The 72089-nt window shown below is 33.4% G+C and overlaps 2 protein-coding genes and 1 pseudogene across 4 annotated transcripts in view; 1 reads left to right on the forward strand and 2 right to left on the reverse strand.

Moving 5' to 3' along the window:
* Window positions 1–15842: 15842 nt before the first annotated feature.
* Window positions 15843–59872, reverse strand: LOC143071071 (organic cation transporter protein-like). 2 transcript variants are annotated; one of them, XM_076245147.1, is made up of 10 exons: window positions 59697–59872; window positions 32316–32475; window positions 31468–31571; window positions 30766–30920; window positions 27902–28070; window positions 26425–26646; window positions 18413–18639; window positions 17926–18107; window positions 16914–17068; window positions 15843–16216 (listed from the first exon to the last, which is right to left on the reverse strand). In XM_076245147.1, exons 1-10 carry the CDS (start codon window positions 59843–59845, stop codon window positions 16150–16152), a joined length of 1590 nt encoding a protein of 529 aa, XP_076101262.1. In that variant the 5' UTR covers window positions 59846–59872; the 3' UTR covers window positions 15843–16149. The 2 variants fall into 2 exon arrangements, with proteins under 2 accessions (XP_076101262.1, XP_076101261.1); XM_076245146.1 differs by having other exon boundaries at window positions 15843–16219; window positions 59697–59868.
* On the forward strand, window positions 35426–42955 carry LOC143073809 (uncharacterized; annotated as a pseudogene).
* Window positions 59873–71951: 12079 nt separating the features above from the next.
* Window positions 71952–72089, reverse strand: part of LOC143071072 (uncharacterized) — a 6913-nt gene continuing 6775 nt past the window's right edge. For both annotated transcript variants that reach the window (XM_076245149.1, XM_076245148.1), the window contains exon 5: window positions 71952–72089. This exon is cut by the window's right edge and continues 1008 nt beyond it. The gene's annotated coding sequence lies outside the window, so the exon portion shown is untranslated.

The following is a 72089-nucleotide window of genomic DNA, read 5'->3' on the forward strand; positions in this document are numbered from 1 at the left end:
GGATTTAAATGTGCCTGAACATTATATATGTACATTTATTTGTGTAAATATGTTTCTATATTTGCTTATTTTGTAATGCAGTCTTGAGCTGGCATTTGAATAAATATTGTATTATGTAAATAAATGGTATGTCCTGCATCAATATAAGCAAGTGATAATTTCTTTCTAAGAATTGCAGGACATGCTACAGTTTGGATCGTTGGATCCTCGATTATTAAGCATGCCTTTGGGGAAGCCAGAGGAAGACCGGGAGGGGTAAACTTGGGGCTGCAGAGGATGGGTGTAAATATTTGGTGGCAGGGAAAATGTGGAGGTAAAGTGCTGGACATAAAACAACAAATAAGAACCATGTTAAAATATGAAGATCCGCCAACTATATTAGTTTTACATATTGGAGGCAATGATATAGGGAAAGAAAGTACAAAAACTCTTTGTGAACTAATAAGGAAACAGTTCAGTTGGATGCGTCAATTGATGTTGGACACAGTTTTTGTCTGGTCTCAAATTATTCCGAGATCAAGTTGGCGTTACTCTGACAATGTTAATGCAATGGAAAAATGTAGAATGAGGGTTAATACCTCTATAGCATCATTTTTAACCAAAACAGATGGTTGTTACATAAAAAGTTATCAAAGGTACCAGGATTATAATTTAGTACGCCAGACGCGCGTTTACATCCGTTACCCTGATATAAAGGCTAATGAATTATTCTTAATGAAAGATGGAGTGCATTCGACGTCTTTGGGAAATAACATTTTTTTGAATACCCTCCAGGGAGGATTAGAAATGATCATCAGGAATCTTGGCATTAATTTAACCTTCCCCGACTGTAATTAGGTACAACTGTTATGTTAACATTTTATATCTGACGTTTCAAGTAAGTTACTATAGGAAGTAACTAGAAAGTTAATATATTAAATTGTATTTGGCACAGCTTCGCGCAGCTACACCCCTCTTTTCAGTGGCGGTTGTCCAATCAGATCAAGTTGTTACTCTGATCTTATCGGACAATTTGGCACATTTCGCTGCGCTGGATTTAACATTCATATATTCAGTGAACAGTAATGATAGCCTCTGATTACCAGGGCTCATCAGTCAACTTCTCGTACCAGACATATTACTTAAATATATTTATATTAGTGGTCTGCCATAATTTGCGGTAGCCACATTATAATTTACATATATATTAAATACAGACATTGATAAATATATTTCAGAGCAAGATTGCCAATTTAAATACATATTATATATCATATATGTTATATTTTATTCAAGATAAAGCTGTGGCCAAATACTGCCAAAACCTTATTATCTATTTGTTATGTTTTGGGCCTCGAGGATAAAAGGATTTAAAATCTACAATTTTAAAGCCCGTTATCCATTGGGTACAAACTCGAATATTTTAATTTGGGCAGGTGGTGGTTCACTGTTGGATATTTAACATTTGTGTTGATTAGTTTGGTCGCAACCTCGCTTTGGTCTTTTCGAAATATGACGGCAAGGTTGCAGAAGACGAAAATTGGATGAGAACATAATCTTCTTAAAAAACCCACCACCCTCCCAATGTAAATTAATTTTGTGTTACATGTGTATTTGTTCTGATTGGAAGTAAGAAACCAGATACTGCTTTTAAGTTTATATTTCAGCTTATTTCTGCTAATGGTACTCAGATGGGAGAGTAGGAGATAACTAGTGAACATAATGTAGATGTAAAAGTTGGACATTGGCTGAGCACATTTCGCTGCGCTGGATTTAACATTCATATATTCAGTGAACAGTAATGATAGCCTCTGATTACCAGGGCTCATCAGTCAACTTCTCGTACCAGACATATTACTTAAATATATTTATATTAGTGGTCTGCCATAATTTGCGGTAGCCACATTATAATTTACATATATATTAAATACAGACATTGATAAATATATTTCAGAGCAAGATTGCCAATTTAAATACATGTTATATATCATATATGTTATATTTTATTCAAGATAAAGCTGTGGCCAAATACTGCCAAAACCTTATTATCTATTTGTTATGTTTTGGGCCTCGGGGATAACTATTTGAGTACACTTATTTTGCATTTAAACAGAGTCTGACGAATGGTCTAGATTATATATATTCGACACAAAGATGTTCATTGTAAAGGTGTTGTGTTTTTACTATACTATATATAAAAATATTGATTTTCGCGAACCATTTAGGTCACGGAAATTCCAAAATATGGCATCAGTAAGGAGAGTTGTGCAAATAATGTGAAAACACTGAATCCCCATCCAAATCATCTAAGCTAAAAGTATTCATCTTTTTCTATTTTATATGTACTAACAATATTCCATTTTTCTATAATTTCGATTAAAATGTGACAAAATTTGAGTTAAAATAGGTCGAATGCCCCAAATAAACCTTCCCTGATTGGTTCAAGTACTGTGGCGTCGATGTAAAGTATAGCCAGCCTCGGTGTAAAGCACACGCTTCACAGGAATAAGGAGAGTTTTACAAATAATGAGAATAAACAGACCATCAATCCAGTTTATGTATTGCTGAAAATAATCAAGTGTTCATCATTTTCTGTTTTGATTCTGCTAACAACATTCCATTTTTTCTATAATTCCGATTTAAATATTTGAAACCCGCAATAAAAATAGATGGCCTCAATGGTAAAAGCAACGCTAAAAATGTCCGTTAATCCGTTAATACGTTAACATCTTGAACTTCGACCTTGGGTTCAAAGGGGTTAATGAACCGATTCATAGAGATCTCCTTGCGCTCAAATGTAATCCTTAGTGAAGTATACAGGCAACTTCGTTTACAGAAATATATACACACTTTATCAGTAATATATTGTCATGCTTCTGCATATTCACTTCTTTTATTCTGAACTTTAGTCAAATGTAATTCTGTACAAATTTTATTACGTAAAGCAATAGGAGTAAGAATATTTTTAGCGCCAATTTAACCATGCAGCTTCATCGCCATCATCAAAATTATTTATCGTTATCATTGTGAAATTTCACTTACATAGGGTTTATTAATGAAGAGTAATTTTGGTAAGTTTGGCTTATTAATTATAATAGTCTCGGGATGTGCTTCTCTAGACATTTTTGACGGTCAGTTTAATCCCATTTCTCTCAATATTATCCCCGATGACAGAAATGTCAACCCGACCTATTCGTGTCAAAAGTTAAAAATCTAATCTATTTGATGAACAAATTCTTCTTAAACTGTACATGCATTATTTCTGTTTTATTTAATAACCAATTACATTTACGTTGTGTGATACATGTGATAATGGATTCTGTATGAGTGAACTATAGTGTATTGCAAGATCGAACCAAATTGTGACGTCATGGCGCCTTCACGTGACATAATTATTTGTAAACAAACCGGCTCCTCATGTAACACGTGTCTGAATTATACACTCAAAGTTCAATCAATCTTTCAATCACTATTTTATGTTATTTTTGTGTCTGTTTTTAGGTTTGCATATCAGCTGATTAGTCGTCGAAGTAAATTAGACTTAGTGTCATTTTTCCTGTTCTGAGTTGTGATTTTTTATATAGAATTAGAAGGCAAGTCTACATAAGCCCCATACCCCTTTATGAAAAGTTCTGGATCCGCCACTGAAATTTGCAGGTTTTTTCTTTGTAAAGATACAATGTACCTTAAAATATCACCAACTCTGACTGAGTACACAATTCTTCTTCTTCTTTCCTCTATAACTTCCTCCAATAGTTGGAGTCCACCAACCTTACTAAAATTAAGGTTGATTAACCCTTATAAAAATTATTCAGTGAAAACATAATTATTTAAAAATAACATTAAAAAATATATACAGTTAAATCCCTGCAAAAATAATAATAATAACTTCTATGTACATTAAAAATGTGTCACAATTTAAAGGTTGTTAATAGAGTTTTAAGAAAGTTTTGAATATTATTTACAGGGCATACATTAAAAAACCTTTACATTCACTAAAACAATGTTACTATTAAGAGTTAAAAAGAAAATATAAAAATAACTAGTTTTGAGATTTCTGCCTGCTACAGCTACTACATCTGTCCATGTGTACTACTAGGCGATATAAAATCAATAAAATAAGCATATTAAGCTTATAAGTATATGTCCTAAGCGATCTAATTATGCATAGCCATTATAACTATCTGTTATATATATATATATTTAGATTAAAACTGACGTGGAAAGGTAACACACGGCCAGCGAAAGCTCTTTTTTTTGAAAGCCCAGGTGGTCGTGTGGTATAGCGGGACGGCTGCAGTGCAGGCGATTTGGTGTCACGATATCACAGTAGCATGGGTTCGAATCCCGGCGAGGGAAGAACCAAAAATTTGCGAAAGCAAATTTACAGATCTAACATTGTTGGGTTGATGTTTAGACGAGTTGTATATACATTATGTACACAGCCATGTATCACCATCATTGATGGCGATCCGATGGATACATCTGTTGTAGGGTTGTCACTGACTCAGACGTACTTATAAATATAATTATTTTCTGTGACTGTATCTTACATTAATTTGTAGGATCCTTTACTATAGATAATTTAGCTGATCTGTAACAATAACATCTTCATGCCTTATATATCATGTACTGCAGTACGCCGCTAGATTAAAACTGACGTGGAAAGGTAACACACGGCCAGCGAAATCTCTTTTTTTGAAAGCCCAGGTGGTCGTGTGGTCTAGCGGGACGGCTGCAGTGCAGGCGATTTGGTGTCACGATATCACAGTAGCATGGGTTCGAATCCCGGCAAGGGAAGAACCAAAAATTTGCGAAAGCAAATTTACAGATCTAACATTGTTGGGTTGATGTTTAGACGAGTTGTATATATATTTATATATATGTGTGTGAAGCTACTGGGTATTAAAGCTAAACATGCATATTTATTCCCTTTATAGGTATAGCGCGGCACAACCACACTGACCGGTTATTCTACTATTTCATGGATTTTCTCAGCATTTAATTTTACATACAGGATTGATAGGTTTAGTGCGGAACACCCACACTGACCTAGTTGGTTCTGTCCAAAAGCCTTAACGATGACTTTACATTAAAGATAAACGTTGTTTCATATATTACGGAGTTAAAAACAACAATTGAAGGTATAGCGCGGAACATGCAGCCATATTAACCTAATGAAGATTTAAAATTCTGTGTATAAGATTGATATAATTAAGGTTTAGCGCGGAACAACCGCACTGACCTAGTTGTACTGTCGAAAAATCATTAATGATTATTCCTTAGATTGGAGAATAAGCCATATTTCATTTCGTGAAATTGAAGATAGCTGTTTAAGGTATAGCGCGGTACAACCACACTGACCTAGACATTAAGAAAGGACACTCTCTTTAGATGGAGTCTATAACATAAGTTCCTGCTTAGTTCTTCTATTGAATTAAGGAAAAGGTCATCATGAGGGAGAATATTGTTTAGAGCCAGCTGTTGCTGACAATCCAAGATTAGTTGGGCAATACAAGTTCTCTCGTGAAAATTGGAATTCCAGTTTCCTAGCCCAATTTTATTGATGGTAATTCTTTTGATAACACTAAGAGATTCTCTGCGTATGCCTTCCAGAACGGGACAGCGAGTGAGAAAATGGATGATATCTTTTCTTCCAGTTGACAAATTGGGCAAGTTGCATCAAGACTCATATTTGAGAAACGAGCTTTCTGCGATAGAAATATATGTGTCCCTGTGCATAGCCTTGCTTTTATTGTTGATTTCCTGAGTTCGCCAATATTTGGTGGTAGACTATTCCAGATAGTATGAGGTTTTCCAATGTCTAAATTAGGGATATAGAGAAATTTTAGCGTTGTTTTGCTATTGGCGTCCCTTTGAAGATTGACTTTCCAGTAGTTGTTTATTGCTTCTCTTGCCTTGCATTTCCATGATAACTTTGATGGTAATTGATCTTTCGGATCAGTCCATGGAGGAAGATTATACATGTATAAAATATCTGCTACTCTGTTAAGGAAAGTTAATTCATGTGTTTGCAGAACATATTGCCTCTCTAGAGCCTTTTTTTAGATTCTCCTTGTTAGATGAAAAGATGGAGTGGAACAGGCTAAGAACTCTTTTGTGAATTTCTGCCTCTATGGGGAGAGCACCCACGAGTAAGTATACTGCTGAAATTGCTGTCCGTGAAGGAATAGCCTGTATTTGTCGCAAAAAATTCACGTGGAAGTCTCTTAGCAACTTAATGAGTGGCAGAACTTCCAGGCTGTAGAGTAGCCTTGGTAGAACGTATACTCTATATATCATATAAGAAGTTTTAGGGTTTAATCCATTTGTACCATGTACTCCAACGTTCATAAGAGAGTAGGCTGTCCTTCTGGCTAAGCTTATTCTGTCCTGGATGTTTGTTTTATTTTGGGCCTTAATTGCTCTGATGGTACCCAGATGTGTACCTTAGTTAGCTGATGGCAAGTTTTTATCATCGAGTTTGAATTGAACTTCACTCTTCGTTGTTTTTGAGTTACTATATTTATTAATTGTAACGCTTTTGGTTGGATGGATCTTGTATCTATGATTGTCTGAGTATATTTTAGATGTATCTAGCATAGATTGCATTTCTTCTTCAGTTGATGACAGTAGTATAATATCATCTGCACAGGTTGGACATCCCGTAAAGTTTGTGCCGATGTACTGGCCCATGCCATTCTCTTAAAGTTCTGTAAGTAGGTCGTTAATGTATAGTTTTTACAAATGGGTGGACAAACTTCCTCCTTGGCGGACTCCTTGCCGTACAGGGAAGCTGTTACTTAATCCGTTTTTCCATTTAACTGCAGAGGTAAGGTTGTTGTACATATCAAAAATGATTTCCCAAATATCTGGATCAATATTTTGGTCAAATAACTTGTCGAGAAGAATATCATGATGAACAACATCAAATGCCTTTTGTGAATCCAGAAGTTCGAAAATCAATTGAGATTTTTGGTTTTTGGATATAAGTTCCGATTCAGAGACTAGCAGTGCTGCCATTGCTGGTGAAAGACCACTTGTGAAGCCAAATTGTAACTCTGATTGTTTATCTAATTTCAGAAGCACTCTATTAAGGATAACATGTTCAAAATAATTTCCTATAATTGATGATACGGTCATGCCTCTGTAGTTATCAAGTATTTTGTCATCTTTATTTTTCTTACATACTGCATTAAGAATACCGGTTTTAAATTGGATTGGTACCTTTTTCTCAGCCAATATTTGATTAAATAGAGAAACAAGATACGGAACAACAACCTCTTCAGCAGATTTGAAGTGTTCAGCAGAAAAGCCCATATTCATCGCATGCCTTTCCATTGTTCAGATTTGATATTGCCTCAGAAATTTCGGTGGGGTTGAATTTGTCTGAACTAAAATCAGATAAGCTACAGATTTCTTTTATAATTTCACAGCGGAATTGGCAGTTATTTAGAAATTTTTCATCAAAATCAGGATCGTCCTTAGGTGTTGCTAAATTTTGAAAATATTTTGCCATTGCCTCTCTTTGTTCTTCAGAATCAGTGAGTTCATGATCATCATATAGTATGGTTGTAGCAAGTTCTTTAGTGCTGTTTGTATTTCTGCGTATTAATCTGTAGAAATATTTAGAGTTGGGTTCACTTTCCAGTTTTTTATAAAATTCTTTACATTCAGTTGCTCTTTCTTGTCGTAATCTTTTTCTTACGTTTCTTTTTGCTTCCTTCAGTTCCAAAAAAAAGTGTCTTCACCTCTCTTTCTTCCATGTAGGTCCCATATCCTGTGTTTCTGCTTACTAATCGTTAGTAACTTTTTTGCATTTTGTGAAACTTTTAGTCTTGGGCCGCGGATTTTCAAAGTTTTTGTCGGAATTGTTTTCCTTGCAGCTTGTTTAATTGCATCTATTAGATTATTTGTTTGGTCTTCTGTTGTTACTTTTCGATTTTTATTTTGGTTTAAAGATTTCTTCACTGCTTCAATGTAAATTGCTGGTATACATTTTTCCCATTCTGTTTTATGCAGTACTTTGTTGCTGAAATTTTATGATTTTTTTAGTTTTTGTTTGTCGGCTTGAAGTGTTAAAAGAGCATTGACTGGTACATGGGCTGATAAATTTATTGCATCTTGTGAGAAAGTTTGAATAGAGTGGATAAGGTTGCTATTTGATGACAGGAAGTAGTCTATTTTAGATGTAGATTTTCCATTATGATGAAAGAAAGAGTGTAGGTGATCATCAGTATCTAGTTGGTGTAGATTATAGTCTTTGACAAACTCTTTTAATATTCTATCATTTTGATTTTGCCTGGAATTGAGTAAGGTTCCGTTTAGGTTCCCACAGATTATGAAATCCATATAGCAATACTTTTGTATAAGAAATTTGATAATATCTAAATGTTCCCTATATTTTATTACTGAGTTGTATTTGAAGTTGGTAGGTATGAGTTGATAATACAAACTTGTCGATCATTGGTTTGAACAGAGATAGCAATGACTCGTTCGTTGCCTTCTGACAATTTTCTTATTAAATCGTTCCACTTTTTGGGCCATAAGATAGCAATACTCGCTTGTCCCCTTGGTGCTTGGAAATTTACAATAGGATCGAATGTATCATGACATCTTATGTAATTATTAAAATTTGGAAATAATTCATCCAGTTTTCCTTTCTCGTAGTCCCAAAGCCAATGTTCTTGAGCACATAGGATTGTATCCTGTGCTTTTAGTAGGTTTAAAGTATAGTTTTTATTAGTTTGGACCCCTTCAACATTGAAAGTGGTAACTTTTAATCTCTCGTGGTTTGGTTGTAAGGGAGAAACATGTATTTGTTGTCTGGTGGTTGTTTCCTTAGGCCGGGAAGTTCTAAAAAATTCCGTGGTGTGCTATCGACACTACATGAAGTTCCAGTATCTTTTGTTGTCTGCTTTATTTCTATTTCACAGGATGGTGATTGGTGGATATTGGTTGAAGTAGTCACAGAATTGTCAGTGGATGCAATTATATTTCTCTTTTCCATTTGCAACTTTGGACTTTTCGCCTCATCTGTATTGGTTGCCAGTTCCGTGTCCATACTTTGTGCTAGTAATATTGAGTTGGTGTTGTACTCGGCTCTTTCTTTTTGGTCAGATTTGCATTGAGTTTTCGCTTTGTTCAATTCTTTTTGAACAGGTTTTTCTTGATAGTGTGAATCATCTGATAGATTTTTCGGTATTTGATCGATTTGCCTGTGGTAGTTTGGATGAGGAGTTTTCGTTGATGAAGCTGCATAGCGACTATGATCATTTTTTGAGGATTTGAGTTATTAAATATGTTAGCCTGAGGGGGGTGATGCATGGCATTGTAGTGAGGAGGAAACAGCTGTCTTGTATGTTGAATATTTGGTGGTGGACGTGTAAATTGGTAAGCTGGAGGTTGAGGAAACAGATGGATATTTGGATGTTGTTGAAACGAGTATGGACCTGGATTGTTAAAGTTGGTATGTTGGGTCCATGTTGGTTGAGGATTGAGATATTGATTTTGTTGTTGAAACAAGTGTGGACCTGGATTGTCAACGTTGGTATGTTGGTTCCATGTTGGTTGGGGGTTGGCAAATTGGTGTTGTTGGTTTAGATGCCTAATTTGATGGTTCATTGTGGCCATACTCTGTTGTAGCTGTAGGGCCATTTGCGTAGTTAGCGCAGAGCAGATAGATAAATTTTGGGTTGATTGGACTTCAATTGCTCTGATTCGAGATTCTAAGGCTTGTATTTCCATTTGGTGCATCCTTTCATATATGTTAAAGGGGTCTATTCCATAGGAATTCTGGTTAGTTTGTTGATTTTGGTTGTTGGGATCCATACTGTTCTGGATATGCCTTTCTCCATGATAACTGCTATTTTGTGTTTTGTTGGTCAAAGAATCTTTCTTTTGAAGGAGTTTAATTGTTTTCTCTTGGTCCTTTAGCTTTTGTTCTAATTCTGTTACAAAACCATGTAGCTCCATATCCCGGTTATTTGTACCGGTTTTTGGTTTTGTTGAAGTTGACATGTTAGAGGTTTTTGCTATCTTATTTATAGTTACACAATTGTTGCTGTTCAGAGTATTATTTGTTTCCTTCATAGATGTTACATTATACTGGATATTGGTGGTTTCTTCTGGTCAATCGGAATATTGATTGTTTCTTTTGCAACAGAGTGGTCAACAGGAGTGTTGATGTACATGCAATTCTCAGGTGCATTTTGGTCATTCTTACTCTTTGGTTGACGTTTGGTCATTAACACTTTCAGCTTGGTTTGAGTGGTTCAACAAGATTGGATTACTTTTTCTCATAGTGGATGGATTTGGTTTGATAACTTCAGTAGTTGATGTTTTAATTAATGAGCCTGAAGGTTGGTTTTCATGGGCTTTTGCTAGTGGAGGTAATATGCCAAGATTTAGATGCGATGTACGGTCATCATTATAAAGTTCGTTCTCATTACAACCATTGCATATGTAAGGTACATTTGGGTCAATCTTGTTTACCTTGCCTTTTGTTAAACCAACACAGCTATAGTGGAACCAGTGATCACAACTTTCACATTCTATGGTGTCTTTATCTGTTTTACCATTGCATACTGGACATAAATATTCGTGTTCCGGATATAGATCAGATTTCGATGTTATTGGGTGACACGGGGAGTCAATAAATAAAGCTCCCTTTGTGTATGCTTGGTCATCGTCATCTTGAGTTTGTTTTCTGACAACTTTGCTGTGACTTATCGCCTGAGTAATTTTGTTGTTCATTTCACATATGGTGACTTCATTTTGTGATAGATAGTTTTCAATTTGCGGGAGGATAGTTTCCATAAATAAGTCTGCCTTGGGTCCATTAACGAGTGCAGATGATTGTGAATGGTATAAATTTATGGTATATTTCTGGTATGCCTTAGCATGATCATGCTTTTGGGCAGATACTTTAAGCCTTATCTCTATTTCATGGCCTTTTTCATCTTTTACTCTCTCTTTTAAGACTGAAAAATGTTCTAAAAAGTCATCCCCTTCTAGTATTTCAAAAAGCTTTTGTTTAAAGATAAGATATGATGATGTGTTAAGTTGAATACAAAGATTTTTCTTTTGTTTCATTTCATATCTGATCATAGAATCTGAGCAACCTGATAATTTCTTGCTGATAGCCTTATTAACATTGAGTTGGTAGTCTTTCTGAAAAGTAGGTATTTTATTATCAACATGATTTGGTGTTGGATCTGATCTCCTTAGATTTGTATTAGATCTTTGACTGCGACGCAGTGATAGAGTCTGACTATCGCCCACCTCATTAATAGTGCTACTGTCTGCCATTTTATGCTAGTGCTAGTTTTTATAGAGGGTTTAGCGCGGAACAACCACACTTAGGTAAATTGTACGTGTTTGCTCTTTAGATAGATTTCAGCCCAAGATTTTGTTATTTGCCTTCTATGATAAGTTATAGCACAGATCAACCACCTTTACCACAGGTGAGGTTTGACAAGTTAATTTTGTTAGCTATTCAGGTATTTAATAGAAGAGATGCTTTTTCCACCAATATTTTGCTACTCCACTATTTAAATGATGCGGTATAGCGAGGTACAACCACACTAACCCACGACCAAAAAAAAAAAAACAAAAAAAATGAGATATGCTTTGCAAACCTAGGTTTTGCTAGAACACAACTTTCATAAAGTATAGCGCGGCACAACCACAATTACCAGGAGAAGTTTGTTTGTTTGGTCTTACTTAATGAAGAATTAAATACTGGAATATGCTTTGACAGCTACGATTTCCTTACCCTCTGCTTAAATGACTAGGTATAGCGCGGCACAACCACACTTACCAAGGATCAGGTTAATAAAATGGAAATAAACTTTATTAACCAATGTGTGCAGGTATGCTACTAAGGTTATGATTACTGGGTATAGCGCGGTACAACCAAACTTACCAGTCGATACCAAATGTAAACTTGTTAGCTCAGCATTTATTTACTTTAATACATAAGTATATATATATATATACAGACTACAGTTTTTGTTATAACATGGATTTTTCTTGTGGATCATTGATGGCTGGTTATCTGGTTTGATGATAGGTATAGCGCGGTACAACCACACTGACCTAGTAGATAAATGTTGTATTTGTTTGTAGATTTACTAGTAGATATTTTAGATGCTAGGTATAGCGCGGAACAACCACACTTACCGATAGTTTATGATTTTAGTTTAGATCCAACAGTCTCTGATAATTCTCAGAGTGAATTTCTTTAACCAGACTTTTGCCAAAAGAGGAGTTGGGTGGATGCCGTCCTTATATAGTTTTGTGTTTAAGTATTTCCTGGTTTTGTGTAACTCTTTATCTTTATCCGTATGTGTACTGTATCTTGAAGTCCTGTATAAATCGTATGAGAAGTCTGGCGAAAAGTTGTTGAGAGTAGTATTTAAAATTTTGATACTTGAATTTAGAGCTGAGACTTGTGTGTCAAGAATTTTGTCCTGTTCCAGAAATTCAATTGGGTTCATATGCCCATTAGAATAATTCCACTTTCTTATAGAATATATTGGTATTTCAAGGAATGTTACTTTACACTGAGGATATGCGGATAAAATTTGGATTATTAATTGAAAATTTGTTGTGATTTGCTCTACAATCTACGATCTCAGAAGTGTCTTCGGAAGTTAAGTTTATGAGGAATGTAGAGCGGTCCAAAGTAGTTATGTCACAAGTACCTATCCAAATATATAGCCAAATTTTATTGTATTTGAGAACTAAAGATTTGATGTTCTTTTCGAGCCACTTTACTGAATCACGAGATTTTGAGCCTTTAAAACAATTCTATACAATATTTTCTTGGAGTGGATGGAAAATGTTATCTCTCAGGAATGTGCCTTTGCTGTCTGAATAGATAATTGGTGTATGGGTTTTTACACCTTCAGGTTCAATGATAGTGCTGTCTGAATAGATAATTGGTGTATAGGTTTTTACACCTTCAGGTTCAATAATAGTGCTGTCTGAATAGATAATTGGTGTAGAGATTTTTACACCTTCAGGTTCAATGATAGTGCTGTCTGAATAGATAATTGGTGTATATGTTTTTACACCTTCAGGTTCAATGATAGGTTTGTTACTGAACTTTTCTAGTTTTATCTCGGACATATATATGTATGTATGTATTTACGTTATTTCTAATATTTTCGTTATGTCCTATGACGTCATGTAGCTCACAAATCGTATCGCCATTTTACACTAAAATTTATGCACATGCGCAAATACAATAAAGTCACTTGAATTTTATTTTCTGGGTTCATTTCATATCAGCCAGGTTTGTACTAAAAACAAATTATCTCCCTTAGTGCAACTCAGTTGCAGTCTAGTAAAAACCCCCTAACCCTAACCCTAACCCTAAACCCTAACCCTAACCCTAACCCTAAACCCTAACCCTAACCCTAACCCTAACCCTAACCCTAACCCCTAACCCTAACCCTAACCCTAACCCTAAACCCTAACCCTAACCCTAACCCTAAGTGAAAAAGGTCATCTCACAAATCTCGTCAAAGTATACTACCCTAAACCCTAACCCTAACCCTAACCTAACCCTAACCTAAACCTAAACCCTAACCCTAACCCTAACCCTAACCCTAACCTAACCCTAACCCTAACCCTAACCCAATTCTATCTTATTCATTCAAATGTGACGTCATTTTTCATTTTTTAATGATCTGTTTTACAAATTCAAATGACGTCATTTTTTTCTCATTTTTTACAATTTCAAATATGACGTCACTTGGCGTTGAGGTTTAAACTTATTCGGATGTGTCTACATTTTGTGTTGCAAATGTCTGGTGATGCAATGTATTTCAGTTGTTTCCTGTAATTAGTTAATACTTCAATTTCATCATGTACATTTTTTGTATAGTAATTTTATAAATTTTCTGTTTGCAAAAGTATACATTATTCTAAATAGTAGGGATGCTCTGGTAACTAGCAGAAAACCCTGGCCGTTTTTGGCACAACTTTTTTTTATCTTTTGGTCTTCGGTGCTTGTTTCGGCTTTCACACTTTTGTATCTGGGCGTCACTACTTGATCTTGTGTGGACAAAATGCACTTCTGGCGTATTAAAATTTTGAACTTGTTGCCTTTTGTTGGCTGTTGTTCGTGTGTTTCTTTGTCAATTGTGTTCTCCAATTTATTTATATTGTAGTCCTGTGGTGTTGAGTTGTCATTTTAATGTTATATTTCACATGGCTATAAAAGGGGAGGTTTGGCATGCCACAAAACCAGGTTCAACCCACCATTTTTTCCTTTAAAAATGTCCTGTACCAAGTCAGTAATATGGCCATTGTTATATTATAGTTCGTTTCTGTGTGTGTTACAATTTAACGTTGCGTCGTTTGTTTTTTCTTATTTTTTGAGTGTAAATTGACATTGCGATAAGACGTGTCACGGTACTTGTCTATCCCAAATTCATGTATTTGGTTTTGATGTTATATTTGTTATTCTCGTGGGACTTCGTCTGATGCTTGGTCCGTTTCTGTGTGTGTTATATTGTAGTGCTGTGTTGTGTCGAATTGTTCTCTTATATTTAATGCGTTTCCCTCAGTTTTAGTTTTTTACTCCGATTTTGTTTTTGTCCATGGATTTATGAGTTTGTACAGCGGTATACTACTGTTGCCTTCATTAAAAACAAATATATACATATGTTTTCCCGACAATAAAATGAAATATATTTCAAATCCAACTGCTAGTTAAAAAGGGAAATATTGCACTTTTATTAAGCAAATGGTCTATGGAACTTTTGAAAATCTACCAAAATTATTATTTTCAAAAAAAGCAAACAATTTTAAAATAAAATTTGTGGTACCTCAAATAGTCTTACAAACAATAAAAATTAATATATGGAGGCGGAAATTTTAAAGCTACCAATTTTTCTCGTCTTCATGTATTTCCTATATGAAATGATAAAAATTGGGTTGAGGGGAGGGAAAGGGATTGAATACGGCTATCAATGTGTTTCGTCATCGTAATTTCGTATTCTTCCCTCAGTTGTAATTAAATAAATGGTTCTGTCCAATCGTGTAAACATCGCATTTACTGTGTCTAGCATCCTAAACCGGTTGATCAATTAAACTATTGGAAGCAGTTCATGATGAGTTGTGCTTTGTTAACAGACATACGAAAAGATAATATAATACTGCATTATTTGAAAATTTGAAACTTTATATGAAAATAAGTTTATTAACAGCGTATTTTAACAATCATGTTGTATATTTTTTCAGTAATTTACACACACAGACCTGGGTTTTACGCAACACTGTCGTTGGCAATAAGTTTAGGTCAGACTCAGAGAATAGAATTCGACAAGATAATAACTGACGTAACAAAGAGTTATAATAACATTACCGGAGTGTTTACAGTACCAAAGGACGGTGTTTATCATTTTTCGGTCACGATACTCTCAAGTAGTGGTGCGGTTCATGTCGAATTAATGCAGAATCACCAAGTGATTGGTCGAAATTATGCCAAAACCTCCTACGATGCAGCAACCATTAATATAGTTAATTCTTGTAAGCAGGGAGATTCTGTATTTGTACGCCATATGGAGGGACATGGAAGTTAAAACATTGAAGGACATGGATATGCAGCATTTTCTGGATTCTCAATTGATTTGTTCAACGGGAGATGAAACAATATTCTGCAACTAGGAGTATCACTCAAAAAGAGTACTGCTTCGATATAACCCTCTCTTATATATTGTTTTCCTAATATTGTCTTTATTTTGCAGATGTATTACACGTACAAAATCAATTACAATTGATACACTATAACAAGAAAGACCAAGACTAGTTTTGAACTTTTTTGCTATTCATGGACTTTTAACTCACGGTTTACCAAAATTATAATATTTTAATAGTTCAAATTTCGCAACAAAAACATATTTTTTTAAAGTTCTTTCCTTCTCAATCAGAGAAATCGGAGTTTTTAAAATCAGTCCAACTGTACAATGTTAATAATGACAGTCACTATTTATTTTATAAAATAAAAAAAATAATCAGTTACATATCTACGAATTATTCACGAAGCTTTATATGCTCTGAAACGTTTGTTGGACAGCATACAATAAGTTATGATTGTTTACAATGTGGTGTATCCGCTTCCCTTCAAACTTGCATCTTATTTGAGTGGACTCTGGATTACAAACGTGTAGAATAATTTGGATGCATTTCTGTGGCAGAATCTGCAGCGTTCCTTGGGTCATCGCTACTTTTAAATTTGAAGAAAACATACAAATGAATAATATTTAACATAATATATATTAAAGATTTGTACCCGAACAAATCTTATAAAAAGACAAATACATCTTTTTAATTAAATCATGAAAACTTAAATTTGTCCGCCCTGCTTGTAAAATGTCCAAAATTCACGCAGTACATTCTAGTTACAGAAAACTTGAGCTTGAGTTGTGTTTGTCTTGCCTTGTCTGAAATCTACCGTAATCTGAGTTTCTAAGACTGGTCTACCAGCAATTGGAATGATTTTTGTCTGTCTTGCTTCATTGATATTAATTTACGGCTCTGGTCAAATAATATTGATTCTTGTGCCACCAATGAGTCTTATATAGACGAGACGAATCATGCGTCTAGCGTGCTTAAGATTATAAGCATAGCATTTTTATGAGTTTTTATAATTACTGATGGTGCTGGACGTTTTCGTCCCCGGTTGTATCACCAAATTATATGATTTTATAAATTTTCGTATTTTTTAACACAATTGGAAACATTTAAAATCTAATTATTTTGTTAACGACAATATTCTGGATACCGTGAATAATGTTAAGACAAATAAAATACACCCTATAAAGCTAATAATTCTAGGTCTTCTTAAAGATTAGCAAAACAATTAAATATATTAAAGATGTAAATGTTCTATTTAGCCATTGATAATGTAATCTGCTTACTTATTGTCCAGTGTATCAGCATCCTCTACCGTTTCCGGTAAAGATTTTGCTGTTGTTTCTGGTAGAATTAGACTGGTGATGCCAGCAATCAAACCAACTGATCCAAATATAATAAGTGGCAAAGCACTTCCGAAATCTGTTTCAAGATTTTTGCCCTAAACATTAAAATATTGTTAATCTTATTTTTGTATGTATACGAGCCAATTGTATCAGCATTGTTTTATTACGACAGAATGCATTGAGTATGTAGGAAAAGGTAATATCTTTGGTTGGGTTGCTAATTAGCTGAACCATGAAGTCATTATAAGGTTTGGTAAGCCACCCTCCTTTAAGATTAGACTTGTCCGATAGATAACAAATCTACCTGTCTGTAGAACTCGACTACTCCGAATAAGGGTAGTATTATACCTAACATGATAATGACTTCACGGTTCAGCTAACAATCAAGCTGACCAAAGATTCAATCTTAACCTACACATTCAATGCATTCTGCTGTAATTTGAAATATTTATATATCAGCTTTTCTGTACCAGATTTAATTGTTGACCTTGGTTTTAGTCACAATGATAAATACCGGAACGTTCTAAGTTAAGTTATACATTTTATGAACAGCTATGCTTACAGTGCAGCGAATGAAATTCATATCATCAAAATGTGTTTTACTTTAACATAATAACTATGGATTAATCAATTTGTAATTATTTTATTTTAATGTAATTAATTAAAACTTAAATTTATATATCATTGTACTGAACTTTTAAGTTCCCCTCAGAGAAAATTCAAACAGTTTATTTACTTATTTCCATTTCAATTGTTTTTGTAATATGTATTAGCTTATTTGTTCATGCGTATATTAACTCATATTCTATACAAATGATTCATTACATTGATCAATCACAATGTAGATTTGAATCTTAATATTATTAATCTTTACACATAACAAAATAATATTATATATATGCCCCTTCATTGTTCCTTTCGCAAACCAGAATCTCAATATATAAGTATTTACCAATGCACCTATGTATGCAGACGAAACTGTTCCAATTCTACCAGTAGTACTACACATACCCATAGCCACACCTCGGAGCACGGTAGGAAACAGTTCTGCAGTGAATGTGTACACCACAAAGAAATTAATGGTCACCGCTAGTTTACCAATCAAAGCTAAAGCAATGGTTATCCAATAAAGACCTAAAATTGATAAGTAGCTAGGATTACACCTGTGTTTTTATTCATATATATGGAAATGGTAAAAGCTAGGATCATACATGTATCATTTTTTTTATCTGGAAAGAGTACAAAGCTGAGATTGTTAATGTCTTCTGTTCGCTGATCTGGAAAGAGTAAAATTAAGGATTATAAATATGTGTTCATTGATCTAATAAAAGTGAAATTATAATTGGTTGTTTATTAATATGGAGAGAGTAACAGCTAAGATAATAAATATGTGTACATTGAACTTAAATAGTAAGAACCAAACGGTTTGATGACGTTACCTTTGGGTGCATATAATGATGTTAATATAGTACAGAGACAACTAGTCCCGCCAATCAGTAATGATATACAATGCATCTTCTTTCTACCAAATCTGTTTAGCGTGATGAGTGAAAACGTTACACCATGCAATTCCATCAGCGTAGAAATAAAAAGGTTGATATAAATATTCCCTCCCAGAATTCCAATGTTCAAGCTTATCCCATAATCAGTCAGGTTAACAGCAAAACTGAAAACAAAGTAGAATTATTGTTTAATGTACTAGGGGAATTAAGTAAAATAGATATAGGAAGATGTGGTATGAGTGCCAATGACACAACTCTCCACCCATGTAACAATTTATAAAAGTAAATCATTATGTTTATTTTAGTACTAAATATAATGAAAAAGCCTTAAAAAGATACAACACAATTCGTATATGATATGCACATCTTCATTTTGATAAAATTGTAACATTTTGAATACAATTGAACATGAACTAGGGCATAACAATGAGGTAATCTCTTGGTATTCTTTAAACCACAAAGTAATCTATTTAAAACGTTTGGCCACCGATTGATTAGTAAAAATTCGCAGTTTTAACGGTCAAAAATAAAAACGTCAACTCTGATGCCTTGCTATGAACGAATCCTTGCAACAACTTTTTGTAAATTTGTAGGTGGCATGTTGCAAGGCTCAATTTTTACCCCATTTTCAAGTGGCATACTCAATGTCAAGCTTATCATCCCGGTTGAGCCCTTATTGCATGTTGTCCTAGACCTAAACATGCATGAAATCTTCTGTTTGCACTGTAAAAAACAAAACCGATCAATCATTGAATGTGATTGGTCCGTCAAAATTTTGTTACCTAGATTTTTACTTAGATAGACCATGTCGACGAAACTACATTTGTAGCCTAATTTAAAACTTTGATATATGAATGCGTAATATGCTTGAATGTATCCTGGAGATTAAGAAAGTCGTGTGTCAGCTTTTGCGTTTGCCATTTGATAAGGGACTTTCCGTTTTGATTTTCCTCGGAGTTCGATATTTTTGTGATTTTAATTTTTGAAAACGAAAGAATTTGGTTTGGTTGAGAATCAAAAGTATAAAACAAATATTTGAGTAGCCGGTTTTTGATGTGTTATCTAGAACTGATTAACTTTAAAATTGAATTGATCTAGGCTTATATATTCACACACTGAATAAAATCCATGTATTAATAACATAAAAAAGTAAAAACGCAACTCGACAAACATTTGCGTAACTGTAATACCCTAAAACTGAATCGTGTCATTTCAGGTTTTGGTTCCTACCGGACAACTGAATATTTTAAGATGGATTCATCTTTGTCATTTTTGAATAGTGGTAGAAATATCAACATGTTGATTCTGTCAAATATACATTAAATTTATTTAATGCAATTGTTACGGCCAGAAATCGCCTTTAAATTGTAGCCAACAAAAGACACAAATCAATTATAAAATTTAACAATATTTATTATACAAAAGTTATCAAGAAGTATTACACAAATATTACTGTTAACTTAACTGTCAAAATATGAGTCCAATCTTTTATCTTTATCTGTATCCGGATATCTTTCGGAATCCAATCTGAATATTACGTTCACTACTACCGTCACAATCCAGTATAATGTTGTTTGTAGAATAAAAGTGTCAATCCAAATGCTATGAGTATTAATGTCTATCGATGTCTAAGTCCAAGTGTAAGTCCTACAGTGAGTTTAACTTTAGTGTCTGTATATATATATATTTGTCATGGAAGATTCTAGAACAGTCTATAATGGAACATCCTAGAAAGTTACAACAGAAGTTTCTAGTAAAATGTAGAAGTTTATATAATGCATCTTTTATTAGGATCATTCTGGAAAGTTCCAATCATTCTGTAATTATCTGTGATTGTTCCAGTGATTTCTAAACTGCACAGTTATAAGATTATTCTGTAAACAACTATCAGGCCACACAATACAAATCAGGCCAACATAAATAAATACAATAATTACAATATCATAACACCTCCCCCTTAAAAGAAGTTTTAGTGTAACAAAAACTTATCATGTATAAAATGAACAAAAATACATAGTATATACAAAGTGTTTTAATAAGCTCTAGATAGATAAAGCATCTGCTATTACATTATCTTTACCCTTAATATGTTTTACAATTACATCATATTCCTGTAACAATAAACTCCACCTAGTCAACCTCTGATTCTTCTTTCTCATTTTATGTATGAAGGTGAGAGGATTATGATCAGTACAAACAAGAATAGGATATACAGTGGGATTCAAGTATACATCAAAATGTTGAAGTGCTGACAACATTGCAAAACACTCTTTTTCAATAGTTGAATAATTTTTCTGATGTTTATCTAATTTCTTGGAAAAATATGATATAGGTTTCTCAACATTATCATCTGTCTCTTGGTATAAAACAGCTCCAATTCCTACATCGCTTGCATCAACGGCAAGTTTAAATTGTTTTTCAAAGTCTGGAGTAATCAGAACTGGACCATTAATTAAAAGTGATTTGCTATTTTCAAAAGCGTTTTGACAATTTTCACTCCATATAAATTTAGAATCTTTTCGTAAAAGATGAGTCAATGGTTGAACCACAGTAGCAAAATTTGAACAAAATTTTCTGTAAAATCCAATCATGCCTAAATATCTCATAAGTTGTTTTTTATTTGTAAGAGGAGGAAATTTGGAAATAGCTTCCACTTTAGCCATAATAGGTTTCACTTGACCTTGGCCAACTGTATGCCCTAAATAATCAACAGTGGCCTGACAAAATTCAATTTTACCAAGATTAACAGTCAAATTTGATTGTGACAATCTATCAAAAGTATCATACAAATGTGTTAAATGCTGTTCCCAGCTATCACTACATGCAATAAGATCATCAATATAAGCATAACAACAGTCTAAATCTTTTATAACATTATTTATCATTCTTTGAAATGTAGCTGGAGCACTTTTCATGCCAAACGGCATTACAGTATATTGAAATAAGCCATCTGGTGTAACAAAAGCTGATATTTCACGAGCTCTCTGTGTCAATGGAACTTGCCAATAACCTTTCAACAAATCAAATTTGCTCACAAATTTTGCTTGACCAATGTTGTCAATACAATCGTCTATCCTTGGAATCGGATAGGAATCAGATTTTGAGACTGAATTTACTTTTCTGAAATCAGTCACGAAACGAAAGGTTTTATCTGGTTTTGGCACAAGGAGACAAGGAAAGTTCCATTCACTGTTACTCGGCTCAATAATATCATTGTCAAGCATATATTTAATTTCTTTTCTCATAGCTTCAAGTTTGAGTGGATTGAGCCGGTAAGGATGTTGCTTAATTGGAGAAGCATCTCCTACATCAACATCATGACAAACAGCAGTGGTTTTGTTTGGCACATCTGGAAAAAGATTTTTAGAAGAAAATACCAAAGCTTTTATTTCTTCTCTACGATCAAAAGACAGATGTGCAAGTTTTGAATCTAAATTTGACAAAATTTCTGAATTTTTCAATCTAACTGTCTCTTCCATAGTTTTACAACTAAAAGGTGGTTCAATTACATCTGGTTTGTCATGATTGTTCTTAAATTTAACCATGCCTAAAGTGGCAACTGGTTTACTTTCACATTCATTAGTACGCTCAAAATATGGTTTTAACATATTAATATGACACACTCTGTTTTGTTTACGTCGACCTGGAGTTTTTACAATATAATTCAAATCATTGATTTTACTCTCTATTGTATAAGGACCACAATATTTAGCCTGTAAAGGATGTCCAGGGACTGGCAAAAATACAAGTACCCTATCACCAGGCTCAAAAACTCTGTCCCTGGCATCTTTATCATACCATATTTTCATCTTGTTCTGTACATTTTTTAAGTTTTTCTGAGCAATTTGACAAGCAGTATACAATTTTTCTTTAAATCTAGATACATAGTCTAAAAGATTCAAGTCAGTATGTTCAGTAAGCCACTTTTCCTTAATCAATTTTAACAGTCCCCTTACAGTATGGCCAAATACCAACTCAAAGGGACTAAATCCAAGGGATTCTTGAACAGCCTCTCGGATTGCAAAAAGTAGAAAGTGAACTCCATCATCCCAGTCTCTGTCAAATTGAAGACAAAAAGTTCTAATCATGTTCTTCAATGTTTGATGAAAACGTTCTAAGGCACCTTGAGATTCTGGATGGTACGCACTTGATCTATACTGAGCAATCCCTAACTGGTACACGACTTGCTGAAATAAACCTGGCATTTGATCCCTGGTCGGACTGTATAGACTTAGGAAGTCCTACTAATGTGAAAAATTTGATAAGAGCTTTGACAATAGTAGGTGTCTTGATATTTCTTAGCGGAATAGCCTCAGGAAAGCGTGTGGATGTACACATGATTGTCAATAAATACGCATTTCCAGTTTTGCTCTTTGGTAAAGGTCCAACGCAGTCAATTAGAACTCTGCTGAAAGGTTCGTCAAAGGCTGGAATAGGCAGAAGTGGTGCTGGTGGTATTTTCTGGTTAGGCTTACCAACAACCTGGCATATATGACAGGATTTGCAGTATTCTGCAACATCATTTCTAAGTCTTGGCCAGTAGAAATGCTGCAAGATCTTAAGGCAAGTCTTTCTTATACCTAAGTGTCCAGCCAAGGGGGTGTCATGGGCAAGACCAATAATTTCTTGCCTATAAACTTTAGGCACCACCACTTGGTATACCACTCTCCATTCCTCCTCTGGGGTAGCATCAAGAGGCCTCCACTTCCTCATTAAAACGCCGTCTTGATGGTAATAGCATTCGGCCACTTTGTCTGCTTCCTCCTGTGGTTGAGCCCTCTGGCTGAGCTGAAGAACCTCAGGGTCTTTATGTTGTTCTTCGAATAAATTCTTTCGGTCTAATGAATGGCTGTTTACGTCTGGCCATGGCATAATAACATTCTTGTTAACACTAGGTGGTCTTACTATGGCCTTTTCTGAGCTACCAGGACCTTCAATGTCGGCTAGAAAAGTGTCACAGAGGTCCATATAATCAAACTGGTTTTCTTGCAAATCCTCATCTTGTTGTTTTCTAGCCATCGCCCTAGTAACAACACAAGCTGGATACAATTCAGCATCATCTTCAGGTGATTTAACATCCACCACTGGTTCACTGGTAACAATTGGTTCAGCAACCACTTTGTTCCTAGTTAGATCATTTCCTAGCAATAATGTAACACCTTCTACAGGGAGATTAGGACGAACACCTACAATAACTGGTCCAGTTATCAAATCTGACTTCAGATAAATACGATGGAGAGGAACATCTATACAACCTAACTCTACACCTTGTAACAAAACGGAGGTACCAACAGAAGTCTTCTCGGACAAAGGCAAAACACCTTCTAACAATAAAGACTGAGAAGCTCCAGTGTCCCGCAAAATCTTAATAGGCTGAAGAGTGGTATCATCAACAATAGAAATAAACCCATCAGACATAAAGGGTTTATATTCCTCCATGTAATCACAAAAACTGGACTTAAAAGCCTGACTCGCAGGACATTCCAACGTACTGGAAATATAAGGTGTCGTACAAGCACTGGACTTTGGCTTATTATCTCGTTCATTCTTCTTCTGGAGTCTAAAACAATCAGCCATCAGGTGACCATTCTTCTTACAATAAGCACAAATCAGTGACTTCTTCTCAAAAGTATCAAATTTTGGACTAGACATATTAAAACTGGACTGACTCTTATTCTGTGCAACAGGCTTACTATCAGTACGCTCAGTGCTTTGATTTTTGTAATTTCCACTTGAAGTATTAACATTTTGACCCTTGAAACTTCTTTTATGTGAAAGGGTATAATTATCTGAAGTAACAGCTGCATCATGTATTGTCCCAACAGTTTTGTCGTCTAAATGTGTTTTTAAGTCTAAATTAACACATTGTTTGAACTCTTCTAATAACATCAATTGTCTTAGGTTATCAAAATTGTTATCTGTTTTCTTTGAAGTAAGCCATTTATCAAATAGATCTTCTTTTTCCCGAGCAAATTCCACATAGGTTTGTGAATCAAACTTTTTATAAGATCTAAATTTCTGTCTATATGCTTCTGATACTAGCTCATAAGCTTTCAAAACTTCCTGTTTCACAGTGTCATAATCGGAACTTTTTTCTGATGGAAGTGCAGAGTATATTTCAGCGGCCTTTCCTTCAAAAACACTTTGTAGCATTGTAGTCCAACATGGCTTTGGCCAATTCAAATTATGAGCAATTTTCTCAAACTGTGGAAAATATTTATCGACTGTTTTTTCACAAAATCTGGGAACCAAACGTATATTTTTTGCTGCATCAAAATATTCTGATTTCTGCTGGACTTTAGTGTTGTTTTCTTCTTTGACCATTTCAATTTTCATTTTCTCCATTTCTAGCCTTTCCCTCATTTCAAGTTCTTTTAATTTCTCCTTCTCCTTCATTTCCAGTTCTTTTAATTTAAATTCATCTTCTTTTTCTTTTTTATCCATTTCCAATCTTTCCTTCATTTCAAGTTCTTTTATTTTAAGTTTATGTTCTAATTCAAGCTGTTTTAATTTAAAAGCGTCAACAGTTTCGACCTTAAGTTCAAGAGCCTCTTCTCCTAAAATTTCTGCGTCAACTAATTTGTCTATTACCAAATTTTTTATAATTTGTTTTCTCATGGATACTTTAAAATCTAATTTCAGATGTTTAGCAAGCAACACTAATTCCTCTTTCTTTAAATTATCAAACCCCTCCGGGTCAGGCGTTTTCAAAAAATTACCGGCATCAAATGCCATTTTGTAGAATTTTGTTGGCTAGTTATAATAAAAATACTGAATAAATTTTGAATAAGATATTTTCAGTCTCCCGGACGAGCCCCCAATTTCTGTTACGGCCAGAAATCGCCTTTAAATTGTAGCCAACAAAAGACACAAATCAATTATAAAATTTAACAATATTTATTATACAAAAGTTATCAAGAAGTATTACACAAATATTACTGTTAACTTAACTGTCAAAATATGAGTCCAATCTTTTATCTTTATCTGTATCCGGATATCTTTCGGAATCCAATCTGAATATTACGTTCACTACTACCGTCACAATCCAGTATGATGTTGTTTGTAGAATAAAAGTGTCAATCCAAATGCTATGAGTATTAATGTCTATCGATGTCTAAGTCCAAGTGTAAGTCCTACAGTGAGTTTAACTTTAGTGTCTGTATATATATATATATATTTGTCATGGAAGATTCTAGAACAGTCTATAATGGAACATCCTAGAAAGTTACAACAGAAGTTTCTAGTAAAATGTAGAAGTTTATATAATGCATCTTTTATTAGGATCATTCTGGAAAGTTCCAATCATTCTGTAATTATCTGTGATTGTTCCAGTGATTTCTAAACTGCACCGTTATAAGATTATTCTGTAAACAACTATCAGGCCACACAATACAAATCAGGCCAACATAAATAAATACAATAATTACAATATCCTAACACAATGAACACTTTCTTCTTGTCAACGAAAGTGTATTTTTTAAGTTCAATTATACTATTTGAAAACGACCTTTCATCAAAATAGTTTTCCGTAATTACGCAAAAATTAACCGTCGTTATTATAAACATCTGAAAACGAAAAGGAAAAGAGCGGAGTTTCATTTATTTATTACTTTCCTGAAGGACTAATCATACATATTTTAATATAAACGGTCTGGCATCTGAATAAATAAATTAACGCGTCTGTATGACTTACTTATTTGTATGCTATTTCCATGCATTAATAATTCCAATTTTTGTTTTCTATTAAATCAATTATTAAGCCAAAAAAGTTGAAAAATTGTGGAATAAATATTTTTTTTTATATTTAAGTACTTTTCTAAGTCAGATGTACAGTTATTACGAATTGACAACTTACAAACAGAATGACAGAATAAGTAAATGTCTAACCAGCCTGAAGGAGCCAAATAAAGCTTAAATGATTTAACAGTTATTACGAATTGACAACTTACAAACAGAATGCCAGTATAAGTAAACGTCTAACCAGCCTGACGGAGCCAAATAAAGCTTTAAAAGATTTAAGGAACGGTTCAGTATGTTCTTTGTTGATTCTTATTTCATCTGACTCGAAATCAAATTCTACTTTGTTCATCTTTGCTGCCTTTTTCAAAATTTCTAATGCTTCTGTTGTTCTTCCTTTAGCTAACAACCATCTTGGTGATTCGTAAATAAAACTGCAAAAGTAAAGGGAACTCACAATTTTATTGTCGTGACAATATTGCAATTATTTACTTCTGATATTAACTTGTTCATTTAAGGAGTGAACCGTTTATTTTATTTCAATATTGTACATGTTTGCCAAAGAATTCCAAATTTTTCTATACTTGATAATCAGCATAAATTTATTTATTTATTAAACTGTGAAGACAATCATGTCATAAATGCTGTTGGTAAATTTATTAAAGTGAATATGAGTTAGTAATTGTATTGTAACTGTATGTAAACAATTGTTTGTATCTATGTATCTATGCAAATCAATATTCTTTTTCCTTATTCATGTATGCTCTGTATGCCCCTTGTGGGCACTTAATTGGAAATAAAATATGTTCTGTTCTGTTCTATAACGTGTCCGAATAGATTTTTCTTATTTCAGTATTGTACGTGTAAGAGTCGGAATCATTTTTTTTTATGTCAGAATAGTCTATTTGCCAATTTCCGAATTTGACCTTGTAATCAGAGATCCCTTTTGTTGTTGTCTCCCTTATGAGGGACATAAATTTTGATCGACAATGGAGATCTAGGGGAAAGAGCAAATCTACCTGTGTGTAACGTGAGTAACCTTTATGTTGTTCAATTTTTTTAATTACATTAATTTGTTGATTAGCTAAATACTTTTGTCACCACAGTTATACCGCCGATACATAACTTTCAACTTATCATACTTTGCATTAGCAAAAGCCACTTTTGTCCGGTATCGAACTAGTCTATGATTGCCAAAGGGAAGTAATTTGTTTAAAAAGTGTGTTAGAACAGAATCAAATTGGTAATTGGCAAATGGACTATTGTACATGTAAAGCAGTTCCCCATCAAAATTTGGTAACAATTCAACATGTGATGAAGAGAAATGGGTTAGGGGTTCCTTTATCGTGCGCAGTATATTAATAAAGTGTCATGCTGGTTATGATCTTGAACGTTTATACCTTGGTATTTTATTGAGTCGTACGCAAAATGCCTATACTCTCTTCCTCTTTGATTTGATTTGTGACAGTGGTTGTCTGAGATGTAGATGCGGTCTTATTTCAAATGTTAATAATCTTATAATTTATAATACTATAAGTTTTTTTATTAGTGCAGTTTTTATAAGAAATCAGTTGATATGGCAAGCTGTACATGTGAACAGTTATGACTATCTTTTACTTTTAATCAGTAATAAGAAAGAGTACATGATTTTACATTTCCATGGTTTAAAAAAATCATTCTTATACTTACAACCAATGGAATATAGTGACAAGGAAAGGTAATCCGCATGCTATAGTTAAGTTATGCCAATCGCGTAGATAATACGCCACAAGACATAGAATAAACTGGCCTATTGTAAATATAAGATGCTCCAGAAAATTCACAGCCACTCTGTATTGAGGGGATACTTGTTCCGTTCCTACAGAAAAAAAAATCTTTAATATGTACAATTTGCATTTTCTCATTTTTAGATATTACCGGTCATGTCTGGAACAAACAAATTTTACTTTAGTTTAACGTTGTTTTGGTCACAGGTTGAAAGTCGTCATATTGGCTATAATACCACGTTATTTATATATATATATATGGTAAATTTTCCATTTACTCCTCTGAATAACTTTAATGATTATTTTTTTTTTTCTTTATTCTTGAGTCATCCAAATGAACATGATGAAAAGTATTTAATGTATGGTTTGGAAAGTGATGAGTCTGAATTTCGGGTGATGCGGAGTAAGACGTTCACTTCATCGCCTTGTTTGGTCTCTCTTCGTTTGCAATTTATGCAATTCTGCGATTTCAAGGTTTATAATGAGTTTCAACATAGTGTTATTAAATGGCTGTTTTCATAACAATCCCATATTATGTTCAATTGCAGTCGTATTGGATCGAAGTGAGAGATTTTGGCTAAATACACAGTCAAAACTACTGTGCGAAGAGATTATATAGAGTTAATAAAAAAAACAACATATCATGACACCTTTATTAACCAATTACTTAAAACAAGAGGCTGTCACAACGACAGCAAACCGGATTTATTAACATTTATTTGTGTCCTGGCAATATCACAAGAACCATTACTGATGAATGGTGAAAGTGAAAATCGTCAATATCAAATTTGACCTCCATTTTGTCATCAGTATCAACATATTAAAATTTGAAAAGCTTAGATTGAATGGTTCATGAGTAAATGCAACAACGTGAATGGAAGCGCCATTTTACAATCTTTCAAGAACCATAACTCCTGAACGGTAAAAGTCAAAATCGTCATTATTGAACTTGACCTCCATTCTGTCATCAGTAACAACATATTAAAATTTGGGAAGCTTTGGTAGAATAGTTCATGCGTAAATGCACGGATATGACTGGAAACTCCATTTTTCAATCTTTCAAGAACCATAACTCCTGAACGGTAAAAGTCAAAATTGCCATTATTGAACTTGACTTTCGTATAGTTGTCAGCAATAACATATTAAAATTTTAAAAGCTTTGGTTGAACGGTTCATGAGTTAATGCACGGACAACATTTGATTGCCGCCCGCCCGCCCGCCCGCCCGACCGCCCGCCGTACATCCCCAAATCAATAACCGACATTTTTGTCACAAAAATCCGGTTAATTACAACCAAATGTGACTGAGGATGAACAAAACTGTAGGAAAATTCATGCTAGATCAATATGAACATTTTCGGATAATGGTGCATGTCAAAGGTTTTTAACCTTTTTAAATGTCTCTCACTTCGGACGGCGCCTTCAAAGAAATACACACATCATTTTTCTTACACCTTTTTGGACCAAAACCGAAAGCCCGGAAGTCGTTTAAAGACCAGTGATATTCTTTATGTTTTCGGTTTCAAAGTAAAATAACAAAAATACCACTATCCAAGCAAAATCAAAACGGAAAGTCGCTTATCGTATGACAAAATCTAAGCTCAAACACATCAAACGAACGGAAACCATCTTTTACTTTAGTATATTCCTCACTTGGTACAGACATTTCCTCACTTAGAAAATGGTGGATTAAACTAAATCTAGCTAGACCTGCACGACGGTCGCAAAGATTTCCATTATATTGATAACAATGTGCAATCAAAACAAACTGACATAACAGGTAGAAATATAAAAAATTATAAGTACAGCAGACCCGTTTTAACGAGTAGTTCTCAGACAAATGAACTTCTGTTAGCTGTACAATTAATCTTTTCGTTTACGACATCGGTTAATAATACATCGTTCACTACAGTGGACTGTTGTTTATATGATTTATACTTTATATAAATATAGGAAGATGTGGTGTGAGTGCCAATGAGACAACCCTCCATCCAAATAACAATTTTAAAAAAGTAAACTATTATAGGTCAATGTACGGCCTTCAACACGGAGCCTTGGCTAACACCGAACAACAAGCTATAAAGGGCCCCAAAATTACTAATGTAAAACCATTCAAACGGGAAAACCAACGGTCTAATCTATATAAAAAAAACGAGAAACGAGAAACACGTATAAATTACATTTATTAAACAAACGACAACTACTGTACATCAGATTCCCAAATTAGGACAGGTGCAAACATTTGCAGCGGGATTAAACGTTTTAATGGTACCAAACCTTCTCCCTTTTTCTGAAACAATAGCATTGCATCACAACATAGAAAAACATACGATAAAATATCAATTGGCAGGCTTAACTCAATCAAAAAACGTAAATTAATACACTATTAACGAATAAATTCGATCTGAGATATCTGAATGTAAATGCACAGTTAATAAAATATTAGGTATAAACATTCAAGGCCAAAAAGCAAATAAATATGTCCCAACAAAGCCATGGCAAGACACCACTGCGAAATATTTAACCCTGCGAAAATTATCACATTTGAAAAAAAACGGTTTTAATAATACAGGTAAATCTTGAAGTTTATACAAATGTAGTGAAAATTAGAAGATATTCCAAATAATCAAAGCTGGTATATAGACAAGTTCCATATTAATATAAAATAACAAAAAGGCATTATAAACAGTATCAACAGGTCGAATAAACAAGAAAATACGATTTGAGAGTTCTCGCAGTTACTGACAGCTAGTTAAAAGCCATAAACAATTAATAATAAAAAAATTACCTAGAATAAAAGCGATCTGGTAATATCCTACTCCACCTACGCCTGCAAGAAATCTGAGGAATAGCAGAGCTATTCTGTTTTCCGTCCATGGTAGTGGTACACTTCCAATAGTATATATTATAAGGTCTAAACATACTGTTAATTTTCTTCCATACCTGATAAAAAATACAGAAAATAACACTGATGGGCGATTTCGAACTGGATTATATACCAAAGGTGATGATTTCAACTTTACAAGTGTAAACAGTAAACTACCCTCTGCACCCTATTAAGATGTTTCCATATCTCAATTATTACGTTATGCGCGTAAAATTGTTTTAAATGACCAGCACGAATTGGTTGACCGGTACGATTTTTCGTTGTCTCAACTCACTGCTTTTGTGATCTTATATCTTTAGATACCAAGGAGTTCGTATGATCTGATATTTCACCGAGTGTAAATTTGCATGGTGGATGATGCATTCATGCACTCTGTCTACACTACCGGTCTCGCACCTTTTGAAGTTTATGCCATTCCCGCAGTTTCTGTATTTATCTTGATTTGTCTCTTCAAAATCGATTTGCGAGCTTTTAACATCGACCAAGTAATTAATATACCAACCTCGCAATGCAAGAAGGCCATCAAAATTATACTATAACCGTCTTACAAACATCGTAGCAAGATAGCATAATATTGCATCTTCTATTAATAACTACACTTACAAATCTGACATCAAGTTGTTAGCAATGTTTCCAAAGAACATTCCTAATAAGGCTGCTAGAATTAAGTGTTCACGCCATTCTTTGTCATCACATACAATGTTCAACTGTGAAAAATATAACAGTTCAAAATAATGAAATAAATGACAAACTACACAATCATAAAGAAAATTTGTAATAATATATGAATGATAAAACTGCCCAATCTTTATGAATGCTCAATAGACCCAAAAAAGAGAAAACAGCAGGCCAGTGTGCAAAAATACTGACCAATCTGTAAGTGGTGCATGAATAATCGTTCAAGATGGAAGACATTGTATACCACCGTGAATGAATGGACAAAATAAAACATAATGTCTATTACTAACTTTGAACAAATCTTTGTGCATGATGTTTTGCAAATTCTGTACCCAGTCAGGGCTATCTATACCTCGAGTTGTTTCTTGATGGTGTTTTTTTGTACGTCTTTTATCCACGGTTTATGGGAACTATCTTCCTGTTTGTCCCCTTATCATTCAAAAAGTCACGGAGGCAATAAAGCAATAAGAGTGATATGTTCACAAGGACGTGAAATAAGTCATCATAAAGACACATGAACACAATACGTAATGTAATGGGCGATAAGGCTTTACTGGGGACATTATACATTATTCATAAGAGGTTTTGTAGCTTAGCAAGATGGGAAATGGTCTACAGGGTCCTTTCAGAATATTGATTATACAAGATAAGGATATCTTTTTTTTCTATTGAGGTCTGCGGATTATTCAGAGAGACTGAGAACAATGCACACTATATGAGCGTGGAATCTATTCTTTAATCGTGAATTAAGTAACTACACTTCATATACCTACTGATGATATCAGACTGCCTGTGAAAATGGATTGATCGTAAACCCATTCTCTACACTCTTGACTTGTTCCATTGTATTGTACAGAACATTTTGACACAATGTAGACTGGATGATGTGTAACATCTCGTTCATAGCTGTCTTGTTCATTTGGAATTTTACATCTAAATCATTATAACAATCAAATAATTACTATGTTCATCACAAGTTCATAATTCTCATATATTTCATCGTTCATAAGATCTATATATATAAAAAAAATCATAAATGTCAAAGTACCTTTTTTTTATCAAATTTAACATTGACAAAACTATCTAATTAAAGTATCTTCTGATATTTTCTTACTTAACGATTCTAAAATTGCGATGAGAGATTAAAAGAAAAAAAAAATGATGCAAAGTATTGAAGCTATAATGTGTGTCTTTGACTACTTTTTTCGAAGCTATGAATTTAAAATTCACTCATTTTAAATGGTAGTTGTTAACTACAGCCCATTTCTATATATGCTTGGCGTTTGCTTTTGTGGCAGTTCAGTGTTTCTGTTGTAACGTTGTTTTCCGCTTTTGATTGATGTGTTTCCCTCGGTTTAAGTTTGTGTACAAAGCGGTATACAACTGTTACCTTCTTTATACTTTCTTTATATATACATACTATAACACTTATAAGACAAATTTCTCCAATGTTTGTACTACTTTCCTGTGACCTAAAACTTATTGGAATCACGTGACTTCAGGTGAAGAGACATGTACTACATACAATGTGTATTATTGTTAATGTGTTATAACAATCTTTTAAATGTCATTTATTTAGTGCGTTTTATTTGTTTACCAAACCTCCATTTTTGGTAGGAAATTCATAATGTCATGTAATGTGTAACTGCTTGTATTTTGGTGTTTAAATCCCCCACATTCATCCCCTCACCTTCATGGAATGCCTTGCTCATCAAGAAATTAATGATTTTTTTTAATTGAATGATTTAAAATTACATTTGCGTGAGTATTATGTTTTATTCTTACCTGTACTAAGATGAAGTTGGGGAGATATGATTATAACGCATTAAAAATTGCATGAAAAACTAAAACAACTAAAAGAATGTTCTGATATCTACCAAAACCCTTAGCTTCTGTTTAAATAATCATATTCGATCGCCATAATAAAACGTATTCATAATAAAATTATATTTTAATTTCAAGCCTTAAGTATGTTAAACTCTATAATTAAGATCCATCTACTTCTAATTAATTGTAACAGGATGCTATTAATGCAACAGTAGGTTACCGATGTTCAAATACAGTCGAAGTTTATGACCCAAACACTTATTGTCGAGACCAGGTGTTATTGTCGGTATCAGATGATACTGTCATTATCACATGATATTGTCGGTATCACATGATATTGTAAGGATCAGGTGATATTGTCAGGACCAGGTGATTTAGTCAGGACCAGGTGATATTGTCGGGTCGAGGCTAATGGATAGTAATTGTATTTAACAAAGCTTGTCAATTGTCTTAATTTAGTAATCTTTCCTTTGATAAAGTTATTATGTTTCAATAAAAAGAGTAACCCTTAAGGTGGTACCTAACACTACAGGGAGATAACTCTGTAATATCAGCTAAACGTTTTAATTACGTTGCCTTGTGAAGGCAATATAAAGATTCACAATGATCACAAATAGTGTTTGTCAAACTGCTATATAACCAGTGTAATTTTTCTGATAAAACGCTTGGTTCAATTGTTTAGATTTTTTGATATTTTTGTAAAAGGGTCAAAGTAAATAATTTGTGAAAGTTTTATGAAAATTAAACGAGCCAAATTAATTTTTGTGAAAGTGTTGGGTACCACCTTAACTGATCTTTGATGAGTTTCAACTGCATAAATCAAAAGTCCAAGACGGGGGATAATTTAAAGTTTCATATCTAAATATTTTATGCCTGGACAAATTCACTTAAATCGCTGTTATCTTTAGGTGAAGTTGTTTCTATACATTGAAACTATTATTATTCTATTTATTCCTGACTCTCGTTAGTATTCTATACTCTTTAATAAAGAAATAACCCTAAAAGACATTTCAGAATAATAATGATGAGCTTTATTTTCACTAAGTTAGATTTCAACCCAGGGTTTGAGAAAGACATTGATGAATAGAAGATTTAAACCCAGGGTTTAGAGAAACATATAAATGAAAAACATTTAAACCCAGGGTATGGGAAACACATTGACTAAAAGAAAATGTAAATCAACGGTTTGAAAAAGACATTGATGAATAGAAGATTTAAACCCAGGGTTTAGAGAAACACATAGATGAACAAGAATGTGTCCCCAGTACACGAATACCCCACTCGTACTATCATTGTCTATGTTCAGTGGACCGTGAAAATAGGGTTAACCCTCTAATTTGGCATTAAAATTAAAAAGATCATATCATAGGGAACATGTATACTAAGTTTGAAGTCGATAGGACTTCAACTTCATCAAAAACGACCTTGACCAAAAACTTTAACCTGAAGCGGGACAGACGGACGAACGAACGGACGGACGGATGAACGAACGGACGCACAGACCAGAAAACATAATGCCCCTCTACTGTCGTAGGTGGGGCATAAAAACATTTAGCCCAGGGTATGGGAAACACATTGATAAATAGAAAATGTAAATCAACGGTTTGAAAAAGACATTGATGAATAGAAGATTTAAACCTAGGGTTTGAGAAACACATTGATGAATAGAAGATGTAAACCCAAAGTTTGAGAAATACATTAAGGATGTACTCTTCTGACGATTTTACCGTAATTTGGAAGTGGTCAACGGGAGATAACTCGCGATTGACTTCGATGTCGCAAAATGGCTGAAAAAGTCATATTTCGCAGAAGATAAATATTATCGTTTAAATGTACATTAGTTGTTTCCATATTTTCATTTAATCAAAAATAAATTAATAAAAGGTAAATAGAAATGATTGTATAAAAATAGAACGACTTACTCAAAGTCCCGGATGTGAGTCGGTAATGTAAACAATAGTCTGCCGGTAGATATTGTTTACATTGATTATGGTACGCAAAGTGAAAGGTTCTAAGAGTAAAAAGCAGACGGAGTGGTTACGGAAGGTTTTACAGGGTCTTGTAGATCGGAGAAGTGAAAGATGTGCAACAGATGACAAGGTTCTTTCCGTTTTGAAGGACCAGTCCTAGGCATCCGCGAATGATGTCAACTCCCCCTATAAACGTCGCGGAGCAGTTGTTTTTAACTTCGACACAAACTTCCGGGTCTATGGACAGACGCATAGTGGAACTTGGTGTTCTTGCAGAGGATCTGTCTGCTTGTAAAAAGTGTGGACTACCTCTGCAGTTGACTCATGCATCTGGCATTGTGACATATGGATTGTCAGCTATTTATTATCAAGGTAAAAATTCACAGACATTTATATTCTATCTCTTTGTATGAAGAAGATGTTCCTTTAAGATAAGGGGAACTGCCCACCTTCTTTTACACAAGCTCTCTCTCTTCAAATTCACAAACTTAAAACAACCAACCTTTAAGTGATCATGAGAAATGTGTTTTTCTAGTGGTTATGCTGCCCAATTTTTTTTAATGTTTAACCGCTTATCTTTAGAATTTTTCAGCAATTGCAACCCCCTCATTTTTTGGACAAGAAGGGAGCTTCCATTTGATTTTTATGAGAAGTATGAATTATAATTCCCTGCATTTTTTTAATTGTAATCTCTGACTTGCCTTGTTATTTTTTACAAATCCATTCTCATGATCTTGGATTTTTTTCATTTGTTCATATCCTACTCTTTTGTTATAAATTTTCATCCTTCCTTTTTTTCCCAGTTGTTCATTCTGAATTTTTTAATCAAGACACTTGTCTTGCCTTTTTCAAATTCTATCCTAGTCCCCCTTCCCTAAAAATCAAATGGTAGCTTCCTAATACTTGGTTATGGTGGAATCTCATCTTTTTTAGTGACCTTCTATACAGGTTGGGTGTGTGACTAAAATAATGCATCTATTCAATTTGTCAAATGGACTGCATCAGGATTTAATATTTGTAAAATATCAACAACTCTACCAAACACAGGATTATTACAGAAACTTTTTTTGTTTTGTATTTAATACATAGCTAATCTGCATTATAAACAAACTTGAATAATGGACATTGACAGGGTGAAATAAAGCTGGTGGTAATAATTTGGAAAACTAATAATCTTTTTTTGCAGTCACTCAATTTTTTGTATACTTATATATTGATGTACAAAAAAGACTTGTAACATAAAACAAATCATTTAGGTTAAAGATACATTAAAACTATTAAAGGTAGTGCTTAATTGAAAATGGACAAACACAGCTTATGGGGGCTGAGGTCAGATAATAGTAACAAAATGACTCTTAGTCAATCGCTTAATCCTCTAAAGTTTACAAGTAAAAAGAAATAACAATTATTTCACTCCTAATAGTAGTATACACAATTTGCATCGACAAACATTGTTTTTACTGTTGAACATGTTGAAGGTATAAAACACACTGCATTTAGTAAGTACATATTGCATTACATTAAATTGTAATGAATTTATAAGAATATTTTTTCTAAACATTTTAGATACCATGTTATAATACCAGATGTCTTCACATAAACAATGTTGCAACAGGGAAAAGACATAACAAGATATGGGATGCCAACACCAAATTAGCTACAGGTATTTTTAGTGAACAATGACTGTGTCTAAAGTCTAAACACAATTTTGCAAATGATAACTTGTAAAATGACTAGAGGTACACAAATATACATGCAGTATCTGATGACAACCACTTAAATTAAAGGGTGATAGTGACTTGGGATATGTACATAATGTTTATATTGAATATGTATATGCCTGCTTAACTGTCAGATGCTGATTTAGACAGGGTCAAGTGGCCCGGCCCCCTTTTTTGGGGAAAAAATTGGTTGATTATATAGAGAATCACTGGGGCATGACTGGAGGGGCCCTCTTACGGCAGTCAGTGCCCCCCCCCCCCCCCCTGAAAATTTCTTGATCCGTAACTGACTGTAAATTCAAAAATGTATGCAAGATTTAATTATAATGAATAATTTAATTGAGTTATTATTGCAGTACAAGTATAAAGAACTTACATTCAATTTTAAATGTGAAATTAAACATGCTTAGTAATTTATCAATATTCAGAATTGTTTATTTTCTATGCTCCTATTACAAATTAAGACTTTCAAAGTTAAATTTTCTCTTTTTAATTTCAGCTATTGTACATACTGGTATTGGAGGAAGACAAGTCAACACATTCCTCACAGCTCTCAATATACCACCTGTGAGAAATACATTACTCTGTGCAAGGCAGAAGGAATCAGGGTGCTATAGAGACTGTAGCTAAGAGCACCATGGCTGTATGTCTATCTGAGGACATTGATTTTACAAAGAAGTAGGTGCATATATGATCTAGCTGAAATCTATTTATCGTATAGTGATTGTGATTAAACTTCATGTAAAGAAACAAAGACATGTAAACTATTTGAATTTGTTTTGAAGACTGAAGACTGAAGGTACGTGTAACGTCATAAGCATAAGACGTAAAAATATAAGAATACAATTATGCCGTGTTACAGTAACGTTATATTCTGTGTGTGATTTCGAACACTATTATTGCCCTTGACAAAAATCTACCCTCTTTACAAAGAAAGGTAAGACATGCAAGTCATTTAAAAAAAGCTTTCTATCGTACAAAACCAGAATTTTTCAAAAGGAATAAGAGTCCCCCCTATTTTATTGAGAAATCTGAACTATGAAAAAGTGGTTTAAAAAAATCTAAATTGCTTAATAAATAGGCTTCAGTCATTCAGGTAATGCATGCAAAAAAGTAAACAATACTAATGTTAATGAACCATGATAAACCATGTCAATTCTCAAACACAAGGGTAGTACATGTAGGCCATAAATGATTTTGCATTATGTTTGAATTCTTTGAGTTGAGACAAATCATATTTAGCAAGAAAATGGTAAAACTGGATGTTTCTATTACAGCTTTAGTTTCTATCTTTGTTTTGTTTTTTCAGTAAATCTGATAGTAATGAATTGATTGTGGGTGTCGATGGAGCCTGGCAAAAAAGAGGAAGTGGCAGTCGAAGAAACATCAAACATTATATTATAACAATAATAGGCAGCCAAATGCTCTTACTATATCATGATATACCCCATAAAAACATAAAGGGGGGAGGGGTCTTTTTGGGGTGGTATATAGGAATCACTCCGTCTCTTTGTTTGTCTGTCTGTCTGTTTGTCCTTCCATCTGTCATTATGTCTTGTAAGCACAACTGCTCCTTAATGGATGGGTCAATATTGATGAAACATTACACAGTTGTAGAACAATACACAGTTGCAAAACACAACCTGAGAATGTGCTTGAAGGAGGATATTTCTGGTCAGATTTTTTTCAAGGGAGATAATTGATCTTTCTTAGTCTAAATATAACAATATATGGCAATAGATCTTGTAAGCACAACTCTTCCCTAACTTGTTACATTGCTACAAAAAAGAAATCAAACTTTTTATTTTCCAGGGCACTGTTCCATGATTGGTGCAGAAACTGGAAAATTAATAGGTTGCAGTGTTCGCAGCCAATTTTGCAAAACCTGTGATGAAGCTAACAGAAAGGGAATTAAGGCAAAATTGCATGACTGTCGACTAAATTGGGATGGTAGCTCAAAGGCTATGGAGCAGGATATGGTAGTTGAAATGGTCCAGAATATAAAAAAACAGTGGTATCACTGTTGGCACTATAACAGCTGATGAAGACACCACAACCATTGCTAGACTGAGAAAAAAAGTAAACCCCAATATATAGAAAATGTCTGATCGAAATCACGTCATTAAAAACATTGCCAACTCACTGTACAGTCTCGGACAGAAACATAAAAAATTAAATCAGAAAATAATCAAATACTTCTTACATTGTTTGAATTATATGCTGTGCCAAAACCAGAATGACCCTGGTGGTGTTGAGACTGGTTTGGAAGCTGTGGATCAACATCCATTTGGTGACCACACTTTTTGTGAAAAAAACATGGTGTTCCTACGTTAAAGATCCATCAAAGAAATATACATCTCTACCATTTGGAAAGCCATTAAAAGACATTCCTCTTCAAACTGCATTGATGGACCTTATGAAAGGATACAAACGCAAAGCAGCAAGCTGTCCAATCTAGGAAGTACACGGGGGAATGAAAGTTTCAACAAAAGTGTGGCATCCAAAGCACCAAAGGCACATTTTAACAGTGGTTCCTCCGGTCTCAATATAAGAGTAGCGGAATCTGTTGCACAGAAAAATGAAGGGCAATCCTGTTTACTCAAGGTATACTATTTGTTTTATTTTTGTTTAAAACTTTATTGTTTGCTACTTTAAAGCACTTGTCAAGAAGCAGGGACAGGACACCTATAGACAGACAAACCATAGGAAAAATTAGGAATCATTGACAAACAAGGAACAAGTTAAAAGAACTAAAAAAAAAACGAAAACAACAAATTATAACATCAGACAGAGTTAAAATGTAGCTTATAAAATAAACAAAGAGCAGACAAAAGTCTTCTTTTAAAAAAGCAAATATATGGACTATGTGTGCTTACTGTTTTTCAAAATAATTTTCTTTGTTTGATACTTTTAAGCACTTGTCAAGAAGCAGGGACAGGACACCTATAGACAAACAAACCATAGGAAAAATTAGGAATCATATGACAAACAAGGAACAAGTTAAAAGAACTAAGAAAAAACGAAACAACAAATTATAACCTCAGACAGAGTTAAAATGTAGCTAATAAACAAGGAGCAGACAAAAGTCTTCTTTTAAAAAAGCAAATATATCGACTATGTGTGCTTACTGTTTTTCAAAACAATTGTTAGAAATTATATATTTAAATGTAATGTTAGTCTGTTTGAATTTAAGTGAAAATACTTATTACCATAGTATTCCTCAGGTCAAAAAAAAAATAGGTTTATCTCCAGGTGTCCATACAAAGCGGTTGTCAATTTTAAGAGATCTCCAAGCAAGAAAAAGTAAGGCATTTAGTGTCACACGGAAAGAAAAATTCAGACGGATTCAGCTGAGAAACAGACGGTATGTTGATAATGTACTTCTGCAAACCCCAAATAAACACAATACATTCCATTTTTTAACTATGTATTTTCTTCTGAACCAATAATAGATCAGTTACCTCATAAAGTCATTGCTAATAGAAGAATAAATGGTGTGACGGTTAGTGTCACAATTTATCTGGCTGTGTTGGCACTTTAAATGAGCCATTATACCATTAAAAAAAATGAATGCAATTGCCCTGGTCATTTTGAAAATAAAAAAATATATTCTTTATAATTTTTTGCATTAATTCTTTCAACTCATTGTTGGCGGCAGCAAACTATGCTCACATATAATTTTGTTAACATCAGGCAATGTATGCACGCCTCCCTGTGCTGGTCAAAGTTTGTGCAAAATAAAAATTAATTTTGGTGAAGCATCTGCTTGTAAATAAACGAACAAAATTCATTGGAAGAAAGATTCAGAAACAGACCAATAACAATATGTTGTCCATTATATATATATATATATATATTTATTTTAAACATGTGAAATTCAAAAATTATTGCTTTTTCAGAATAAAGAAAAATACTGTAAATGAATTGTGCGATGGCCTAAGTAACAGTAGTGCAATTGATTTGCAGGACCACCAAGACATTACAGAGATTCCCTCTGCACCATCTCCACCTATAGATCACTGCCATATTCAGGAGACAGCAAAACTTGTTTGCTTTGACTTTGAAACTACAAGTTTAAGTAAACATATAATGCATATTTAAATAATAAGAGATCAGGGTTGGTATAGTTTGCAAGTCTTTAATTAACCTTTCATTATTTCATCTTTAATATGCAACATTTGCACATGCAATCAACATGAACAAGTTTTAAAAATAAGTGATAATTGAATGATACAAAAAATGCAAATAAAAAAGAGTTTCTAGATGATGGTTGAAAATTATAAAGATGAAGAAAAACTAAGAGATATGGCTATTGATGTTTAGGCAATATGTCAATATGGCCTGTTGCAAATCTGTTTGAAGTGTACTTGTCATCAATGTCTTAAATTTTTAGACTGGTAGAAAAACATTGCCTAAATCTTATTTATGTTGACATAATCATATATATATGTAGTGAGAAATGTGCTTTCATGAGAAACTTTTAACAAATGAACAATTTCAATAATCATGAAAGAGCAAATCCATTATATACTGCAGCTGTGCTATTTGAGCAGTCAAATTGCATTGACCGTATATTCATATGTGATATACAGTCACTGACCGTATATCATCTTGTTTATGACGTTGACAATATGTTTCCGAAGAGTTTAATTTATGACGTCAATAAAACATACAGGTTCGCGGAAATTTTACGTCTTCCGTTGAAAATTAAGAAATGATGTTTTTTACCCTAAATGCTTCATTTAGAACAGTTGAAAGAGTTGCAGTATATAAAGAATAACCATACATTGTCTCGAAATATCAATGTTATTTGTACTTGGCTCGAAACAGGTAGAAATGCTCGGCACAGCCTCGCTTTCTACCTGTTTCTAAGCCTTGTACAAATAACATTGATATGTATGGTTATTCTATATATATTTGGTGCACGATTACCAAGAACAACACAAAGAATTAAAAAAAAACGTCTACTTTTAAAAACAGCTTGAACACACTGCAACAATCACATTATTATGTCGAACTATCAATAGTAGAGAGGCATTATGTTTTTCAGTCTGTGCGTCCCTCAATCTGTATGTTTATCCATCCTGTGTCAGGTTAAAGTTTTGTTAAAGTTTTTGGTCATACAATTTTTGCTGCAGTCTAATCTACCTGAAACTTAGTACATATGTGGCCTATGATATGATCTTTTTAAATTAAATGCCAAATTAAAGAAATAATAGTGGGAATGGGCCATCAGTGAACTATGCACTACTATTCTATTAAAATATCTCTTTTCAAATACAACTTTTGATATAGGAACAATCACAATTCTATTTGCTTCAAAGTTCTTTAAATTCTTTTTTTACAGCACGTGACTCACACATCACTCAAATAGCTGCTGTCAGTGGGGACAATCATTGGAGCTGTTACGTAACTCTAAAGATTCCAATAACAAATCAAGCTAGTGATATTACTGGCATTACAGTAAGGAATGGCAGAGTGTTTCATCAAGGGAAACCTGTTAACTCTCTTTCTATTTCCAAGGCCATGGAAGATTTTTTTCAAGTTCATCAAAGGAGAAGGTGATAGTATATACCTTAATAACATTAAAACATTTGATTGTCATGTTATGATCAATACTTTAATACCAGTTCCCTGTAACCATCAAAATTGTGTGGCCATTTTTTTCAATTTTCTTTATATTGCACATATATGATGATATTTATGTCTAATTAAAAAAAACATAACTAATTAATCAAAAAAAATTACGGTTGCCATGGTAATTTAACTAAAACAATTTCCTTCCATTTTTGCCATGCAAAATGGCAGAAAATGGCATTTTTGTGTGCTAATTTTTTATATGTTGTGTTACTTTATATATATTCATCTTATGTTCTTTCACTAGACTTTGTCTGATTATTCAATAAATTCAAAATGAAAGATTGTTACATCTTTATAGTTTTGGAATAAAACTACACCAAAATGACTAAATTTCCAGTTTTTGCCAAACAAGAAAATTATCAAAAATGGTGTTTTTTCATTTAAATTTATAGAAAATGCGCATGGGTTCGGACTATTTTTTTCAGTTTTGCAATTTAACAGTATACTAACTAATACTTTTGTAAAGTTTTATTTTGGGGAAACTTATATTTACCTTTTTTATCATATCTTTAAAAAATGTCACAAACGGAACTATATATTTGCCTTTTCCATTTCTTACTCAATTTGTTAAATAAATGTACATGAAATACAATCAAATGAAACTTCTTCTTTTTTTTTTAATCCTTAAAAACCATTTTAAAGGAAATTACGGTACAGTTTCTATAAAATAATTTGATTTTACTAATATCAATAGGAATAGAAATACAGATTTACTGCCCCTTTGTTTACTCTCCTTTAGAAAGACTTGTTTTTACTTTGTTTACATCACTGTCACATCAGAATAACAACATTTGATCAGAGGCATATTTGATTTTAATATGATATAAATGGAAGGGACTTGCACATTTCATTTCTATGAAAAATCACCAATATGTGATGGAGTTGGTAAACATGTAAATTTTGAAAGTTTAAGTACATCAGAACAACAGATAATACAATCAGATATTGGAGTTTTTTGGGGATCTGCTACCTCCAAAAATTACAATATCTGCCTTGCTCATGTTAAACTATTCAAAGACAAGCACAAATCAAGGCTGAGGAGGTATGCATGCAATGTACCAACCTTTTTTGCATCAGAACATGAGCATGCAAAACAAAAAACTAAAAGCAAATTTTGACAGGCTATTCGTGGTGACAGAAGAGTTTCAACAGACCAAATGAGAACAATCTACATAGAGCATGGAGTTGTCATACCTATAGGAACATGTAAGTTTGAATTAGTTAGAGTTATAGAATATATATAAAAGTTTATGACATAAATATTAAATTATTTATTATTTTTTTATTTTTTTTTGGGTGGGGTGGGGGGGGGTGTTGATTTGCCGCCAGGCTTACATGTACATGTATCATGGGCAGGGAAAAATTTTCCATTTGTGGTAGGGATAGTGATTTGCATGCACTTACCCTTTTTATATTTAGCCTTCAATATTGTGCATAAACAGGTCCCAATTTAGCATCAACATAGCCGTCAATATATTGCTTAAACAAGGCCCAATTTAGCTTCAACATAGCCGTCAATATATTGCTTAAACAGGGCCCAATGTAGCTTCAACGCGTTCAACTGGTCTGTGGAGCCATGAACAAGTTGTGTAACATGCAATTTTGAAACTAGTCGATATTAAAAAGAAGATATGGTATAATTGCCAATGTCAATAGGCAACTCTCCACAAGCATGACAAGAAGACTTTATTTGTACATGTACAAATAAAGCAAAGCAAAAATTTATTTGTAAACCTGTTATTTGTACAATAGAGGGCTGATTGTAGGATAAATCAATTTAATAATATACATTGTACATGTTTTAATTATTTATTTGTCTCATTTATCATTCAATCAAATAATTCTTTCCTGTAGTATTATACTAATTGACAATCCTAAATTGCCTAATTTGGAAAAAAAACAATATCTAAAAGCACCATCTAGAAACTACAATTCCAATCTTTTTGTTGAATTTGAGAAAATATGACAATATTGATTTATACCTTAGACATGCATGGTTGAATGCTGATAAATAATTGCGCTTGAGTGATTTATCTATATCCAACAATTAGATTAATTTAAAGAAGACTCAATCTATCATCTAATGTATAGATTAGATAACTTATTTTTTAATATAATTAGATGTATATATGTTCTAAAATTTGCTGGATGCACAATTTTAAATACAACATCACTGCTGAAGTTCTAATGTGTTAATAAATAGAAATTCATTAGAATGAATAATACTATATTAATGTAACCTTCATCATGTTCATACACGTTTGTGTGTGCTACTAAATGCATGTACTTTGTATTATTGAATACATGTATGTTGAAGTGAATGAATGATATAAAAAAAGAACTGATTGTTGAAATTGAACATATTAGATTAATGGTATGCATGTGAATAACTATCAATTGCATTATAGGTATTTGCAGAGTATGTAGAAGAAAATGGTTAGGACAAAAGGGCAATGATGAAAAATGTAATGATGTTATTTGTGGTCCACCATGTACATATTTGGAGGAAGATGATTTTATAGAAAACACTGTATGTAGATTTTCAAATGAATATTTAAATGCAAGTTTTTACAGAAAATTACAATATACATGTACATACATTTGTACATATATGCAAGATTAAGATCATACATGTAGCCTGTCCATGTGAAAATATGATTTGCCAATGAGAAAAATATTAATCATATGATAAACAAACAAATTAATGAAAATACAAACTACTTTAAGGTCATCATATGACCATAACATTGACCAAAACCCATACATGTAGCTTTTGATTGGAAATTAACAGTGTATCTCTTTCTATATATAGGTACAAACCACAATATTTCTGGTATTGATTACATGTAATATCCAATAAGTACATGTATTATATACATGCATATCAACAGGGTGCAATGTCATAAATGTTATACAATACTTGGTAAAATTCATATGTCAAAGGGTCATAAATTTCATCTTCTGTTAATATAAGAGCTCTGTAAAACCTGTGTTCTGATCTTTTTATACGACCACCGCAAAAATTGAAATACACATATTCAAGGATTTTTGGACACCAGACTTCTCTTCAAAATTAATAATAGTTATCAAAAGTACCAGGATTATAATTTTATACGCCAGACGCGCGTTTCGTCTACATAAGACTCATCAGTGACGCTCATATCAATATAGTTAAAAAGCCAAATCAATACAAAGTTGAAGAGCATTGAGGATCCAAAATTCCAAAAAGTTGTGCCAAATACGGCTAAGGCAATCTACTCCTGGGGTAAGAAAATCCTTAGTTTTTTGTAAAATTCAAGGTTTTGTAAACAGAAAATTTATAAAAATGACCATATAATTGATATTCATGTCAACACCGAAGTGCTGACTACTGGGCTGGTGATACCCTCGGGGACGAAAATAACCCAGACCTCAAATCTTTCTGACAAATAAATTTAATCAAAACTCTACTGAACTGTGACTATGCTGTACATGATGTACTATAGAATGTGACTTTCCTTCAAAAACTTTTGGAATCCTCCAAAATTTACTTTACTGATGCCAAATTTTCTTCTGCAACTTTTACTGTTCCAGCAGCATTCCATTCCTTTGACCTATCAGCTTCATGTAAGTTAAATCTACCTTCAGTACTGGAATTTGTTGACAATAAAGTGTTAAGCATTGAAGTGGCACGGAAAATTGCGGCTTCGAACCTTAATAAGGCTTCACTTCTAATAGCATTTTCAAGAGGTCAGGAGAATGGATTACAACAACTTTTTTCTGAGGAATGTGGCAAAGGACCAAGAGTAACAAGATCTTCTAAAATAATCCATGCTGTTTCCAAGTATATTTCCGAACACTTAATTGAAAGTTAATTTACTATAACTACATACGTATTTACAATCAACTTATTCATTAACTGTAACAGACTGATATGATCAATATTTTGTGTTTGTCTATCTTTGTAAAATACTTTTATCTATTGTGACCCTAAAACCTTTTTTGAAAATTCTGAATTTCCATAAGAAGTATCCACTGCCACTAAACTTGTCTTAACCCAATGCAAAATAAATTCAATAAAAGCATAATATGTGTGTTAATTTTACAACAAAGCATATAGAAAATAATGAATCTGTTTTCATGAGCTAATTGGAACAACACATATATTTGTATGTAATAACCAACATCAGAGAGTGTTCCATAAGGAGTAGGTCCGGTAAGGACCGATTTTGGCCTCAAATTTCAGGTTCATCTGACGAAAGATTTTGACCACTTTTTAAACAATTAAGTGTCTATTTTATTTGAATTAATTAGTTTATGTGAAAGATTTTAACAGATTTAGTCATTAAAACGATCCGATTCAAGCTCAGATATGAAAAATCTACCTAATATGCCGAAAAATGTCACTTTTCAGATGGTTTTTGGTAAAAATGAAAGTTGCCGCATCCGTGTTCATCCTCAACCTTTATATATGTTATGTATTATCATAAAATACAACATTTCAATATTAAGGATGAACACGAATGCGGCCACTTTCGTTTTACACGAAAACCGTCTAAAATTTAACTAAAATGCTAGAATTATGAGGATTTCAGTAATTTAGCATGACTTAATGGTGCTAGTACCGGATATATGTGCATTGTATTGTCAAAAACAGCCCATATGTATGTAGCAGAAGCATTCTACTGTCCAATGAATAACTAAAGGTTTACATTTTAACAATTTTGTAAAACTGCTATATTTTGGGGCCAAAAAGGGGTCTTACTGAACCTACTCCTTTAATTCAACTTTATAGGTCAAAGGTCAAAAACTAATTAAATTGATTTACAGCTCAGAAACTCATGTCCTATGGTAAAGATCTTGTATGCTCTATAACTGAAAACCCTTATGCTTTCAGTGTTTACACTTGACATGTATATAAATCAACAGAGGGTGTGTCATCATTCTTGTATAACTTTGAAGGTCAGGGGTCAATGTCTTGGTTTGTTTTCTTGAAAAATCTTTGATTTTAGATATAAAAACATATATTTTAATAAAATGACAGTGCTGCATTTTATTGTTGTTTTATGTCTTTGGCTATTTTTGGGCTTGAAACCTAAATAAATGTGACAGATGGACAAATATCTTTAATGGGGGAGTTTCAGAATTAAAAAAATCTGTTTTATCTGACAATTATAGACTAATCTAATAACACATAATTATTCGACGTGCTGTATTTGCACAGCATGAAATGAAGAAAAGTTTTTATTAGATTTTTGGGGCAGGGTGGGGATAGTAAATAACATGAAACTTTTTAAAATGCACACTAACCCATATCTAATTGTTTAAAATGTTAAGTGTAATTATGCTTTCAACTGCATGTTTATTGTGAAAAAAAGGTTGAACAGATGAAGGGTTCCATTTTTTGTGAAAATGTTGGAATCTAGGCTGGTTATGGTGAAAAAACTCAGATTTGTTGGGGTGTAAAATTATATAAAGGATTTTTTGTATGTTATTATACTGTGTGTTATATGATTTTTGATCAAAAAACAAGGTTTCAAATAGATAAAACACCCAAATTGGATTATTGTTATATATCTTTTTTTAAATCCATATATTGCTTTTTTTGTTAGAAATGTGATTTTTTGGCGGGGTTGGGATAGTAAACAACTGAGAACTTTTTTTAATGTGAACTAACCCCTAATGTTTTTGGCTTAAAATGTTTAGTTTATCTATGCTTAACTGCATATTATCTGTTGAAAAATATTAAACAGAGGAAGTGTGCAATTTTTCATGTAAATGTTTGAATTCAGGCCTGTTTTAGTGGAAAATTTCTGATTTTTGGGTTGAAAAATTATAAAAAAAATATTTTTGTATTTTGTTATACTGTGTGTTTTATTATTTTTTGTCTTTGAAACAGATAATTAAAAAGACGAAACACCCAAAATAAGTATTTATTAGACAGTTTTGGAAAAATCCATATTTTGCTGTTTTATTGGAAATAAGATTTTTAGGGTGGGGTGGGGATAGTAAATGACATAAAACCTTTTTTAATCCGCACTAACCCCTAATGTTCCTGGGCTCAAAATGTTTAGTTTCTATATGCTTAACTGCAAATTAACTGTGGAAAAAAGTTTAACAGAGAAAGTGTGCCCATTTTTTATGAAATGCTGGAATTAAGGTCTGTTTTGGTGGAAAATCCCAGATTTTGGGGGTTGAAAAAGGTTATAATTTATTTTTGTATGCTTTTATATTATGTGTTTTATGATTTCTTGTCTATGATACAAGGTATTAAAAAGATGAAACATCCAAAATGAGTTTTTATTAGATAGATTTTGAAAAAAATCCATGTATTGCTGTTTTTTTTGGAAATTAGCATACTCTGTAAATTGTCCTTTTTCAGATGGCCACAGTTTTTTAACCAGGTGCTCCGCAGGGCGCAGCTTTATACGACCGCAGAGGTCGAACCCTGAACAGTTGGGGCAAGTATGGACAAAACATTCAAGCGTGATACAGCTCTGAATTTGGATTGTGATCAAATTTTTGACATTACATGGTGGTTTTTTTTACACAAAACAAATGTCAAGATTTAACAAATCAATTAAAGATTTCTTCTTCAAACTTTTTGAATCTTAAATCAAATAGTTGATCATGACACAGCATAGGTTTCTGACACAGAACGAATGTGGTCTAATGAACTTAAAAGTTTTTTTTTTGCCTTTGAGCAATTCACTATGCTGTTGAATATTAATCCTCTCAAAAAAATGTTTGAAGAAATTTTCTTTTTATTTATGAAATCTGAAATGAGAAAAATTTACCCCCCCCCCTTTTTTTCACATCCCCGTTTTCCTTTTTCCAAAACTGATATCAATTCAAATTTCTAATGGAGTTTGCAACAATAACTACTCTTTTAAATACATCATAAAATATTAAAATGTAAAATAAAGTGCTTGTTATCACTGAATGGTAAAGATTGGTTGGTAGTAAAAGTGAATATACATTGTTTATTGTATAAAACAATAAAAAAACTTCATCAGCAATATTTTATATTGGCAAATTTCCAATGAAGTTATTTACATAAAGTTATTGGCCAGCAAATAAAAATAGAAAATGACATCATAGTCATGTCTGGCAAATGTCGAACATACATTATCTAAAAACATTTTAGATAAGATAAGGAAAAAAAGCTTCATCAGCAACATTTTATATTGGCAAATTTCCAATGAAGTTATTTACATAAAGTAATTGGCAAATAAAAATAGAAAATGACATCATAGTTACTGTATGTCTGGCAAATTTCCAACATATATTATCAACTACTATTCTATACAAAGAAAGATAACTCCAATTGAAAATTAATTGCTATTGCACAATATTGTGCAATTAGATATTTCTTGCTATTGTGCAATACTGTGCAATTGAAAATTTCTTGCTATTGCACAATACTTGATATGGAATCCTGATTTGGACCAACTTGAAAACTTGGCCCATAATCAAAAATCAAAGTACATATTTAGATAAAGCATATCAAATAATCCCAAGAATTTAATTTTTGTTAAAATCAAACTTAGTTTAATTTTGGACCCTTTGGACCTTAATGTAGACCAATTTGAAAACTGGACCAAAAATTAAGAATCTACATACACAGTTAGATTTGGCATATCAAAGAACCCATTTATTCAATTTTTGATGAAATCAAACAATTGAAAGTTTAATTTTGGACCCCCATTTGGACCAACTTGAAAACTAGGCCAATAATTAAAAATCTAAGTACATTTTTAAATTCAGCATATCAAAGAACCCCAAGGATTCAATTTTTGTTAAAATCAAACTAAGTTTAATTTTGGACCCTTTGGACCTTAATGTAGACCAATTTGAAAACGGGACCAAAAATTAAGAATCTACATACATAGTTAGATTCGGCATATCAAAGAACCCAATTATTCAATTTTTGATGAAATCACACAAAGTTCAATTTTGGACCCTTTGGGCCCCTTTATCCTAAACTGTTAGGACCAAAACCCCCAAAATCAAACCCAACCTTCCTTTTATGGTCATAAACCTTGTGTTTAAATTTCATAGATTTCTATTTACTTATACTAAAGTTATGGTGCAAAAACCAAGAATAATGCTTATTTAGGCCCTTTTTTAGCCCTTATTTTCTAATCTGTTGGAACCAAAACTCCCAAAATCAATCCCAACCTTCCTTTTGTGGTCATAAACCTTGTGTCAAAATTTCATAGATTTCTATTCACTTAAACTAAAGTTTTTGTGCGAAAACCAAGAAAATGCTTATTTGGGCCCTTTTTGGCCCCTAATTCCATAAATGTTGGGACCAAAACTCCCAAAATCAATCCCAACCTTCCTTTTGTGGTCATAAACCTTGTGTTAAAATTTCATTGATTTCTATTCACTTTTACTAAAGTAAGAGTGCGAAAACTAAAAGTATTCGGACGACGACGACGACGACGCCAACGTGATAGCAATATACGACCAAAAAATTAAAATTTTTGCGGTCGTATAAAAAGCGCACAAGCCTAAGATTTTTTTTTATGAATTCACTTCAGAAAACACTTATCTTCCAAAGTATAATGACCATTTAAAAAGTTTAACAGAGGGAAATGTGGCTCCTCAGAAGTGTACTTCCTTAATGAATAGAAGATTATAACCCATTTTTGTTAGATACACATTAATGAATGGAAGAACTATTTTAGAAGGACATTGATAAATAGAAAATGTTTACCAAGGGTTTGAGAAAAACATTTAGGGATAGAAGATTTATACCTAGCTATTTGAGAAGGACATTAATAAGTAGAAGATTAATAAAGGCAACAGTAGTATACCGCTGTTCAAACTCATAAATCCATGGACAAAAACCAAAATCGGGGTAACAAACTAAAACTGAGGGAAATGCATAAAATATATAAGGAGAACAACGAAACAACACTACAATATAACACGTTTCTACGGACCAAGAGACAAAATCCCACGAGAATAACAAATAAAACATCAAAACTAAATACATGAATTTGGGATAGACAAGTACCGTGACACGTCTTATCGCACTGTGAATTTACTCAAAAATAAGAGAAAACAAACGACGCAACGTTAAAATGTAACACACACAGAAACGAACTATAATATAACAATGGCCATTTTCCTGAAATGGTACAGGACATTTTTAAAGAAAAAAATGGCGCGTTAAACCTGGATTTGTGGCATGCCAAACCTCCTCTTTTATAGCCATGTGAAATATAACATTAAGATGACAACTCAACACCACAGGACTACAATATAAATAAATTGGAGAATACAATTGACAAAGAAACACACGAACAACAGCCAACAAAAGGCAACAAGTTGAAAATTTTAATACGCCAGAAGTGCACTTATCCACACAAGATCTACTAGTGATGCCCAGATACAAAAGTTTGAAAGCCGAAACAAGCACAAAGTCGAACAGCATCGAGGACCAAAAGATCAAAAAAGTTGTACCAAAAACGGCCAGGGTTTTCTGTTAGTTACCAGAACATCCTTATCATTTAGAACAATTTATACTTTTGCAAACAGTAAACTTATAAAATTAATAAACAAAAGCTGTACATGGTACAACTGAAATATTAACTAATTACAGGAAACAACTGAAATACATTACCTAACCAGACATTTGCAACACAAAATGTAGACACATCCGAATATGTTTAAATCTCAACGCCAAGTGACGTCATATTTGAAATTGTGAAAAATGACAAAAAAATGATGACGTCATTTGAATTTGTAAAACAGATCATCTAAAAATGAAAAATGACGTCATTATAATGAATAAGATAGAACTAGTACTGACCCAAGATTAAATTTGAACTAAATACTGATATTGCACTTAATAACAATGCACATTTCAATATTTATTAATAGCAAACTAAGGCAGCAATTAAATATATCATAAAGCTATGTCCGGTTTGTTTTGAATCTCACTTCCAACGTAAAATATCGCACTGATTACGTTGAACAAAATGAAATCTAATAAATGAATGCGGTGATTAATATTAATTACCATAACACATAAATATAATAGAAAAGAAGTCAATACATTTGACATAATCAGATGAGAATTACAAAATGAAACTTTTGGTGAAAGAGAAATATATTAAGACTATTTTGAGCCCAAATTTACTTGTCTATGAGTTGAAATTAAAAATTGAGGATTAATGCGCTCCATAGTATACTAATTTAAGATTTCAAGAAAACCAGGGGTTATTTTTAGTGGTACATCCATTCGGAAGGTCTCTTCTTTCTTATATGGCTTTAAAGGTATGTCGAAAATTGGAATGAAGAAAGGTGATACCTGTACGATTCAGGACATACCTGGTTTGTAAGAGGTTAAACTTAAGATAAAAAATTTAGAAATCTATGAAAATTGCAAAATTTGGTTGAACAGATAGGGACTTTTAATTGGTGGTCTGACACCTTTTATAACGGGCCCAAAAAAATTACTAGTGTTAAACAATTCAAACAGGAAAACGAAGAGCGGTCTAATTTATATAAAAATGACCGTTTGCATTTATTGGCTGAGAAAATTGGCGTATCTGGAGAGAACACAGAGCATCACATGTCCAATCAACAGAAACAATGCACATATCATTCGAAGTAAAAGACTCACTAAGGAGTCAACATTTCGATAAAGTCTAGGGAAACATCATATGAAAGGAAAGATGTATATATGTTTGATCTAATTGTATATGCATAATTTGTGTTTGGTTTTCTGTCCCTTTGATTGGATAGTCTCTATTTTACAGGTTACAAAGTCGTATTTGCAGACGACAACTTAGTAAGAGTGTTAGGTCTACAGAATCTACGACAAAAGACATCGAGATGAATTCAGCTGAAGGTGTTTTGTTTAACAAAACACTTTCATATATATATGAACTTACAAGAAACTCACAAGTCATCTGATAATGTTCTCAAAACAGGATATAATAAACAATATCAACAACAAAAGGAAGCTGTATTTCCTTGTCCTTGAACAAAAGACATTTAACATCAGTCAAATGATCCTATTTATTTATACATGTATACAAGAATGAACAAGGTTATATATGTTATTTAATTTATATTGGGACATTATCATGGTATCTTAATGACAAAAAAACAAACATTCACATAATTAGCTTGTTTGGTCTGAATGTGCTTGTAATTTAATATGACAAACTGTATGTAGAATAAGAAGTAATTATCACACCATCAATGAGACAACATCAACGACGAAAATAAATAGATGAAAATGTATGCAAAAATCATCAACAACAGATAGATGTGCGTAGAATCGCCAAGTGTGTTACAACATTATGCACATAAAGCTGTTCAATATAGTTGCAATATTAAAATATGTAACAATGTGCCATAGAGCACTTTTTATAGTAATTAGTAAACACAATCCTAGCATATTAAAATTGATGATGATGTACTTGTGCAAGTTATTGAGTTTCATCATTAACAGAATTACTTTTATAAATTCACTAAAACATGACCACCGTTTACATACAGGATAGATATTTTCTGAACATCAACAGCTTCAGGAAAACTATTTGAAATTAGAAAATATCGATATTTGGTATAACAAATTGATTGGAATTGATTTTTAGTAGTGCGGTCGGTAGTGTCTGCTTATTACATTTTAAACAACCATAGATTTAAATTCCTTGTTTGTGTGCGTTTTGTGGTTTTTGTGGTTTCGTAAGAATATAACAATCCCTTGTGTTTTTGTGGGTTCTTGTTGCTTTGTCTTTGGTTTTCTATGTTGTGTTTTTACTATTGTTTGTCTGTTGGTCTTCTTTTTAAACCATGGCGTTGTCCGATTATTTTCGACTTATGAGTTTGAATTTTCTTCTGGTATCATTTGCCTCTCTTTTAAGGAGGTCTGTTCCTAATGATGACGATTTAAGTAAGCTCCTCGTGTTTAAAAGCAATCTGTATTCAAAACATTCTGCCTTCTTCATACGGATAACCACAAAATATTCAAACATTTTGTCAGGAACATAAGTAGTCAACTGTCTAAACACTGTCTAAATTTCACGACTTGGGATGACAGTTTTAGTACATACAATTATTTGATTTGCCGTAAATTTGAATCGTATGAGATTATGGGGAAATTTCCCCAATTTGAAGTCAACAATATCTAATATGAACATGATGAGATTATGGGGAAATTACCCCAATTTTTAGTCAATAATATCTAATATGACCATGATGAGATTATGGGGAAATTTCCCCAATTGATAGTCAACAATATTTTCTATGATTTGAACATAATGAGATTATGGGGAAATTTCCCCATTTGATGGTCAGCAATATTAAAGCTTGTATTTTCCAATTAATAATCTTATCGTGGGAATTTCGGCATTCTGATGTTTTTGGTTGTAGATGTGAATGTGGGGATATTTTTCCATTCTAATGTTATTGGTTTTATATGTGTAGTGTATGTGGGGATTTTCCCCACTGGTACGTTTTTCAATTCAAGAATACTAGTTTTCTTCATTGAGTGGGGAGATTTCCTCAAATTTGATAAAATCATGTAAGCGCATTTCCATTAACTTATAGATTTGTTGACAAAAAGTGTTTATTTCAATTCACATCGTCAACCGAATTTGAAACCACCAAAAAAAGAGAATAAAATAGAAATTCTCTTTTTCAAATAGAATGCGTTAAATATAACATTAAACATTTAAATAAACAACTAAATACATGAATTTGGGATAGACAAGTACCGTAACACGTCTTATAGTAATGAGAATTCACAACCCAGGGTTTAAGAAACACATTCATGAATAAAAGAAATAAACCAAGTGTCTGAGAAACACAATGATGAATAGAAGAATCAAACCCAGTGTTTTAGAAAGACATTGCTGAATAGAAGAGTTAAACCCAGGGTTTGAGAAACACATTGATATATAAAAGAATTAAACGCAGTGTCTGAGAAAAACATTGATAAATAGAAGAATTAAACCCAGGGTTTGAGAAACACATTGATATATAAAAGAATTAAACCCAGTGTCTGAGAAACACATTGATGAATAGAAGAATTAAACCCAGAGTTTTAGAAACTCATTATATAGAAGAATTAAACCCAGGGTCTGAGAGACACATTGATGAATAGAAGAATTAAACCCAGTGTCTGAGAAACACATTAATGAATAGAAGATTTAAACACAGGGTTTGAGAAACTTATTGATGAATAGAAGAATTAAACCCAGAGTTTGAGAAACTTATTGATGAATAGAAGATGTAAACCCAGGGTCTGAAAGACACATCGATGAATAGAAGATCTGTTTAACCCCCCCTTGGTTTGGTTTTTCCATTCATACTTTTTGACACAGATGGTCAGAACTAATTGTACTGTTAATTCAGTTCGAATCTGATTGTATATGAAAACTCAAAAATGCACTTATTCCTTTTATTTTAAACTTAAAAATAAAAATGAAGAGAAACCAACGGCCTACTATATGACAAAACAATAATGAGAAAAACAATATGATAAACAGCAAACAGCGGCAACCTGAAGATAAATTCAACAAGGAGGCAGATAATTTTTTTTAAAAGTGACCAAACAAAATTAATGTCAGTACCGATAAAGACCATATTCAAAGATCTTACTATGGTGTTTAATTAATATCTTTTAAAAAAAAAGTATATTCAAATGATATGTAACTAAAAATAGCTCGTTACTGAATTTATGGACATTATTCACAACAGTACCGTAGACATTGAGTAGTGCTATACCGCTTGTAATAATATTTCTAAAGATCCAACATAATTTCAAATCAAGTTTTTGTATCTTTAAGAATATTGTTGAAAGTTTGAAGGATCATATTAATACGAAATCCCCGAATTTGTATTTAACCAGTTTTACATACAGTAATTTACGTTCATTAAAATCTAAAACATCAATAGAGACACCGGAAAAGCTAAGTGTTGCGAAATATAATCGCCATAGTAAGGGGTACAAGAAACAAGGTCAAGAGGGAATGAAAATAGTCTCTTTTGCCGTAAATGATTGTGTAGAGCTTACGTTTGAAACTGAAAGATCAAAATCAAGAAAAAAAGAAATGTATATGTTCCGGACCATATGAGTATTTGGACCATACGCGTATGGTCATGACCATATGCGTATACTCATATGGTCCGACCATACGCGTATGGTCGGACCATATGGGTATAATACTCATTTGGTTATTAACGGGCCGGACCATACGAGTATTTTGACCATATAGGTATATTTATTTTTTTTAAATTACATTATAAACGTTTCAATAATACAAAAACTTTATCTAAAAAAACAGTGATGGTTTAAAACATGACAATTTTTTAATTTTTAAATCCAAAAACTGCGTAAAAATTAAATATTGCTGCCATAGTTAGTTTTCATCGCTAGTTACATTCGTGCATGTAGGCTTTGGTGACATGCACTTCCACACGGTATCACAGCTTATTTGCATTTGCAAGAAATTGTTGCACTATCTTTTTCATTTACACATTTTGTTTTCGAGTGAAAAACAAGCCTTTTTGTAGCTGCGTACAGTGATATCGAGGTCTTTGACCATTCTGATGTCTACGGTGTTTTTAAGAAGCTCTAGATCTTAAATATCGAAAAATGACTACAATACACCATATTCACAACACAACTTAAATAAACTAATAGTATGTTACTTTCCAGTGACTTCTTATGTAACAGTTCATTAAGAAATTTTAGGAATTTATTTTGTTTAGTTAACATAATATTACCATTCACTCGTTATAACAAATCGGTAATGACCATCGGTAATGACATATAAAATGTGTTTACTATAAATTTTACAATTAAGTAAAATTCACTATGTGAAACTTCTTATTTTGATTTAGCTTATCTTTTTATTATAATATTGTCTGTCTATAATAATAAAATTACCTATATGATAGCGTCTTTTTAATGAACGGTCATACCTTATATGAAGAGATTAAAAGTAAACTGTAACACAGTGTTAATTACCCCGACCATATGAGTATATACCCATATGGTCATGACCATACGCGTATGGTCCAAATACTCATATGGTCCGGAACATATATGTAACACTCAGAAACGTGTCCTTTCCCCCAAACGTGTCCGATTCCCCCAAACGTGTCCACATCGACGTCACTGAACTGCAAAAAAATGTCTAGTTGCCAAAGGGCGCCAAAGCGTGTCATTTGTATAAACGCTCAAACGTGTACATTTTTAATAAACCCCCAATCGTGTCCAATCCCCCAAACGTGTCCATACCAAGCTTTTTATTTTACTGGAACTATCATTCGTGTTCATATTATAAAAACGTAGGTTATTTGTGTGTTTTTTTTTTTTTTTTTTTTTTTATTATTATTATCATTGTATACTCATTTTACGATCTTTTACTATTTCATTAAAAGAAAAAAAAAATTACTTAAATTCTTTTTCTATGCGCATTAAAATGTTTGTAGCATTTCACTCTATATAATGTGCCATACGTTGTATTTTGGAAGGCATCATTTTTTTTAATTTGTGCAACTTTTATTTGAAACGGCCTCTATATTACATAACAGACATTGAAGTAGTTTCTTACTGAAGTCATAAACAAATCGGTCTTTACTCGTATATATTTTTCTATAGATTAGTGGTCATCCCAAATAACCGTAAAAATTAATGCCCAATAATAAATTCCCGGTTTGATAATATAACCTATCTACAGTATTATATATCGTTAATATGATATCGTTCAAATAACGAATGAAATATTTGGCACTGGACGTTATTTCTCTTGTTCGTGTGTCTTTAGTGACGCTCGTATCCTAAAATTTATTAAAAATTAGAACTGATAAAAAAAGATGGAAGGTCAATTCGACTGAAAGCCCACCGTGCGATATTCTGATTAATATAAAAGGCATCATCGGAGTTTATTAGTATAAAATAATTTACATAGTAAACGATTAATTGAACTGTACCAGAATTATTTGTATGTTCGCTTTAAATAAGCATGATTTACTTGCAACTGGACAATAAGCAAATTAAGTCAAAAATTAATGCATACATTGTATGTTATATATACAATTTTCAGTAATGATAATCATTAACAACCGGCATTGAACAAGTTAATGCTAATAAATTACCACTTCATCAACTATGTCCCCCATCATAGAACTGCCGTGAACGTTATTGATGTCGCGGTTAGGACATGTATTAGCGCTAAAAGACGCCAGACGTTCGGGCGTTTAAAAGTGGACACGTTTGGGCGAATAACAATAGTATCGGGCACGTTTGGGGGTTCTAAAATCGGACACGTTTGGGGAATATTGAATATTATGGACACGTTTGGGGAGAATAGACACGTTTGGGGAAATCGGACACGTTTGGGGGGAAGGACACGTTTGGGAGTGTTACATATATACATTTCAAAATCGAAATATATACGGTGGCGGTGTTAGCTTTATCGTGTCCCCCCCGCTTGACTAACCTCCCCATCTGTACGTTTAACGAAAAAATAGGTGTAAAAATACGTTTTCTCGTCTTCAAACCTCCTTTTTCAATATGTTTTGTCCACAGGTATTACAACAATGGTGAACAATGATAGGTTCACACTTCATTTTTCAACCTTTAACTGCTGTGGTTGTTGTTTTTTTATCCCATCCTTTTAATGTTTTTTAACGTTCTTCAACCGTTTCTCTCTTTCGTCTCAAATTTTCCTGATTTCAAACTATTCTGTCGCTATATACAATTCATTTGCAAGGGAGGTAAATCAACAATTATAATAGTCAGCTAACATTATATAAATTATAAATTTACAGCGATTTATTGATTGAATTTTGTCTGAAGATCGTCGAGCTTCTTTATTATTTATTCTGTTTGGAAAGGTATAATGTGTAATTGTTTTTTTTTTTATATTGTGGAATGTCTCTTAAGCTACAGGTTAAATTTGTGCGTTGAAGGTATCGTTAATTTATGCATACAATGACTTATATTTACATTTTCGTGTATTCACATATCTTTTCTTACCTGTGTTCGTGTTCAGCTAAAATGAAGTTCGGCAGAAAGCCTTGCATAGCATCGAAAATGGCAGGAAAGAATAATACAACCAGAAGAACTTTCTGATATCTCCCAAATCCCCCAATCTTCTGTAGTAGTGCATCATACTCTATAGCCATTGCAAAACGCAGGTGGAAGAAAGGTCCGCTGCTGTATGCCCTGAGGTAATCGGTGCCCTCAGGTAATCGTGGCAATAGTGCCCATATGCGTAGTAATAACATGATCTAAAGATAGAATAAACTAAAAATACATTATTGTACTTTTTATTTCGACTGACAGTACATGTGCGAAAAATAGGAGAAAACAGGAACACATACAACTTTTCACATTAAGTAACGACAAATAATTCACGAAAAAAATCCAAATATTTGGTTAATTTATGATCATTGTAACGTGAACAGTTTTTTATTTAGTTTAGTGAAACGTAAATGACTTATAATAATTAAAAAGAAAACACTTTCTGAATGACGATTTACACTTTTATAATAATAGTTGTCAAAAACTGGTTTCATAAATATAAGATTTAGATTTATGTCAGTAAATGTATGTTATTTAAACTAATTATTAAAAAATAAAAGTTATCCACACATGCCTAAGGCAGCAAACATTTGATTTTCGGGGGGGGGGCTATGGGACGATTTACACTTTTATATTGCACTGTAATATTAACATTAACACTAATGCAAAATTGTTAAATATTGGCCACTTTCGTTGGTTTTTCTTATCTTTGTTTTAAATGTATTTTATTCAAAGCTTCTTTGTGTACCATTCTTTGTTTATTCTAAAAGGGTAGTAGATATATATATAGATATACAATTAAAATAGAAGAACCTAGATAACGATATGTATGCGTTCAATAATGATACATATAAAAAAGAAGATGTGGTATAAATGCCAATGAGACAACTGTCCACAAGAGACCAAAAGGACACAAATTAACAACCGTAGGTCTCCGTACGGCCTTCAACAATGAGCAAAGTCCATACCGCATAGTCAGCGATAAAAGGTCCAGAAATAAAAATGTAAAACAATTAAAACGAGAAAACTAACGGCCTTTTTTTATATAAAACAAATGAACAAAAACAAATATGTAGCACGTAAACAAACGACAAGCACTGAATTACAGGCTCCTGACTTGGGACAGGCACATACGTTTTTTTTTCATAATAGTTGTACAAACAGTCGATATGTGAAAAGTAATCCATCAGTAAAATCAAAGTATAAATAATCATAAATCTTTATGATTTCAGCAAAGCATACATTTATAGATCCGTATTTTACTCGCTTGGTTTTAAATAGTTAATAACTATGTTTCTGATCTAATTTTGTATTCTATAAACTGCATCCATATATTTACACAACAAATCTAAAACTCTCAGTCTATGGCTCACGTGCTGATCTTATCTATATTCATGCATAATATTCATTGGCTGTGTAAGCGTATCATGGTCATTGTACCAGCTGCATGTTACCACAGATAAACTTTGCAAAACGCTTATTTTCTGGAAACCTCAGGTAACCACAATTGAATGGTCATAACTCCCTTCGTCAGCTTAGTCCAGATTACATCTATGTTCTATTGTTCACGTACAGGTTACCTTAGGTCATCTGTAAATTACTGTAGTATGACAAGGTTACCTCAGGTCATCTGTAAATTACTGTAGTATGACTGGTTACCTCAGGTCATCTGTAAATTACTATACATGACCAGGTTACCTCAGGTCATATGTAAATTACTATACATGACCAGGTTACCCCAGAGAACCATTGTACTACTGTGCATGGTCAGGTGACCTCAGGGAACTATGGTACTACTGTACATGGTCGGATTACTTCAGGGAACCATTGTTCTACTGTGCATGGTATGGCTACCTCAGGGATCCATTGTACTACTGTGCATGGTCATGTTACCGCAGGGAACCGTTGCACTTCTGTGCTATGTCAGGTTACCTCAGGGAACCATTGTACTGCTGTGCATGGTGAGATTACCTCAGGGAACCATTGTACTGCTGTGCATGGTGAGGTTACCTCAGTGAACTATTGTACTATTGTGCATGGTCATGTTACCTCAGGGAACCATTGTTCCCGGTGCATGGTCAGGTTACCAAAGATCACCACTGTACATGGTCCTTGTACCAGCTGCATGTTACCATAAATAAGCTTTGCAAAACGCATATTTTCTGGAAACCTCAGGTAACCACAATTGATTTACATGGTCATAACTCCCTTCGTCAGCTTAATCCAGATCACATCTATGTGATTTTGTGCACGGACAGGATACCTAAGGTCATCTGTAAATTACTGTACATGACCAGGTTACCTCAGGTCATCTGTAAATTACTATACATGATCAGGTTACCTCAGGGAACCATTGTACTACTGTGCATGGTCAGGTTACCTTTGGGAACCATTGTACTACTGTGCATGGTTATTTTACCTCAGGTCACCCAAAATTATTGTACATTGTCACATCTGTATGATTGAACATGGTCAGGATACCCAAGGTCATTCCTGTACATTGTCATGTTATCAGCTGCATGTTTGCCAAGGGAATAATTGTTCTACTGTGCATGGTCAGGATACTTCAGGGAACCATTGTACTACTATGCATGGTTAGGATACCTCAGGGAACCATTGTACTACTGTCCATGGTCAGGTTACTTCAGGAAACCATTGTACTACTGTGCATGGTCATGTTACCTAAGGGAACAACTGTACAACTGGGCATGGTCAGGTAACATAACGGAACCATTGTACTACTGTCCAGGGAACCATTGTACTATTGGGCATGGTCAAGTCTCCTCAGGAAATCATTGTTCTACTGTGCATGGTCATGGTACTTCAGGGAACCATTGTACTGCTGTGTATTGTGAGTTTACCTCAGGGAACCATTGTACTAGTGTGCATGGTCAAGTCTCCTCAGGAAACCATTATACTACTGTACATAGTCAGGTTACCTCAGGGAACCATTGTACTACTGTGCATGATAGTTTACCTCAGGGAATCATTGTACTACTGTGCATGGTAAGATTACCTCAGGGAACCACTGTACAACTGTGCATGGTCAGGTTACCTCAGGGAACCATTGTACTACTGTGCAGGGTTATTTTACCTCAGGGAACCATTGTACTACTTTACATTGTCATGTTACCTCAGGGAATCATTGTACTACTGTGCATTGTCAGGTTTCCTCAGGGAATCATTGTACTACTGTATATGGTCAGGTTACCTCAGGAAACCATTGTACTACTGTGCATGGTAAGTTACCTCAGAGAATCATTGTTCTACTGTGCATGGTCAGGTTTCCTCAGGGAACCATTGTACTACTGTATATGATCAGGTTACCCCAGGGAATCATTGTACTACGGTGCATGGTAAGTTACCTCAGGGAATCATTGTACTACTGTGCATTGTCAGGTTTCCTCAGGGAACCATTGTACTACTGTGCATGGTTATTTTACCTCAGGTACCATTGTACTACTGTGCATAGTCATGTTACCTCAGGGAACCATTGTACTACTGTGCATGGTCATGTTACCTCAGGGAACCACTGTACAACTGTGCATGGTCAGGTTATTCATAAAGGTAGACTAGAATGAGATTTACAAATCATTTAGTAGACATGACTGATTTCCAAATTTTGCCTGTTTTCAGAAAGGGGTACTGCTTTAAAAGTGGGGTTATTTTTATTGTTACAGCCAAACAGTCCTTATAATGGCATTTTTTATGTTCAAATATGGCTACTTAATGAAACTAAGTAAGGGAATTATTTTTTTAAGACATGTCATTATTGTTATAGATACCAGTCTTGTATTTCAAAACATAGAGGGAAACAAAATAGTGCAATTTTTTCTGAATTTTTTTCTGAAATCTATTTTTTTCTGTTTGTTTATAGGTTTATGCTGAATCGAAACATATATAGACTTTTAAAAAAATCTTGCATCTTTTGGGGATATCAATCCAGGAAAGTGGAAGGATATAATGTTTACTTGAAGTGAAAAGGCCTAGTAAAAATAGCAAACAGAAAGTAGAAAAAAAATATTTTGACTTCAGGATTGCGTAACTTTTTATTCTTCGTGGCAAGACCCCCTTTTTTTCGATTAAATCACAATTTCACAATAGTACATACATGATATGAACATGAAATTTTTTTTCTAAGATCAACTGTTTTGCATGAAAGCCTATGGAGCAGTCAATTACAAGACTGCAACCTTATGTTGATTTGATTTGAATCGATTATATTTGTTGTTATTTTTAGGGTTACCTTTTATTGTTATGAAAGAATTCTTAATAGATACTTTGCTAGTGTATACATTTATATTTTAAATACACAATTTCTTAATTTAAAATGTAGGACTTCCTAAATTTGTATTGTTTATGTGATGTATATATATTTAAAGGTGACCTGAGTTAACTTGAGTTAAAAGGGTTATCTTTATTGATATTGTTATGGTTACCTGAGGTAACCCTGTCATGTAAGAATACGTCGTAGATAGTTTTCCAGAGTATACATTTAAGTTATAATAAACCATTTACCTTTTAATTTTGGACTTTATAGATGTGTATTGTTTATATGATATTTGGGAAAGGCGACTTAAGTTAACTTAATTTGAATGGATAATACTTGTTGTTTTTTTTTTTGGGGTTACCTGAGGTGACCCTGTTATGAAAGAATACTTCGTAGATACTTGGCTGGTATATGCATTTATGCTGTAATTACACAATTTCTTAATTTAAAATGTAGGACTTCATCGTTTTGTATTGTTTATGCAAGGTATATATAAATGCTACCTGAGTTAACTTGAGTTAAATGGGTTGTATTTATTGTTATTATTGGGGTTACCTGAGGTAACCCTGTCATGAATGAATACTTCGTAGATACTTTGCTAGTGTTTACATTTATTGTAATAAACAAACTTCTTTATTTTAAATGTAGGACTTCATGAAAGTTGTATTGGTTATATGATGAAAGGTGACCTCAGTTTACTTCGGTTAAGTGGGTTATATTTTTAATTATGTCTGGGGTTACCTCAGGTACCCATGTTATGACGAATGCTTATTAGATGGTTTGCAAGTGTAAACATTTATGTTGTAATCAAACAATTTCTTTATTTTACATGTAGGACTTCATAGATGTGTATTGTTTATGTGATATATCGAAAAAGCGACTTAAGTAAACTTGATATGAATGGATTATACTTGTTGCTATTTTATGGGTTACCTGAGGTAACCCTGTCATGACAGAATACTTAGTAGATACTTTGCTAGTATATGCATTTATACAGTAATAAATCAACTTCTTCTTTTTTAATGTAGGAATTCATTGAAATTATAGTGTTTATGTGATGTATATGTAAAGGTGATCTGAATTAACTTGAGTTGAATAGGTTGTACTAGTATTTGCTGTTATTGTTTGGGTTACCTCAGGTTACCCTGTTACGAAAGAATTCTTACTAGATACTTTGCTAGTGTATACATTTATATTTTAATTACACAATTTCTTTATTTAAAATTTAGATTTGTATTGTTTATGCGATGTATATATAAAGTTACCTCAGTTGACTTGAGTTAAATGGTTGTATTTGTTGTTATTATTGGGGTTTCTTAATTTAAAATGTAAATTTGTATTGTTTATGTGATGTATATATAAAGTTACCTCAGTTGACTTGAGTTAAATGGTTGTATTTGTTGTTTTTATTGGGGTTTCTTAATTTAAAATGTAGATTTGTATTGTTTAGGCGATGTATATATAAAGTTACCTCAGTTGACTTGAGTTAAATGGTTGTATTTGTTGTTATTATTTGGGTTACCTCAGGTAACCCTGTCATGAATGAATACTTCAGATCATTAATCGAACTTTTATAAAAAAAATGTTTATAATTTCACCAGCCATCCTCACCCTACACGTACATACGAAATGAATGATCGGTGAATACAAATAATAAAATCACCTGACAAGTTTGATGACATCTTTGGTATTTAGTCACATTAAAATTTGGTTTTAAGATCTATCTAAATAAGAACTACATTTTCGTGCGAATTTAATCAATGACGCATTACCACGATTACCTGAGGGCACCGATTACCTCAGGGCATACAGCAGCGGACCTATCTTCCACCTGCTAGTAAAACGTGAACACTATATAGTAATAATAGGATGTACGATCTTAAGTATGTTAAACTCAGTAATTCAATAACATCTACTTCAACACATCTTTATAACGTTTAATTACGAAAAGACGCGATAACATCAACGTGTGAATCTGGAGGAAAAACTTATTTCACAAACTTATTCAATGCATTTAGTCATTAAATATAAAACTTGCATAAATCTGATTGTTATCATTCAGAAGTTGACAACACATATGTATCAATATAATTCCCATTTGCTCACGATGTAATCTCATCATTTTGATGATATACAATGTATAGGAACAGTAATCATGTTCATCTAAATGACAGATATTGCTGTAATAGTAAATCCTATCTGTACCAAATACATGAATAGGTGAAGCGAAATTTAGATCAGTCCTTTCTCTTTTTGTTTTGATATCAAGTACGGTTATTTTTTATTATTAAAAGCTGTTCAAAAATTAAATCAAAGATGTCACTTCCCTCGTGTATACCTGGAATCCCTTGATCAGAAGGTAGTTCATTCATGTATGACCAGAATTCTTTAATTAAGGAGGCATTTCCCTTTAGTATAGCTTGAATTACTTGATTAAGGAAGGCATTTTTCTTTCGAATATAATGAATGCATTTCCCTCGTGTGAAGCTGTAATTCCTTGTCTTGATTTAAGGAAGGTATTTCCCTCGTATGAAGCTGTGATTCCTTGTCTTGATTTTAAGGAAGGTATTTCCCTCGTGTAAGGTTGTAATTTCTTGACCTGGTTTTCGGGAAAGTATTTCACTTGTGTATAGCTGTGATTCCTAATTTTAATTGTCTGTTCTATGGTCGGGTTGTTAATTGTCTCTTTGACACATTCCCCATTTCCATTCTCAATTTTATTTCCTTTGTGTATATATGAGATTCCTTGTCTTGCTTTTAAGGAAAGTATTTTCCTCGTGTGAAGCTGTGATTTCGTGTCTTGGTTTTAAGAAAGGTTTTCCCTGGTGTGAAGCTGTGATTTCTTGTCTTGGTTTTAAGGAAAGTATTTCCCTCGTGTAAGGCTGTGATTTCTTGTCTTGGTTTTAAGGAAGGTTTTCCCTGGTGTGAAGCTGCGATTTCTTATCTTGGTTTTAAGGAAAGATTTTCCCTCGTGTACAGCTGTGATTTCTTGTCTTGGTTTTATGGAAGATTTTCCTTCGTGTATAGCTGAGATTCCTAATCTTAGTTTTAAGGAAGGTTTTCCCTCGTGTGAAGTTGTGATTTCTTGTCTTAGTTTTAAGGAAAGTTTTTCCCTCGTGTTAAGCAGTGACTCCTAATCTTAGTTTTAAGGAAGGTTTTCCCTCGTGTGAAGCTGAGATTCCTAATCTTAGTTTTAAGGAAGGTTTTCCCTCGTGTGAAGCTGTGATTTCTTGTCTTAGTTTTAAGGAAAGTATTTCCCTCTTGTAAAGCTGTGATTCCTAATCTTAGTTTTAAGGAAGGTTTTCCCTCGTGTGAAGCTGTGATTTCTTGTCTTAGTTTTTAGGAAAGTATTTCCCTCGTGTAAAGCTGTGATTCCTAATCTTAGTTTTAAGGAAGGTATTTCCCTTGTGTAAGGCTGTGATTCCTTGTCTTGGTTTTATGGAAGGTTTTTCCTCGTGTAAAGCTGAGATTCCAAATCTTAGTTTTGAGGAAGGTTTTCCCTCGTGTGAAGCTGTGACTTATTGTCTTAGTTTTAAGGAAAGTATTTCCCTCGTGTAAAACTGTGATTCCTAATCTTAGTTTTAAGGAAGGTATTTCCCTCGTGTAAGGCTGTGATTCCTTACTTTGGTTTTGAGTAAGGTATTTCCCTCGTGTAAAGCTGTGATTCCTTGCTTTGGTTTTGAGGAAGGTATTTCCTTTGTGTATAGATGTGATTCCTTGTCTTGGTTTTAATGAAAGTATTTCCCTCGTGTATAGCTCCGATTCCGTGTCTTGGTTTTGCTTTACTTCTAGTCTTTCAAAAGTTGAACGCGAAGGGTCCATTATCAAATTTATTAAACATTCATTCGATATAAGGACAGAGGACTACTTAATCTTTCTGTTATTATGTTTTTGGATCTAACTGATTACATTGGTGTTATTTTTTCTTTCGTTTGAAAACATACGTTATGATATATTAATAGTATTACGGTTATTTATAGCTACTTTATCTATATATGTTTTAATAACTTAAGTCGTATAGTGCTTTACATATAAGGTAATTTCTACTCGTTCTGTCATCTGTTAAATACATTGTATGCGTGATGCTCCTGTAGTTCAATTACTGCGTCTGTATGGAACGCCGTAGCTGCCTTATGTGTACTTGTTTTTAGATACGCTTATACTTTTCAATATATGCACATAGTTTTTCTATATATGCACATACTTTTTCTCTATATGCACATAGTTTACTTTATATGCACATAGTTTACTTTATATGCACATAGTTTTTCTATATATGCACATAGTTTTTCTATATATGCACATAGTTTTACTATATATGCACATACTTTTTCTCTATACGCACATACTTGTTCTCTATATGCACATAGTTTACTTTATATGCACATAGTTTTTCTCTATATGCACATAGTTTTTCTATATATGCGCATAGTTTACTATGTATACACATCGTTCTCCGTGTGTATACTTTTCCCTTATTTTCTTGATAGTTCTTCAAGGATATACTTGTATTCAATATACTTTACTATTTCCTGATTGAAGGAATCCTGGGTACCGTAATGGTAAATAAAATGGCAGAGCCACTGATGCTGACTGTTTTAAGGAAAGTGGGATTGCAAGAAGTTTACGAAAGTTTTGAACGGGAAGCTATAACTCCTGATATAATAAGTCTGCTTTCAAAACAAAATTTGCAGTTTTTAGGTATTCCAAACGCAACCGACATGATGAGATTGCGGGCAGAATGTGTAAAATATGGAAAATCCAAACCACAGAAAATAGGAGGATACTCTGGAGCACCAAAATTTGATATTGATAAATTAACATTAGACAGTTTGTTAGATTGTGAATTCCAAATATCCGATATTGCAAAACTTTTATTAGTATCAGAGCGCACAATATATCGCCGAATGGCTCAGTTTGGATTGTCAAAACAAGGCTTTTCAGAAATAGACGATGGTGATCTGGAAAGAGTAGTTTCGGAAACCATTAAAGATTTCCCAATGTGTGGCGAGCAAATGCTTCGACAACTGTTAAGAACGAAGGGTTTAAAAATACAACGATGGCGACTAAGGGACTGCATTCATGAAATAGATTCGTCTGGAGTTCGAGCAAGGAAAGCTGGTCGTCTCCATCGGAGAACTTATAACGTAATGGCCCCTAACCATTTGTGGCACATAGACACCAACCATAAACTAATTCGATGGAGGTTTGTAATAATTGGTGGCATTGACGGGTTTAGTAGGATGATTATGTTTCTTTCGTGTAATGACAATAACACTTCTAAAACTGTTTTGGAAAGCTTCCTCACCGGTGTTGATAATTATGGCATACCATTAAAAGTAAGATCCGACAAGGGACGGGAAAATGTTTCTGTAGCAGATTTTATGCTGACGGAACGAGGTGAAAGCGGCATGATCACAGGTCCCAGTACACATAATCAACGGATCGAAAGACTCTGGAGGGACATTTTTGAAGGCGTCTTGTGCTATTTTTATAATCTTTTCTACTACATGGAGGATCATGATATCCTTGACCCCTTAAATGATCTACATTTGGCAGCGCTGCACTATAATTTCAAGGATGAAATTAACAGAAGACTGAATGTGTGGTCTACAGCATGGGGTTGTCACAGAATAAGGACTGTTAAGGCTACTCCCCTGCAGCTTTGAGGCTCAGGGCAAGTTCAGAACCCAGTTGGCATGCAAATGAATGATACGGAATTACCAGAATTAGGAGTTGGAGAACAGAACAATGAAGCTATCAGAGATGGAGAAAGGCCAATATTTCAACCCTTAAATCTTATAAATGAACAATGTAGGGAGATCCTAAATAATGAATTGAATCGAACAGGCGAGAACTTTGGTATTGATGACTATTTAAAGTCTTTGGAGATCATTTCGGCAAATAATTAACATTAACAAAATCATTAAAATTACATGTGATTTAAAGTAAAACATTGTTGTTGTTGTTGTTTTAGCATGATTAAAGACATAATATTGTTTTTGGTACTAGGAAGATTTTGTATTGATTCTGCACCTTTATCAACAGTTAAGATAACTTAGTACCTAAACTTTTCTCTATTATTCACCAACAACCACAAAATATAGGCAATCTAGCATTACATAGCTCGTCTCAAACCAGGTTCTGATTACAGAACATATTGACATGTAGTAGTTATAAAAGTAAAACTAGAGGTATTTTATGCAATGCTCACACAGGGCTACCCCACGTACCCATCAACATAAATAGTAAATTATTCCTTATAAGGTACCCCCAGTTACAAGAGTTTGTGACCTTGACATACTTTATGTGCCTGTCCCAAGCCAGTGTTCAGTGGCTGTCTTTTTTTATTTGTTGTTTTGTTTTCATGGGGTCATTTTGTCGCTGTGTCTTCCAGGTTGTTTATGTCTAGTTGCTTGCACTTTTTGTAAGGAGCCTGCTTGAACTCACTTGGTAGTGTAGGTGATGCCATTGTTGAAGACCACTACAGTGACCTTTGGCTGTTGTTTTGTGCATGTCCTTGTGCTGTTCTGTGGTGGGATGATATATCATGTGTTTTTTATCCCCTATCAGTTCTTTTATATATAATGATGGACTAGTGTTGCAAAGTGTTCAAAAGCTGTTGTATTTGCAAAGATGCGGCATAAAAATGACATGAAATTTCATTCAAAAAGATTGCATTTTATGAACAAGTAGATGTAAATTGTAATGCATAAAGCATTTACACTTTGAGCTTAGCATAATAATACATGTACGGGTTAAGTCTTCTGTGAACTTAATAAATATGGAAATAAGACATATTTGGCACTTGCAATGTTTTATGAGGTCAAAGTCAAGTAGTATACAGTGGATTCCTTTTAATCACATAACCAATTTGTTATAGAACAAAAGGCTCAAGTGGTGAGCCTGTAACCTCACCTGGTATGCTTGGTATAGGACCTCCCCTGGATGGTTCATACAAAGTTTCAGTTCATTTGGCTCTACTGCTACAGAGGAGAAGAAGTTTTAAATTTCAACCAATCAAAACATGTAAATCCTCATGGCAGCCATTTTATTTTTAACGGACCTGGATGATTTATGCAAATTTTGTAAAGGACCTCCCATGGATGCTTCATACCAAGTTTCAGTTCAATTGACCCAGGGGTTTCAGAGGAGAAGATCAGAATGTTAAAGTTTACGGACTGACGACGGACGCCAAGTGATGACAAAAGCTCACATGGCCTTTGGCCAGGTGAGCTAAAAATGTGCAACTAACAGGAATATGCAATTATAATCAAAGCCCCAACGGTGCTAAAACTAATTGCAACTAGAAGTAGGGCTGTCGGAACGACATCAATACCCGCACCCCACATTGTTTTGAAATATTACTATTTTTAATTACTTATTGCACATCTACAGATGATGGACACTCATATGCAACAATGAAGAAGTAGTTCCAGGGACATGAGGCATGCCTGAAATATGACTTAGACACATTTGGGCCTCTTGTTTTGGCCCCTGGACCAAAATAAAAAATCCTAAACCTTATTGCACATCTGCGAACTATATACAACCATTCTATAATAAAATTGAAACCCCAAAATGCAGAAGGAGTTCCAGGGACATACCTCAAATAGGACTTAGACCCAATTGGGCCTATTGTTTGGACTCCTCGACCAAAATCGAAATTCTGAAACCTTATTGCACATCTGCAGATGATGGGCAATCATATGCAATAAGAATTATCTTACTATGGCTTAAAATGAAGGAGGAGATCCAGGGACACGAAAGTGTAAGGGACGGACGGACAGTCAGACGGACAGACAGACGGAGACGAAAACAATATACCCGAACTTTCTTTAGAAAGTGTGGGTATAATAATCAGGAATATGCAAATAACAGGTATGTGATTAAATGGAGACTACTGTATGATAATTTTACTACTCAGGCAATACATACAATGTTACATAATTTAATATCCAAATAAAATGAACTGTGAAATCTAAACACAAATAACAACATCTTAACTATATGAAGAGGCTCCTTAGAGAACAATGTATAAGTGTAAAATACTGTAAAGTACTGCAACAGTACCC

This window comes from Mytilus galloprovincialis, chromosome 4 (assembly GCF_965363235.1).
Source record: "Mytilus galloprovincialis chromosome 4, xbMytGall1.hap1.1, whole genome shotgun sequence".
NCBI lineage: Eukaryota > Metazoa > Mollusca > Bivalvia > Mytilida > Mytilidae > Mytilus > Mytilus galloprovincialis.

Coding starts and splice junctions, on each gene's coding strand:
- LOC143071071 (XM_076245146.1), bottom strand. CDS start 59,845: ATGGCTATAGAGTATGATGCACTACTACAGAAGATTGGGGGATTTGGG. Junction 32,476..59,696: donor TTAGCTGAACACGAACACAG/GTAAGAAAAGAT, acceptor ATAATGATTTAG/ATGTAAAATTCCAAATGAAC. Junction 18,640..26,424: donor CTTATACTGGCATTCTGTTT/GTAAGTTGTCAA, acceptor CTTTGTTTTCAG/TTTTGCTGTTAACCTGACTG.